This window comes from Hyperoodon ampullatus, assembly GCF_949752795.1.
Source record: "Hyperoodon ampullatus genome assembly, chromosome: 10".
Classification (NCBI taxonomy): Eukaryota; Metazoa; Chordata; class Mammalia; order Artiodactyla; family Ziphiidae; genus Hyperoodon; species Hyperoodon ampullatus.
In genome coordinates, this window is record NC_136923.1 from 73,084,704 (window position 1) to 73,145,651 (window position 60,948).

Sequence of the window (60,948 nt, forward strand, 5' to 3'; positions counted from 1 at the left end):
ATGCGGGGGTTGGGGAGGGGAGGAGGAAGAGTCAGAAGCCCAGGAGGAAAGGCCCTGCCACATATTCCTGCTGGGAGGCCTTCAAATCCCAAAGTGTTGAACCTCAGCCGTCCAGGGCCCCGGGGGGGAATGGGCTGGGAGCTGGGGACCGCCAGGTGGTTCCTTACCTGCCGAGGTAGAAGCTGAAGACTGGGCTGGTGAGGGCACCCTCCTGCAGCATGCCCTGCAGGGCGGTGGTGGCCCCGTCCATGGACAGGGAAGGGTAGGCCAGGCCCATGATGCCATCGAACTTCGCATAGAGGAAATTGGAACCCGGCTCGTTCTGACTCAGGCCGAACTCCTGGTTGGGGACCTTGATGCCCTGGACCTGGAGGGGAAACAGAGGATGGGAGATGACAAGTGTATCTCCACCCACCTCCCCCAGGCTCCCCCTCCTCAGACCCCTCAAGGGTCTGTTCTTCATCCCTCCTTTGCTTCTGCTGCTTCTCTTCTTGACAGGTTTGCAAAAGCCACTTTCTCTTCCAAGAAGCCATCCCCGACTACTGCAGCATTCCCCACCCCAACCTTCTTCTTCCCGAGGCTTTAAGTTCCTTAAGGACCAGGTCATCCCAACTATTGTGGTGCCCTCGGTGCCTGGCACATCATGGCCCACAGTGAGGGTTCAATGAGTGAATGGATGAGCTTTTCTTTTTTTTTTTTTTTTGGCTGCGCCTTGTGGCATGCGGAATCTTAGTTCCCCAACCAGGGATCAAACCCGTGCCCCCTACAGTGGAAGCGTGGAGTCTTAACCACTGGACCACCAGGGAAGTCCCTGGATGAGCCTTTATTGTACTGATTTTCTGGCCTGTACGGTAGAGCACTAGGTGTTTCCCATATTTTTCAGGGCCTCCATCTAAGTCTCCCCATCAGACTGTGAGAATTTTGAGGTTAGAATCCAGCTCACAGCCCCGGACTACCTTCCCCACATCTGGGTGTGGGGACAGGGGCAGCCGGCAACATCACTCACTGTCAGAGTGTCATAGCCGAAGAAGCCGGTGAGGCTGCCACTGCCATACTGCAGGGAGAAGGTCTGCCCATTGGTGGAGTAGGTGGAGGACAGGCTGGGGTTGTAGCGGGTGTGACTGGCTGCAAGGGAAGGAAAATTCGGGAAGTCAGGCTGGCCCACTCTCAGGCCTGCCGGGCTGCCCACGTGTCTCCCAGCCTGGGCTTACATCCTGGGGACTCAGCACTCCCCCCATGCCCCACCCTCCACCGGCCACTGAGTCAGGTGGTGGCCAGCTGACATTCCTGGCATTGGAAGACCCACAAGAACTGGCCAGCCTTGACTCCAAAGCCCCCTCTGACCTACAGAATCTTGAGATGCCCTAGGATGGTGACCTCCTTATGGGCAGGTTATATAGAATCTATTCATCTCCCTGACCCCCAGCAGATCTCCTGACACATGGCGAGTGCTGAGAAATTACTCATCGGATGAAGGAGTGAATGAACCTCCAGGGCATCTGTGCATTCCCTGACCCTCACCTCACCCCGAGGAGAAGCTGGCCACACCAGGATCCTGAGATAGCCTAGGATGGAGCCAATGAGGGACCTTCTGGACTAGAGGTGTCAAGACCCAAACCCCTAGGCTTTAGCAGGGACCAAGGCAGCCCTAGGAAGTGAACATCTCCTGTCTCCAAATACAACTGAGAGGACCACATCTATATCCTTCTCCCGTGTCCCTTGAGATACTCAGTAAGAACTTAGTAAATCATGGGGTGGAGTAGCATAGAAAGAGTGTTGTAGAGTGGAGTGGGATGGAATGGCATTGCCCAGAGCAAACAGAACGGAGTGGAGTGGGCTGGGCTGGGCTGGGGTAGGTGAAGGGATATGTATTGGTTAGCAGGGAAAGCAGAGGGGCCACCCAGCTCCATGGCCAACTTCCTCCCTCTGGCTTGGGCATGTGCCACGTGACCCTGGACAAGTCCCTGGTCCCTTCCAGGACTGCAGCTCTCCCCAGCAATCTTTATGAAGTGCGGCCCTTCCCCAGAGGGTGTCAGTGCCCTGCCCTGCCAGCCGCCCTCCCCTGCCCAACCTAGCACTCACTGCAGGCCTGGCTCTGGCAGTAGACAGAGGGTACCCACAGGTTGGAGGAGCCAGTATCAAAAAGGACCAGGAAGTTCTGTGGTGGGGTCCCGATGCTGATCTCACCAAAGTAGGCAGCCTGGGCGGGAGAGGGGCGACATGGGCAGGCTGTTAGCTCTGGCGGGATCCAGGCACCATCAGGCCCAGCCTCCTCCACGGATAGAGTGACAGAGTGACCGGCCCCACAGCCCGCACCAGAAGCAGGGGCCTGAGCCTGCCCTCCATGCTTGCCCAGAACCCACAGACCTTTGGTCCGAGCCTGCCCGGGGCAGCTGCAAAGGTCTCTGTGGACTCAGCTGCCGGGTCAGCAGGGGCCCCGAGTGCTCCGCCCGCCAATGAAGTCTCCGGGCTGGCAGGTTTGAGAGATGGGGGCAGGCCCCGGGGGCCGGGTGGGAGGGTGCAGAGAGGAAGGGCGCAGCTCACAGCCCAGACCTGATCTTTGGCAGCAGGGAGATGGGGAGCCCCGGGGAGGGTCAGGACTCACGTCCATGTAGTCCATGGGCTCGGAGGTCACGCTGAAGTCATTAAAGCGGTACTTCTGGGCGGGGTCGTACTTGTGGGTCCTCAGGAAGTCCTCCAGTATCCCCTTCTCTTTCATGGTCTCACGGATGGACTTGAATTTCTTCACGGGGACTCTGCAGAAGGGCTGGGGTCAGGACAGGACCTCCCTCTTTCCTACAGAGGCTCTAATATCCCAGTCTCTCTCTCTCTGCATCTCTGTTTGCCTCCGGCTCCCCGCCGCTCTGTCCCCCGGTGTCTGCGGCTTGTACGTGTCTGTGTGTCTCCCTCTTTCTCCATCTCGGTCTCAATCTCGGGTTCTCTCTGGCTCTTTCTCCCTCTGCCTCTCATTTTCTTCCCCTCTCTTTCTCTTTCTTTCAAAACTCTTCTCAGGACTTGCTCTGAGATTCAGAAAACAACTGCCTTCATCCATGCATGCCCCCACCCCATCACATGGGTCCTCATCCCACCCTGGTCCTCCACTCTCAGATATCCCACAAACACTTTCCCAGGCAGGGGAGAGGAACTTCAGACATTACCCTTTGTAGGATTTGTACATTTTTGTTCTGTTTTGTTTTGTTTTTGTTTTTTTTTTGGCTGTGCCCCGTGGCTTGCGGGATTTTAGTTCCCTGACCAGGGATTGAACCCGCGCCCTCAGCAGTGAAAGCGCAGAGTCCTTAACCCCTGGACCGCCAGGGAATTCCCAATTTGTGCATGTTTAAAAAAGGTTTCAGAGGGACTTCCCTGGCGTCCAGTGGTTAACACTGTGTACTTCCACTGCAGTGGGAGCAGGTTCAATCCCTGGTCAGGGAACTAAGATCCCACATGCTGCGCAATGTGGCCAATAAAATAAAATAAAAGTTTCATAGATGGCAAAGTTCACCCCAAAGAGAGTCCTCTGGTACAGTGGCTGTCAGGCACCTGGTGCCGGCTGGCCGTGACAGAGCACAGGCCCAGGGGAAGAACACTAGCCTGGGGACTCAGAAGACAGGGTCCTAGTTTTGCCCCTGCAGCTACTTGTCTGGCCTAGATCAGTCATGCTTCTCTCAGGATTCAGGGACAGTGGGGAGGTTGGCCTGGGTGGTCCGGAGCCCACGTCAGCTCTGGAACTGCATGTACTGAATTATGGGTTTCTGCCCATGTCCTCCCAGACCTGCTTGCTGCCATTGCCTAGGGGTCTCTGCGGGTCCAGCCAGGCCTGGTTCCAGGTTCCAGAATTCCTGCTGCTTTCACTTCTTTCCCCATCTCTTCCCCATTCCCCCAAGACCCTTCGTTGTCCAGAAATTCTCTGCTAAACCCATTCACCTTGAGCTATGAAGGCTGATGTTTGCTCCACCCCATCACAATTACAGAATTTGCATATTCAAAGAAGTTTCTGAGAGGAGCCATCTCTTCGCCAAAAAATCACCCTTTAGTGGTAGAATAGCAGGCAGTGTGGCAGGCCGGGAGTCCTCCTGATGTCCTGTGAGCTGTGCCGCCTCGTTCCCTATCCCCTGACACCTCAGCGTGTAGAGATTACATGACTGGTGTTTCTGCTTAGATGATTTTGGCATCTGCCAAATAAATTGGGGGCCTTAAGGGAAATACTAGCAAACGTCTCCCTATCTAGAAATAATTGTACCGGCCGTTCAGCATCTGCTTGGGTGGTAGTCACCCCTATTCTCCCTGTTTCCTATCCATCTTTTCTCATCAGTTGGGGAAGGGATGGTGCTTCTCCCTTTGACTGGAAGTTCCCTGAAAGCAGAGGCCATATCTCCTCCCACCGCTGAGTCCTGTCTTAACACCGATTCAGGGAGCCTTCCCTGTCCAGAAGTCCCAGAGCAGAGGCAGATCATCCAGAGAGCTTCCTTGTCCCTTCCAACATGTGAGGATAGCAAAAAGATGGGGGTATATGAACTAGGAAGCAGATTCTCGCCAGACACCAAATCTACAGTCACCTTGATCTTGGACTTCCTAGCCTCTAGAACTTTGAGAAATAAATTTCTGTTATTTATAAGCCATCCAGTCCATGGTAGTTCATTAAAAAAAAAAAAAAGGCTGCCCAGGCTCCTGCCCCAGCAGCCAGGCCCCAGACTCACTTGATCACGGCCGCCTCCAAGGTCTGGAGGCAGATCAAGGCCACCACCATCCACTTCATGATGCCGATTCCCAGCTGGCCACAGCAGAGAAGCAGCTCAGAGTTGTGGCCTCAGAGTGGAGTGAAGGCCTGAACACTCCTTCCTCCTTTATACCCTGAGGACCCAGCCCAGCCCCTGCCTCCCTGCCCTGCACCAGCATGACCTCAATCCCAGGCATACCCTGGGCTCCAGGTATCAGTTGTTTCTGTGTGTTTTCCCTTGTGAGGGTGGCTGCAAATGACTTTTCATCTTATTGACTTTTCAGTACAAGCAGTGGAGGCCAGGAGGTGCGAGCGATAAGAAATCAAAGTGGCCGTAAGATGGAGTGGCAAGTATGACTTCTTGTGCAGGAACCAGAGGTGTGAAATAAGCCTTTTAGGGTGAGGGCCAGAGGAGGGCAGAGTGAAGGCCGTAGGCAGGTTTTTCATCTTCAGCACTTCCGACACTTTCAAACAAAAAACTCTTTGTTGTGGACACTGTCCTAGGCATTGTAGGATGTTTAGCAGCATCCCTGGCCTCTACCCGCTAGATGCCAGCAACAGTCCCCCAGTTGTGACAACCAACAGTGTCTGCAGGCATTGCCACATGTCCCTTTCGGGAGCACAATTGTTGAGAATCGCTGGTCTATAGGTGATGCACTCAAAGATTCTGACTTAAGTCCTGGTTCCAGCACCCCCAACCCCTTGGCGGATGCAGTTAGGAGTGTCTGGGGGTTGATGGGGTCAGTAGCTAGGATGATGGTAATGATAATGGTAGCGGTGAGCGTGATGCTGACAGTGGTGATGTTGACGGTATTGTTAGCACAGATGCAGGTGGTGGGGCTGGGTTGCCAGTGGCTGAAGTCAGAGCTATTGGGGGCAGCTTTGGAGGTTCTCCTGGTCAAATAGGACATTTGGAGAAATTCTCATCATAGTTCAGCAGGCACTCAGGATACACCCACAGAGTTAGCCGCACTGGCTTCTGGTTGTGCCACTGGCACTGATCTGCAGCAACAGGAGGCCTGGGCAGGGGCATGGGAGGAGGGGATGTGCCGGCCCCTGCTTCTGTTCTTCGTTGTCTCTCTTCTTCTGTTCCATTGAGACTCTGCCCATGTCTTTTTTTTTTTTTTTTTTTTTTTTGCCTCACTGTGCGGCATGAAGGATCTTAGTCCCCCAACCAGGGATCAAACACATGCCCCCAGGCTTCCCTGGTGGCGCAGTGGTTGAGAGTCCGCCTGCCGATGAAGGGGACACGGGTTCGTGCCCCGGTCCGGGAGGATCCCACATGCCGCGGAGCGGCTGGGCCCGTGAGCCGTGGCCGCTGAGCCTGCGCGTCCGGAGCCTGTGCTCCGCAACGGGAGAGGCCACAACAGTGAGGGGCCCGCGTACCGCAAGCAAACAAAACAAAAGAACAACAAAAAAACCGCATGCCCCCTGCATTAGGAACACTGAGTCTTAACCACTGGATCACCAGGGAAGTCCCTGCCCATGTCTTTTGCTCTCCTAAAACACCTGTGTCCTCCATTACCCTCTCCCCCAGCTCTCGTCTGTCCTCGTTCCTGCTCCCGAGCCTGATCTGCCGTGTCCTCTGTCCCTCACCTCTGGGTCCTGCCTGCTTCCCAGCTAAAAGCTTCTCATTGCCTGAGGTGACCTGGAGCTGGCCCAGTGCCCGCCGACCTGGCACTGGAGAATTCTCCATTCTGGGGTGAGTGGAAAAAGTCCCCACGCCAGTACCCTCTCTGCCACCTCACCCCTCACTCAGGGCTCCAAACAGATTTGTCAAGCTCTTGAGCCCCAGGCAGAAGGCCAACACCAGGCCTGCCAAACACCGATATAATCCAGCCCGTGGGGACTTTCCACTCTGGCCACCTCCACCCACTGCCCGGCCAGAGCCCTGGAGTCTCCCCTGGCCCTGGATGGAGGAGGGGAGAGAGGGCACTAGAGGTCCACCAGGGCCTGGCACAGAGAGGGAGGTACCTGCCTGGTCGTGTCTCAAGGCCAAATCATCTCCCGTTCCTCCCTGCAGTCTCCAGGGACACTGGAGTGGAAGGCAAGGTAAGGAGGGAGTGCTTTCCCTGGGGTAGGGGAATCCGCAGGTTTGGAAGATCAGGCAAAAGAAAGTCATAGGATTCTTGGAATCTTGCCACATCCTGTGAATATAGCAGAATCCATGGGGTCCCCTAAGTCTTGTGAGGCCAACAAGACTCCACAACATGGCCCTCCAGGGACCCTTTCCTTATCTGGCGGGACCCAAGGAGTCTGATGGCTGTGGGCTAACTGTCCCCAAACCCCAGTCACACCACATCCCTTCTGAGTATCCCTGGCCTACTGCATCGAGCCAGGGTACCCTGCTTGGCAGCCAGGCCCTGGGGCTTTACTGCTCCACCTACCCAACCTGACCTGACAGCTCAGTCAGTCCCCTGGGTGTCCCCATACATCCTAAGTCCTTGTCTGCCCTGGCTGCCCTGCCACCACCCAGCCCCCCCTTCCTGGAAAGCCCATTTCTCTTCCTTCTACACGTCCAAGTTCTGCCCATCCTTCAGGACCTCTCCTCCTAGAGCCAGGGATGTACAGAGTCTGAGGACACTTTAGAAGTCATCCAGGGCTACCTCCCACCAAGGACAGGAGCCCCAGTAAGCCTGACCCACTGGCTATCCACCAAGTTCATCTTCTACCCCTAAACACTGCACACCCAGCTGGTGCCCTCCCCTTAGTGTCGGATCACACACTGTCTAGGATTGGTCTCCAGTTGTCTCCTGGTGTACGTTTCCTCACTCCATAGACTAGAAACTCCTTGAAGGCAGAGATTGTCGCTTCCACCTCCCTGGGCTTGGCCCAGAGCTCAGGAAATCCTGAACACTAGATGGAGCCCATGAGACTGTTCTCAATAGGTCTTGGTTATATCTCCCACACCCCATTATCCCAGTGCTCTGATTTCCACCCCACACTCTAAAGGGATCGTGTCAAAATCCAGGGCCTGGCGTCCTCTCATAGTGATGGTTTCCCAGGAAAGAGGCATTATCTCATCACCCTCTGGTCTCCTCTACCTCTAAGCACCACCTGCCTCAAAACTCATCAAAGGCTCCCTGTGGCTAATTAAATAAAATCCAAACTCATCACCCTGGCCTTGAGGACACATTCAGGCTGGCCCCTTCCTGCATTTCCACACTCATCTTCCACTGCTAACCTACACATGCTCTGTGCTCCAGCCATAGCAATCTCCTTGCTTTCTCCCAGGAGACCTGTTGTTTTCCAAACACCGTGACTTTATCCATGCTGTGGTCTCCATCTGCAATACCCTTCCCAGCATCTCCACCTGCAAAATCTCCTCATCCTTCAAGACCCAGTACAAAGGCCATAAAGCCTTCCCTACTGTGCTCACCTACTCTCAAACTGGCTCCTATTGTGGAGGACTTTGCTTTTCCTCCCCTTATGGTATTTATTTCATACTGTCTTATATCCCAGTGACTTGCCCCAAATCCTATCACTTGTAACTAAAAGAAAAGGTCTTTTCCCTCACCTGGCTCCTTAAACAGCTCATTCATCTTTCAGAGTGACTACAAAAGTGACACTGGTTGCTGGGAGTGTCTCAAGAAGAGATGGCAGCTACTAGCATGCACACTGCCACTGCTAATCCTCCACCCATGGCAGACATCGCTAATCAAACAGATCACTCTCTTTCATGGTGCTGAGACATGGCCTCAGGATCCTTCCCAATCTAGTGTTCATACACCCATTCTCAATTTTGAAATGACAATCCCTGAGTCCTTTAATGGAGGATTTTAAAAAAAATTCTGGATACTAAATTTCATTTAAATTCTGTACATATACTACTTTTTAAAAAATCAAAATGACATGAAACTATGATTATTTGCACCATTCTAAATTACAAAATTATATTCTAGCTCCTGATGTACACACTGAGATTTTAACGTAGCTGTAATCAGTGTGTAAATACTACTTCTGTTCTTGTTACTAAAGATTACTATATACACACTTCCAAGAATTGAGATAAGCCACATTCTTATCACTCTTGGTGGCTGTACAGTGCTCTATCATCTTGGTAGCAGCATTACTTAGCCCTGTTCATTTGGGTTGATTCTAATTTCTCATTTCTATCAATAGTAATTGGGCGCAAAATAAACATCAACCAAAGGAAGAGATTAGTGAGCTCCTCGTTATCAGAATCATTCAAACAGAGGCTAAAGGAGCACATTCTGAGGAATCCTGGAAGTGGGGTCTCTTGCAGTGGGTGTGAAATTGGACCAGGGATCTGAGTTTCACTGTGTATTCTAACCCCTGAATTAAGTTTGCAGAGCTAAGAGACCTCACCTCAGATCCCAGGACAGGTACTTTATAAACCTTAAGTCTGTCAGGCAGCTGTCTACATGAATTTTAGTTACAACTTCGGCTATTATCTTGGTCTTTTAGTTTTTTCCTTAAATTTTGTGTGTTTTATACTTACACCATTATATTGGTTTAATCAAATTTATTGGGGGCAAACTGGAATGGAAGATTTTTTTTCAAGTTCAAGGATTTATGCTTTTTTTTCTTTTTCTTTTCTTTTTTTTTAATAAGCAGAGGGCCCAGTGTAAGCTGGATTCTTCTGACTTGGACCTCCACCTCTGGCTTATCCTCCGACCCCCTAGTTTAAAGCTGCCATGTAAGGCCCCTGCAGTTGGGGTCCTCCACAGCGCTCTTTTTTTTTTTTTTTTTTTTTTTTCTGCGGTATGCGGGCCTCTCACTGTTGTGGCCTCTCCCGTTGCGGAGCACAGGCTCCGGACGCGCAGGCTCAGCGGCCATGGCTCACGGGCCCAGCCGCTCCGCGGCATGTGGGATCTTCCCAGACCAGGGCACGAACCCGTGACCCCATGCATCGGCAGACGGACTCTCAACCACTGCGCCACCAGGGAAGCCCCTGATATAATTTTTTAATTACAGAAAAGTTACATAGTACAGAGAGTGCCTGTACACCTTTCATCCAGAATTCCCAAATGTTAACATCTTACATCATAACCATAGTACAATGATCAAACCCAGGAAATTAACCCTGATCTGATACTATTAACCAATTTATAGACCTTATTTGAATTTCACCGGTTTTCTCACTAATGTCCTTTTTCTGATTCAGGATCCAATCTAGGTCCCCACATCACATTAATTTTCATGTCTTAGTCTTGTCCAATCTGTGACAGTTCCTTGGGTTTTTTTTGTGTGTGTGTGTGTCTTTTATGACCTCGCTACTTCTAAAAAGTGCTGAGCAGTTATTTTGTAGAATGTCCCTCAGTTTAGGTCATTCTGATGTTTTCTCATGATGAGATTCATGGCATGCATTTTGGAGCAGAAACCACAGAGGTGATATATCCTTCTCAGTGCATGATATCAGGAGGTATCTGATATGGATGGGTCTCATTGCTGGTGATTTAACCTTAATTACTTAGTTAAGGTGAGGTCTACCACATTTCTCTACTGTACAGGAATTATCTTTCCCTTGATAATTAATAAGTATCTTCTGGGGAGACACTTTGAGACTATGCCAGTCTCCTGCTTTTCATCATTCTTCTGCCCACCAATTTTAACATCTATTAGTGGTCCTTGCTTGCAAGAGTCATTATGGTGGTGCTTGCCTAGTGGTGCTTTTCTATGTCCATCATCCCTTCTACATTAATTAATTAGAACTCTGCTGTAAGGAAGAGCTAGGTTCAAAGTTTTGAAATGGACTCTTCCTCCCCTACCAAAATATCCCATCATCGACGTTGTGCCAAGCAGGGTACTTTACATTTGTTTAATCAGGCAAACTCACAGCAACCCCACTAGGTAGATTACCTTATCCCCATTCAATAGTGGAGTCCATTTTATCTGTCTGTATCTCAAACAGCTGGAAATTGATCCCTGTGTGTATAAATGGATAGACAGGCTGATTGTCTTTTATCTGGTCTATTGATTGATGTACCCTTGCTCAAAGACAGCAGCTTGCTTGTCTGCCTTAGGTGGAAAGGGGCATGCATTGGATGGATGGCGAGTCATATATTGCAACCCAGCTGCAGGAAGAGGAAGGATGGGGCAGAGCCTCAGGGGTCAACTGAAATCTGGGATCCAAACACTATCAGGACCTTTGCTTCTCATTCCTGCTTCACTTTTCTCTCTCTCTCTCTCTCTCTCTCTCTCACTGTAGGCTGCCTTTCTCCACATAACTGACGACCAGCATCCGAGTTTTACATTTCCAGAGGAAGAATGAAACCAAAATTCCCAAGAAAGCTCTCTGATTAGCCCATCTTGGGTCCAATGCCCACTCTTGGACCAACCAACTGTGGCCAGCAGGCAGAGCCCTGTAAGAATTTGACTGCTCCCTCAGGAAGCCTTCTGAAGAGTTTAGACAGGAGAAGTCCCCAAAATAAGTAAGGGGATGTTTCTGGGCAAACAATCAGAGATGTCCATGCAGATTTATTGCTGATGACCTATGGACCCTACTTCAAACTCTTCATTCACCTCTCTTTGTATATATTTAAGTATGTGATGCTGATGTGTTATATGGAATTGACTTTAGGAGACCAATCTCCACCACTTGTTGACCATTTGACCCCAATAATTCACTTACCCTTTCGACCCTGAGTTTCCCTGACTGTAAAACAGGGATAATCATCTGCCCCTCAGGGTTGCTAGAATAATCCAATAAAACCATGGTTATAAAAGTGCTAGCACAGAGCAAGCCCTCAATAACTATCAGCTGAGTCAGAATCTTTTTCTTTAAAGTGGGCAGGGGGCTGGGGAAAGGGGCTGAAGAGGAAAAGGGACCTCTGGTTAGCACCAATGATGTTCTGTTTCTTGACCTGTGTTCCGGTCACGTGGGTCTGTGAGAAGTCAGTACTGGATACTCATGATACATGCACCTTTCGGTATGTATGTGTATTAAACATCAGTTAAAAGTCTTATGTTAAAAAATTTTTATTTTTAATTTATTTTACTTTGTTTTTGGCTGTGTTGGGTCTTGTTGCTGCGCGCAGGCTTTCTCCAGTTGCAGCGAGCGGAGGCTACTCTTCGTTGCGGTGCGTGGGCTTCTCATTACGGTGGCTTCTGTTGTTGTGGAGCACGGGATCTAGGGGCATGGGCTTCAGTAGTTGTGGCACGTGGGCTCAGTAGTTGTGGCACACAGGCTTAGTTGCTCTGCAGCATGTGGGATCTTCCCGGACCAGGGATCGAACCTGTGTCCCCTGCATTGGCAGGTGGATTCTTAACCACTGCGCCACCAGGGAAGTCCCTAAAGTCACATTTTAAAAAGAAGGAAGGTAGGGCTTCCCTGGTGGCGCAGTGGTTGAGAGTCCGCCTGCTGATGCAGGGGACACGGGTTTATGCCCCGGTCCGGGAAGATCCCACATGCCGCGGAGCGGCTAGGCCCGTGAGCCATGGCCGCTGAGCCTGTGCGTCTGGAGCCTGTGCTCCACAACGGGAGAGGCCACAACAGTGAGAGGCCCACGTACCACAAAAAAAAAAAAAAAAAAAAGAAGGAATGTAATTCCCTGGCGTCCAGTGGTTAGGACCCTTGTGCTTTCACTGCCAAGGGTTCGGGTTCTATCCCTGGTTGGGGAACCAAGATCCCGCAAGCCTCACAGCGCAGCCAGAAAGAAAAAAAAAAAAAAAAAGAGGAGGAAGAGAAGGAAAAGGAGCAAGGAGACAGAACACCTGTCCTCAGAGACCCCCCCCCCCCAAAGATGAAGTGGGGAGGCAGCCCCAGCTCAGGGAGTTCTGGGCTGATGTGGGCAGTGCACCTTCACCCGGGCTAACATTGTCCACAAGAGTAGAAAAGCAGAGATGATTTCAGGTGCAACGAGAACGAACATGTCTTTTCCACATAGCTGCATATTTATTATCATATATTTTAACACAGATACATATCGGACACATCACACCCATGATTTCACGGACTAGGGGAGTTTGTGACATCCTCCTAACCGAGGAATGTCAGGAAGCAGCAGAATTACAGCCTGAAATCCTTGTCACCGAGGAGTTAGTCTCCTAGGCTGGCCACTGCGGGGAGGACAGAGCCTCAGTTACCTGAGGACCCCAGGGCCCCCAGCCCTAGAGTCTAGGTGTTAGATTTCTCCTCTCCCTCCACCTCCCCAGCCCTGGGCCCCATGGGGAAGGACAGTCTCCTAAATGTGAAATCCAGCCAGGAACTCCCAGCCTGTCCGCCCACCAAGGCACTGCCCAGAGGTGGCCCTCTCCATTTGACAGGCAGGACAGCTGTGAGCACAGGGTCAGCCGTCCTGCCAAAGTGGGGGCTCCATGTCTGTGGCTCTGTCCACACTGCCGGCTCAACGTCCTCCCAAACTACTGTCCCACATCTCCAGAAATGGCACCTTGCACAAGCCAGAGCGCTGGCAGGGAAACCTGACCAGGCCTCTGACCCACCCCCCCAAGTCAGCAGATTCTAACTGGGGGCCACACTCAGATAGTGCAAAGATCATGAGGGTGGTATTTGAATGACTAGATTTGGGACCCACTGACCTGTATTGAGTGGGCATGAAAGTCGAACTAATCTCACCCCCCTATTTAATTCCCCAGCCACCCACCTTGTTCCCCAAAGCCAGAGCCTACAGCTGCTTTATTTGGGGTCTCCCAGCTCTCAGCCCTGAGGAGCACAGTTTGGCTAGAATGAGTGAAAATAGGGGCCCCCCAACTTCCGTGAGACCCAGAGGGTGTGCCTCTGACCAGGAAGATAAGGCAGAGCCGGTCTATACAGCAGCAGCCAGGCCCACCTTGTCGTTGCGCATGTCAGAGATGGAGTAGCAGACCCTCAGGAAGACGTTTTCAGGGAGCCATGGGGGCTGGCTGCACTCTGAAAGCAGGAATGTGGGCTAAAACCCCATGAGGCCGTTGCTGCACTGACCCGGAGGAAACGAAGTGAAGTTGTCAGTAGGCAAGTCTCATGGGTTAAGGAAGGAACCTGAGCTCTGAAATCAGAGAAGCCTGGGTTCAAATCCCAGCCCACCTCTGCCTGGCTTTGTGACATTGGGCAAGTCACTTAACCTCTCTGAGCTTCAGTTTCTCATCAGTTGAGGGAGGGAGATAATATGACCCATTGCTGTGTTCTGCATGATGAATACAAGTTAGGCTGGTGAAGAGAGTGAGAAAAGAACATTTCTGGCAGGCAAAATAGCACCTGCAAAGGGCCTGAGGTAGGAAAGAGGAAGTGATGGGGCCAGTGAGGCTGGAGTATAGCAGTGAGAGGGGTCCCCTGAAGGGGGCAGAGACCCAGCCACCAGAGATGAGGCTTTCAGGCTTTTTTTAAAACCACAACCCACAGTTAGAAATATATTTTACATCATAACCTTATATACACATACATACAATGTATAATGAAAACAAAAGCTTCACCCCCCCATAAAAATTCTAGTCCATAGTACACCAATTTTCCTATTTTATTTGTTTCTAAAGTGCTGGTTCCAATCAACTGAACTGATTTCTAATGCGCTGTGAGCTGCGATTTGGAAAACACATCTCTATGGCATTGAGCATGTGTGTGCGCACACATACACACAGTCTTCCACTCTCAGCTGTCATCTGTCACATAAACAATCACAAGTGTTCAGAGAGCAGGGTGGTGTCTCCTCCCTCCTTTGTGTCCCCTGAAGAGGAGATCCAGAGGATGCTCCATGCATATTTGTTAGTTAGGAGCAGGGTGGAAGGCTGGGAGAGAAGCAGGGCCTGGCCCACCACGTTTGGAGGTTTGAATAATCTAAAGAGGACCCCGTGACCACCATTCTTGGACAAATGGAATGGGGACCACCCACACATGGTAAGGGCCAAGTCTCGGGTTTAAGAAGGGGCTGATCATTACCTGCTGGGGTGATAGTGGTACCCACTTCCAGGATTATCAGGAGGATTTGAAGAGCAAATACACACAGAGCCTCGGCTCAGCATCTGAACCAGGAAGAGCCACCAGCATTTACAGGGTGCTCAGCGTGTGCCTGGCCCTCTTCTAATCACTCTAGTTCTACCAGTCTGTTTAATCTCACCAGGACCTTTCTCATAAGGTAAACACTGTATTGTCCCTATTTTACAGATGAGGAAATGGAGGCTCAGAGAAGCTCAGTGACTTGCCCAAGGTCACAAGGCTCAGAAGTGGCAGAACAAGGATCCCGATGCAGACAGACTGGACCTCAACCACTCCACATACGGCATCTCAGAAAGTTCTGGATAAATGGTGGTTCCTGGTATTACACTTGTGGAAGAAGTTGGTAAGATGATCCTTAAGGTCTTATGCAAATCTGACATCCCAAGAGCTCTACTGGCTTCCCGCCTCCACGCCCAGGTATGAAGGAGAAGCCGGAGAGAGACGGGGAGAGTCGTAGAGATGAGGTGCTGAGGGCCCAGCAGAGAAAGTGGATGCCACTGATGGTGAAGGGACTGGTGAGTGGGCTCTGGCCACTGCTGTAGTTGGTGACAAACTGGAGAAATGGTAAAGGATGCAGAGACAGGTGGTCAGAATCTGCTCCCCCAGGGCTCCAGGGACAGAGGTGGCTGGTCTCCCAGCCCGGAAGTCCATCCTGCACCCAAATCCTTCCTCCCTGGTCCCTCAACCTCCCAACCTTCCTCTCCCCCACAACTGCAGATATGTCCCCACCCCAGATGAATGCCCCAGTGAAGGCACCAAGATGGAGTCCAAGCCGGTAGGGCAGAAATACGAGCAAGGGCTGTTGCTAGGGGAGGCTTTGAGGGAGAGGGGGCAGGGAGGGGGCAGGGCAGGGAGATCCCGCTGCACCTGGCGTGAAGCAGCTGGCAGGGGAATGACATGCACACCCTCAGGGAATTTGGAAGGAGCGCCTCAGGTGAGTGTCCTTTGACTTCCCAATGACAGTGGGTTGGGGTGCCTCCCTCTCCTCGGCTGTTCCCTGGGACCCCAATGAGCTGCGTCAGCTGACCACAGACCTGCTCAGGGACAATGATGAGGGAGTTGCCTGTGTCCATGACAACCAGGCAGCCCTGGGAGCACCAGTCAGTGGGCCAGTACCCTATGGATAACCTGTAGGAATCATTAGAGGTCAGAGGTCATGTCATCCCTCCCCCAGCCTCCATGCAGGCTCTCCCTTAAAGCAGTCCCTGGGTCTGCCCTGGGCTGGGAGAAGCCCTACATTTTTCCCAAAGGAAGCCCCCCAGGCCTCCTCCCTTAGTGGGGGGATAGGATTTGAATCTCCCCACCCGTGGAAGACGATCTGCCAGTAACTTGGGCAACCACAGGGCTCCAATAGACGTCACCTGTGTACAGCTGGCTCTTCTCGCCACCAAAGGTGACTTCTGCCATGGTGATGTCATCTTGTCAGCTGCAGACCAGAGACATAGGCAGACTGTGGAGGAGGCAGCTGTGGGCTGACTGGACCCCCATTTCTGGACCCTACTCTCTGAGTCAGCCCTCTGTACCTCCACAGCCCCTGGCTCAGGGTGAGGCTTCTGGCCAGGTCTCCATAAGCCCCTGTCCAGTACCATTTGCAGAGAGAAGAAGAAGCTTCCAGGCGGCAGGGGTCCTCTCACCTGGCAAGATAGAAGCTGACCACAGGCTCTAGAATCAGGCTCCGCTTGAAAAAGCCATCCGTGCCTGTGGTAACCCCACTGCAGAGATGGAAGAGGCGGCCAGGCCCTTCATCCCATCAAAGTGGATGCTTTCAAAAGTGGTGTCCGGCTCCGTCTGGCTTAGGCCAAACCCCTGGTTGGTGATGGCCAAGCCCTGGATCTCCCCCGCCACAGGAGGAGAATGCCCTGGGGGTGGCCCTCAGGAGGCCAGGGCCCTGCAGCTTCCCTCATCAGGAAGGAGGCTGTACTCCCAGGACTCTGAGAGAATGCGAGTCCTGTGTGGCACAGAAGCGGTGGCCTCAGCGAGAAGTGCGTCCATGGAGGGCTCGCAGAGCTGGAAGTGTGTGTACGTGAGCGTCAGGAACAGGAATGGAGATCAGGACCCCGCTCCTTCCCTGTCTCCTCACTTCCACATCACCCCATCTGGTCCCTGCAGTGACCTAAACCCCACCTTTTGGCTCCAACAGCTCCCTGAGGGCCTGACTTGGACTCTTATACATGACTGTCCAATTTTCTTGACTCTTTAAGTATGTCCCCCCAGACTGGGGCTCCCCGAGAGCGGGGCCGCGTCTCCCCTCAGACGGGGGCTCCCTGAGGGAAGGGGTTATATCTCGCCCTCTGGGGCAGGCGGGGGCCCCATGGGGGCTGGGGCAGGGTCTGTATTGAGTTGTTGGGGGGCATGGGTTGGGGGGCATGGAGGCTGGCGAGGCTTCAGGGGAAAGTCTGCAAGGTGGCCCTTAGAGTCAGCGAGCTGGGTGGGGCTTGGGAACCCCTTGCTGTGTGATGCCCTTGTACAAGGAGGCCCTGAGGGCCCCAAGTGTCCTCGTTTGGGATATCTGAGGGAGGGCAAGGGGCCACCAGGCCTCGCTACGTGTCATAGGTCATCACCGAGCATTCCCTGTGCCCAGTCTATCCATGTGCAGACCCGCTCAGCAAAGTGCAGTTCAAACAGAGGGTCTCATCCCATTAGCTGATGGTGAAGTCAACCTGGTAAATCCTGAAGAGGGCTCTTTTTTATTTTTATTTTTTAAATAAATTTATTATTTTTATTTATTTATTTTTGGCTGTGTGGGGTCTTCGTTGCTGCATGCAGGCTTTCTCTAGTTGCGGTGAGCGGGGGCTACTCTTCGTTGCAGTGCGCAGGCTTCTCATTGTGGTGGCTTCTCTTGTTGTGGAGCCTGGGCTCTAGGTGAGGGCTTCAGTAGTTGTGTCACATGGGCTCAGTAGTTGTGGCTCGAGGGCTCTAGAGCGCAGGCTCAGTAGTTGTGGCGCACGGGCTTAGTTGTTCCACGGCATGTGGGATCTTCCCGGACCAGGGCTCGAATCCGTGTCCCCTGCATTGGCAAGTGGATACTTAACCACTGTGCCACCAGGGAAGCCCAAGGACTCTTTTTTAAATGCCACTGACTGGAATAGAGTAAATCAGAATGCCTTTCAGACAACATGGCTATGCGGTGCTTGTGTGTGTGTGTGTCTGTATCTGTCTGTGTGTGTGTGTCTGTGTGTATGCATGTGTATCCTGGCTCATGATGCAAGATGCTGAAAGGGTCCCATGCTCACATTTTCTGGGATGTACACGTACAAACACACATACATATGCAGGGACGCGCTTGCCCGTCTCCCTGCTCACATCCAGGCCCGGGCTGCGCACGATCTCCGGCTCCCCCAGAGGCAGCTGTGTGTGTCTCCGCGTGTGCCCAGACACACCTTCCTCTAAGCTGGGCAACAAGGAAACTCTCCCATGATCCTCCTCCACCCTGTCCCTTGTCCTCCCCTTCCTTTCCCCCCTTCCCCCTCTTCCTCCAGATGGTTCTCCCTTCTCCTCTTTTTCCCTCCTCCTTCTTGCCTCCCTCCTTCTCCCTGCCCTCCTCCCCACTTCCCCTCCCAACTGGCCATGTCCCCTCTAAGCCCTTGCTGAGAGGTAAGCCCACGACCTCCTCTCATTGCAGCGTCTGGACCAGGGAAAGCCCCTCCGTGCGACTGCATCTCCTAAGGCGGAAATGAGGACCAGGGGTCTGGCTTTAGCATAAGACGGTCAACCTCAGGCCAGACCTGACTACCCTGTTCATGGGGTCACCCCTTGGATCTGCACCGCCTCCCTCAATTTCTCCCCCAGAGAGAGTGGCCCACTTGACAGTAGGGGCTGGAAACTTCCAGAGACTCCCTGCTGTTCTTGACCAGTCTCCCCTTTAAGTCCCCAGACCTGTCCAAAGGGGCCAGCAACCCGTGCTCCTGTGCCCCATGTCCTCCTGAGACCTTGCGGGGTTCAGGTGAGGGCAGCAGGGTGCTAGGCAGTCCATGGGGAGAGGTTATTTGGATGGAGCTGGCCTTGGCCACAGACCAGGTCTCCGTGGGTGGGGAGTGCTGGGGTTTGGGGACTGGGTAGCAGGAAGGGGAGTCCTGCGTCCCAGATTGAGGCAATCAAAGGCCAGAGAATCTAATCAGCAGGGCCTGGATAAGGAGCAGGAACTGGGTCTGTTCCAAAAGTCCCAAACCAAACACTGATAATGGATCCAGGAAGCTCCATCACCTCTCCCATCCCACGGCCCCGAAGTGGGCCTCAGATAGACGTGGTTATGGTCCCAGGACTGTGGAGCCAGAGCTGGCCCCAGCCCAGATCCCAGCCCATCTAGTTTGGGTTTTGGAGAGGTGGGCCTGTGAGTGGCAGCGTGGAGCCTGCCTGGCCTTTCCCTCTGCTCAGGGCTCCTTGTGTGGGACACCTGGGGCAAGGAGGAGGCCAGGGATTTAGGCCAGGGAGCTGGGGACAGGCAACCTCGGGCAGGTACCGGCAGCCACCCCAACTCTCCCCCACATCCTGGCATCTGGAGGGCTTGGCTCCGCATGCCCACTGTACAGGGAAACCCCAAACCTCAGGGCCTCCTCACGCACCCAGCAAGGATGGAGGAGAGGAAGGATCCAGAGGCCTGGTCACTCCCCAAAGCCACCCCTATTGCTTTCCTGCCTGAACATCCCCTTTTCCAGATTCTGAGCATGTCTGGAGGGGTCTGGCTGACCTTGGCCCAGCTTTCTGTCAAGTCCAGGCATACTCCCCACACCCGGCCCAGATTGTAGGAAGCTGAGACCGTGATCCAGAGACTCCAGGAGGATTTCTGAGGGTCTCACCTTTGTCCCTTTGTAGGATAAGGTGTCACCGCTGCTCAGTGCTGGCCCCAGCCTCTAGTGGCTTGTCCTCCGGGCTCTGTCTGCCTACATGGGCCACCCTCTGTGTGCTAAGATCCCCCAGGCCTGCTCTGGACAGTAGTGCCCCCTCCCACCTGCATCGTTGCAGCCTCACCTCCCAAAGTCCTGGGAGCGGGATGGGGGCTCAGCATCCAGCTCTCCCCTGGTCGCAGGTCCGGCAGAGAAAAGACACAGAATCACAGGTGCGGGAGCAGCCAGGTGGGCCTCTGCAAGGCCTGGCCTGGCCCCAGGAGCGTGCACAGTGGAGCCCTCATCTCTGAGTCATGGTGTCTGAGGACCCGACTTTTTAGCCTCTGGCCCCAGGGATGGGTCACTGTGTCAAGGGGCATTCTCCCAGGCCTCCCACTGAAATCTGTCCCTCCTCCCCCCAACATTCCTTTTCCATTCAGCAAAAGGCATTCCTCCCTGTAGGGCCTGGATAAGGAGCAGGTCTCAAACCTCAGAGACCTCCTTTCCCACACCTCGCCCCCTATCATTTCCCTTGTCCCATTGGGTCTACCTCAAAATATATCCCAAATCTGTCCTCTTCTCTCCTTTCCCACTGCCACCAATGGGCTCCCAGCCACTGTCATTTCTCCCCTAGATTACAGCAGTAGCCTCCTTACAGGTCTCCCCACTTCGGCCCTTTCTACACGCCTCCCCTCCCCCCACCTCCACACAGCAGCCAGAACCATCCTATTAGACCTCAAGTCAGTCTCTGCTCCCAGCCCTCCCATAGCTAGTCCAGTCACCTCCCCTGGCCCATAGAACCCTGCGTGTCCTAGATCCTCCCCCCGATCCTTCCCCCTCCGTCACCTCTCTCCAGCTGCACCGGCTTCCTTGGACCCTGTCACTTTTCCTGAGCCCCACAGGGCCTTCGTACTTGCTGTTCCCTTTGTCTGGATCTTCCTTCCCTTAGCTGTTCACTCAGCCTTCTTCAGGCCTCTGCCCCACTGTCACCTCCCCAGCGAGGTCTTCTCTGACATGTGGCCCATTCCTTCCACTCACTCACATTGTCCCTTCTGCAGTTTCTTCAAAGTTATGGCTTCCCTGAAGTTAACTTGTTCATTTAATTAATTAGCTGGTTAATCGTCTCACCCTTAGTAGAATGTAAGTTCATGAGGGCAGGGCCTTATTTGTCCTTATGACTGCCGTGTCCCCACCCACCTCCGTGCCTGGCATATAACAGGCACTCAATAGATATCTGTTGAGTGAGTGGACAGGTGAATGCCCACACCTGGTCTGGTCGGAGCCCCACAGCTGCCCCCTCCAATCACATGTGGACACACGGCCTGCTGTTCCAAAGCCTGTTAAGTGCAGTCACCTCCGCCTCCTCCTTCCCTGACCGTCTAGCTCCCACCCCAGCCGCTCCTCTCCTCCCAGCCCCACGCCCCCAGCTTAATTGCTGGGGCCCACACTTCCAATCCCTTCCCCAAATCCTCCCCACCCTTCATGGTCCCCCTTTGGCCAGCTTCCCCACATCACTGGCTGTTGCTATGACAACCATAGCAGAGCAAAACTTGGGCTCTGTGTCAAGCGCCCACTGAGCGCTTTATGTGCATTTTCTTATTTACCACACAACAACATTGGGAGGTAGGTGTTATTAGTTTCCCTTAATAAATGAGAAAACAGGTTCAGAGAGGTTGAGTGATCTGTCTGAGGTCACACAGATTTCAAATGGCAGAGGCACGTGGTCTGTAATCCTGTCTTGTGTGAGCCTCGCTTCTCCAACTAGACAGAGAGATCTGGGGAGGTGGGGCTTTGTCAGGACTCAGCGCCCATGACCCAGATTTTGAAACTTGGACCCGCTATGTCTAATGATGGCTTGGGAAATCAAGGCCACTATACTTGCATGACCGTGCATGGGGTACCCCACCCCAACCCTGATATAGCAATACATTGATAGATTCCCCAGGCCTTTTCATCCCAAGAGGAAAGGAGCTCAAAAGGAAAGATCTTGGCCAGCACCAGTCCATCTGGACCAGAGAGGCAAGGTGCCTCAAAGAACACCTGGAAACTTCCCCACCCCCACTCAGCCCGATGTCCCCTACCCTTCCTTCCATGGCTGCTCCCATCTCCCCGCAAGCCCTCCTCAGACACAGCTGCCCTGCTGTCTCCAGCCCAGGCAGCACACAGTCAAGATTAGAGGTTTCATTGCTTTTACATTCCTCTTCCCCAGAGCCAGGGTCCCCAGTCCCCCATCTCCTCACCCCCAAGCCTTGTCCCAGCCACATTCTTTCTGGGATCTTCTCACCCAGAGGGGAACCGTGCCAGGCTAAAGGAGGGGCAGGTGGAGGGAGGTGACGGGACCCCCAGGGGGCCAGGCCTCCCCAGCTAAAAGAGCTGACCAGAAGGAGAAAAGACAGCTGAGGAAAGACCCCCGTTAGTTAGCAGGCACCAGGTGGGGTTAAGGTGCTTCCTCCCCGCCCCCCACAATGCTCATTAGCTCGGTCATTATATTAATAATCCCTTAAGAATGAGCATAATGACAGCGCACAGCTGGAGCACGAGTGATGTTCCCACTCGCCTGACTTCCCCAGCCCCAGTCCACAGGCATCCACAGGGTCCCTGAGGCAGGAATGTCCATCCCCAGAGAGGCCAAGAGAGGGGTCCACCTGGTGAGCAAGGCTCCCTAGCAACCACTAGCAGGCAGAGTGAAGCTTCCAGAAGAGCTAGGCTGAGAACCCCACATGTCGCAGCGAGTCCTTGTGACCCACCAACCACAGAGAACTCCCTCCCAGCCCCATTTCTGTCTTCCCGTCACTTCCAGGTTCACCGCGAGGGCTGGTGCCTCTAGATTCCAGGACAGACCCAGACGAACAACAAGAAATGTCAGCTGAATGAATGGAGGGTTCAGACTTTGATTTAACAGACCAAGAACTCCAACATCAGGTAACCGCTGGGGGGCGAGGAATGCTGCAGATGTTTATGTGGTAAGTCCTAGTGGCATGCCAGCTCTAAGGTCCCAAGAGCAAGAAGGACCAGTGAAGTGAGTGCTATCTCAGGCAGAAGCATAAGGTCTAGAGCGCAGGTCATGCTGGGAAGACATTCTCTTATTTGATCCTCACAATTCTTCTTTTTTTTTTTTTGGCCGCAACGTGTGGCTTGTGGGATCTTAGCTCCCTGACCAGGGATTGAACCCACGCCCTTGGCAGTGAAAGCACGGAGTCCTAACCACTGGACCGCCAGGGAATTCCCTGATCCTCACAATTTCAAGACGGAGGAACTGTTATTACCCCTGTGTCACAGATGAAGAAACTGAAGCATGAAGAGGTCAAGTTGTTAGCAAGTGGTAATGCTAAGTTTCAAAGTTCAGCTCCCTTGGCAGAGACTAAGCGGTGTGTGGGTCCATGAACAGAATTAGGACCCACTGAGGGACAGTTTTAGGGACATCATAAGACCCAAGTGGAAGGAGTACTTGTGAGGTTGTGAGCTCCCTGTCTGGGGAGTGTGTGAGCAGAAACCTGATAAGCATCTCCAGGAATCCTGTTGAAGGGATCCCCGTATGCATCCCAGCTTAGCTGACCTACAAGATTCCATCCTGGACTCTGTGATTCTGTAGATACAGAGCCCTGAGGGGTCCACACAGCCCCTCTCACCCCTGCCTCAGCCTCCCATGGCCTTTCTGGGGTCTCGGGGGGGTCCCTCATTATAAACCCTCCTCCACCTGTATGACTCCCCTTGAAAGTATTGTCAGAGAACCCGCCAAAGCTCAGGGCCTCTTGTGGGGCTGAGATGCCTGGAGGAGAAGGCAGCGGGGGGCGGGCGAGGTCAGGCCCCCTCCGGCACACCCACCTACAAAATGGGAGCCATTCCAAGGCATCGAAAGGGTAGAGGGGCACGGTCCGTGGGTGGGCATTGGGCCAACCCTAGGGGAAATCAGGTTCACCTTGCTGTCAACCAGACAAGGCCCTGGCTTGGAATTCAAAAAGATTCCTGAGTGCGAACACTGGGGAATGTGGCCCTTGCCGACACCTGGCCCACTCCTGTCCAGGGCAGCACCCAACATGCTCTCCCCGCAGCCCACCTGAGGGAACTAAGCCCCTTGAGGCCAGGTTGGGAGAAGTGCCTGGGAAAGACACACGACTGGCAGGCAGCCCCAGCTCAAGCCACTAATTAACTTCATGGCCTGAGGCAAGTCACTTCACCTCTTGACCTGCTTCCTCCTCTGCACTGTGGTGATAACAATCCAGCCCAGCCAGCCGAAAGAGATAAATGGTCTATAAGGCCCTGTGGAAAGCCGCCCATGTTTATACCCTTGTAAAGTGCTATTATTACCCAGGGGTGGGCTCCGGGAGGGCCCCTCCTGGTCTGACCTGAAATGTCACTCCTGGACAGGATGCTGGCTCCTGTCCTTTCCTGAGGGCCACCCAGGGGGTGGGGAGGGCCTGATTCTAACTAAGAGAACTGAGCAGTCAGCAAACATTCACCATGTTGGTGGGGATCACTGGACGATGATGGTGATGGAAACAGATTCTGTCCGCACACCACGCCCTGATGTTGGCAGGACAGGCTCAGACACAGGAGCCTCGGTCGCCCTCCTGGGCATCACTCCCACCCGCCCCTCCCCGCCAGGAAAGCCATCCGCTCATACCCTACCCGCTCCACCAGAGGAAAATTCCTAGAGTAGACCTTGTGGGTCAGAGGCAGTGCCCTGGGGAGGGGATGGGGAAGGTTGGCGGCCACACTGGGCTGGAAGCCAATTCCTGGGACATGTCCTGGACCCCCACCCAATGCCCCACAAATATGCAGACTGAAGCGATTACAGCTTGCTCTGGGGGAACCGCCAGGCTCTGACCAAGACCTGGCGACCCCTGAGAGTGAGGCGGAACTGCTTTTCCTTGAGTTGTTCAGCGAAGGCGCAGCGATGAGCCTGAGGTCGGTCTCAGGGGCTGAAGAGTTGCGATGACCAGTGGTTTTTTTCCGGGGGAGCAGCTGGGTTAAGACAGCTTGCCCACGTCGGTCTGCTTTATAAAGTGGTGCCACGTTCATCATCTCATTGGCTACTTCTCACAATTAGCTCTGTGTTTTCCAGGGGCAAAAGCTGAGGCCTATTTGGGGTGACCAAATGCTTAAGAGAGCAGAGATAATAGCCAAGTCAGCAGCAGAACCCGGCCTCTTGACTCAAGCCAAGCTCCTGACTCCCCCATGACACGGTCCACGAATAAGGAGGGTCCTGAGCACACCCATGAGTCACTAGCATAGCCAGGGGCCCTCGGCCTGGTCCTGGCACGACCATGCCTGCCCCCCACCTTGGTCATCCTGTTTGGAGAGTCCATTGCTCCTGACCGTGGAGGCCAAAAGGAGGAGCAGGGGTAGCGTGGGAGGACGTGGAGAAAGCAGAATTGAGCTGCCTGTCTGGGTGAGCTGCAGAGAGGGGACAGTACTGCCCTACCACAGTGTGGGGAAAAGTTCATGAATCCAGCCTGCTGCAGGTGATTCCTCTGGTCCAGAGATCAAAAGCATATAAAGGAGAGGGCTTCCCTGGTGGCGCAGTGGTTGGGAGTCCGCCTGCCGATGCAGGGGACACGGGTTCGTGCCCTGGTCTGGGAAGATCCCACATGCCGCGGAGCGGCTGGGCCCGTGAGCCATGACCGCTGAGCCTGCGCGTCCGGAGGCCACAACAGTGAGAGGCCCGCGTACCGCAAAAAAAAAAAAAAAGCATATAAAGGAGAGAAGGGTTCGGTGCCAGCTGTACCCTTGGACCCTACTGGGCCCCAGGTGAAAGGCCTCTCACATCCTCTGTAGCCAGTCCTCTTTGTCCATTTCCTGGACAGAGTGACACCCAAGGTCAGGGGCGTCTGGAAGCCGGTTGGTCTAATCCCTGCCCAGGGGAAAGGGTGCTCCCAGAATTGAGGCCCAGGCAGTGGTTAAGACAGCAGGAGGAGAAGGGAATTGGGTGGGCCCCACCCTCGCCTGTTTCCTTGGTGTGGAGGACAGGTCTGCTCGCTCCACAGGGCAGGGAGCTGGGGTACAAACGGTGACCAGAGACAAGAAGGCTTGTCCCTAAATCTTGGACAAACCCTGCTCCTACTCCTCACCAGGGCCCTGAGTGCCTCATCGCAGACACTAGATTTCCTGGAGATTAACCGTTCAGGGGTTTGAGACAGGGAGTCTTTTTTTTGTGTGTGTGGTACGCGGGCCTCTCACTGTCGTGGCCTCTCCCTTTGCAGAGCACAGGCTCCGGACGCACAGGCCCAGTGGCCATGGCTCACGGGCCTAGCCGCTCCGCAGCATGTGGGATCTTCCCGGACTGGGGCATGAACTCGTGTCCCCTGCATCGGCAGGCAGACTCTCAACCACTGCACCAGGGAAGCCCGAGACAGGGAGTCTTGAGGCAGGGAGGCTGGTGGGAGGAGGAAGAGAAAAGAGGCAGCCTCTGGACAGGGAAGGGGAGCTTCCGCAACCACAGCCCTGGGTGGGTGGTGTGTGCAGCCCTGTACAGACCCCGGGCTCCCAGGCAGGCGTTCAGATGTGGTGGCTCTGTCAGGGGACCACCCCTGCAGTAGGTCAGAGGGGCCCCAAAGAGTCCATTCCCGGGGAGTACTTCTCCGGGGAAGTCCCACTTTGTAAGTCAGATTATTCACTTACATATTACACTGTTTTTCCCCTTTTGTTTTTTGCTCTTCCTGGGCTTTCATTAAAGTCCTGTTTAAAGGTCCTAATCTTGACCTTGCCATGTTGACGGTGCCAAAAGAGGACCCAGGGCCCACCTGTGGACCAAGGTGGTACAGGAGAGCAGTTAAGTACCCAATGGGACCCACCTGGTGGCAGAAGGGAGACTCAGTGAGGGATTCCAGAGGTGAATCTGGTGAAGCGACCCCCGCCCCCCAATTTCCCCCACACATTGCCAACCTCAGAGAGTCAGGGTTTTATCTCATCAGGGTAGCTTTCCTTACAGATCCCCTTTCTGCATCTAGGACTCTAGCTGTCCTGTCACTTTACTTTGACAGAGCAGCCACCCCTGGCAACTTTCAGTCTGGGCCACAGCTTCTTGGAGGAGAAAAAGAAATGGTCATGACTTGTCACAAAAACCACAATCACCCCAAATCTCCCAGAGTGAAACCCTTACCTCTGTTAGGCCTCCCCGACTCCCACCTCAGCACCATGCCAGGAAAGACTCCCTAAGACTTCGACATCATCCACCAAGTCAGAATTTAAAAATAATTATATTAATAATAAATATGTTAAATTACATTTAAAACAATAAATAGAAAAATAAACTGATAAATAAAATCAACAGGTACAAAATGTTTCCAAATTTCAACCAAAAAAACACACAGACGACAGACGAGACAGATGACATAACAAGAGGGTGCGAAATGCAATCACGGGGCCCTTCACAGTTTACGTCGCAGTTACCTCCTCACTTGGTCACCCTCTTCTGTCCCCGACTCGGAGAGGAGACCGGGAGACTCAGTGGCTGATACCTTTGGGGACTCCGGCCAGTGCAGGCCCTTCTGCGAAGCAACCCCAACCCCGGGCGTGCGGGTTCGGAGCACAGGAGCGGGAGGCGGAGGTTGCCAGGCGGGTGGAGGGACGTCCCTACAGAGGCAGGTCGGTGCTGTTGTGCCGGGTTTTCCTGGCGGTGCCATCATCGCGGGGCAGAGCCCTCTGCAGGTTGGACATGGCCACGGTCTTTTTGAGGTCAATCACAGCATAGGAGTCTGAGCTGCGGGCAGGGTGCGTGGTGGGCACGGGGGCTTGGGGGGCTGAGGGGTTCTGGGGCCCCTTGGGGCGGTCTCCACCCCAACCCTTCAGCTCCACCTGGATGTAGTTGAGCTGCCTGGGGGGCTCGGGGCCCGGCCGGCGGAAATCAAAGTTGAAGACCCTCGGGGAGCCTCGGTGGCGGGTCAGCGGCACAGGAAAGCTGCTGTGGCTGCGGAGGGCAGCCCGGGTGCTGGTGGGCTTCTGCAGTGGGGTCTCATCCTCCTCGCCTTCAGGGAAGCCGTTGGAGGAGGGTGTAAGCCCGTCCCTCGAGTCTCCGTCATCCCCGGCCTCCTCCCCCAGCTGCTGGGCCTGGCTCTCCCACACGGGGGGCAGGGAGGGCAGGTTCTCGTAGTGCAGCAGCGCGGCCCGGCGCTGGGCGAGGCCATTCCAGCCTGGCTCCTCCGGGCTCAGTCTCCAGCCTGCGCCCAGCCGCAGACCCCCACTGATGTTCTCGTAGGTGCACTTGGGCCGGGCTGGGCACTCGGAAGGGCCCTCGTTGTTATTGTCGTGGTGGAGCGGGTGATGCAGGCTGGGGCAGAGGCCTTGGCACTTGGTCATGTGCCGCCGAGCCGGGGTGGGGCCCAACACGAACTTCACTCGGCCCGGCTGTAGGAACACCTGCGGGTCCCGCTGTTCGGGGCCCCAGGCCTGCGGGGCAAGGGGCGCCCGGCCCTCAGGCAGGGGCTGCAGGCAGTGCCGGCTCCTGCGGTGCTCATCCTCACTGGCTGGCGTGTTGACGTAGGTGTGGGACTGGAGGGGAAGAGTCCAAGGGCAGGAGGGTCCGAGGGCAGAGAGGAAGGAGAGAACAGGGGACAGGATGAGAGAAGAGAAGCACAGGGAAAAGGAGCTGCAGTCTCCTCCTCTTCCTTGTCCTCCTAGCCTTCCAGGGAAGCTGCCTCCCTTTCTTGGGACAGGAAGGGACTCTATCCACTTTCTTCCCTCTCATGATCCTCACTGGGAGGAGGTGCCATATTTCCCGACCCCCGACCCCCACCCAGACCCACAGGAAGACGCCGGGCAGCCACTTGCTCACCTGCTCATCGGGGGCAATGAGGGCATGGGTGGACTCCTCCCCAAACGAGGGGTGTCGCAGGCTGCTTGTCGAGGGGCGCCGGGGCACTGAGAATCGCAGACCCTCTCCCGGGCAGCCAGGGAAGCCATTGGAGAAGCTGGAGACGGTGTAGCCTAGAGCTGGGCACACAGGAGACAAGAAGGTCCTTAAACCACCTGGCAACTACCTGCAACCGTGTGTGTGGCATCCTGGGACTCCTCCAAGTGGAGGGGAGACACTCCCAAGGCCCCCAGGGGGTCAGCCCCGCTGAACTGGCAGTCCCCCATTATCTTCACCTTGTATCTGTTCTCCAAACCCTACCCTTTCTTTCCCTCACAGCTCAGCTTGAACCCCACTTCCCCATCACAGCCTTATCTGAAACACTTAAGGCACATCTTGTCGTCACTGGACCGACCCTTCACCTCATTCCAGCTCTGCCACTGAGCTCCAGGGAAGCTCCTCGAAATCAAGGACTGTGTTCCTATTTCTTCTGTCCCCCACGGGCCAGCCGATGGAGTGCCAGACACAGAGCAGGTGCTCAGTGTGATTCAGTGAATGAACAAGCAGAAATTGTGGGAACCTCTCCAGACAGCCATGGGCAGAGATGCCTGCATAAGCCGTCAGGAAAGGTATATGGGTATGATCCAGTAGACAGAAGGAAGGAAGCAAAACAGCTCCAGACTGCCGTTTCCATGGAAACCCTATGTCTTCCTGTCTGTTCCCCGACCATCCATCAATACAAGGCCCTGGACTCCCCAGCCTCCGCTTGAGTCACCTGACTAGCCCAGGCCAGGACTTATCCATCCCTAGGAGTCGTCGGATGATGGATGACGGTCCTGGAAGCCTGGCTCACCCAGCCATCCCCTCGCCTGCCTGCCTGACTCATGCCTCCAAGACTGGTGCTTCCTGGGGCTATGTTTGTGCATGCATGTGCGTGTGCACTGGGGTGCTGAGGCGGTGGGGGGGTCTCCTCACCACTGGGAGGCTGGGGGGCCCGAGGGAGGTCGAGCTCAGCCGGGTGGCTGTTGCGGGTGATGATGACCGGCTCTTCCATCACATTGATGCTGTTGCACTGCATCAGATCCTGGAGGAGATTGAAGATTTCCTCGGCCCGGGAACACTTAAATGCAAATATCCCTGAAGAAGGAGAGGAAGAAATGAGGCTCCTCTGACCCTGTGTCCTATAGGGAAGGACCAGAGAGGCTGAACAGATGCACAGAGCTCAGGACAAGTCCCTGACCTCCAGTCCCAGGCCTGCAGAGGGGTGGGAGAGGCCCTCACACTGAGCATTCTCCCCAGCACCCTCCAAAGTCTAAGAGCCACAGGAGGAGCTGGCCCCAGGCCCCCGCGGCCCACCCTAACACACTCTATCCATTACCACCATCTTAAGATCTAATACTTCAGCTACATTCCTCCGAGGTTAACTCCTTTTCATAAGGATGTGTGTGCACCAGGGTGAAGGGAAGCGAAGTAAAAAATCAAAGTGGAAGGGACAGTGTCAGATGAGTGACCACTCCACCGCACATGCTGCCCCCATCTTGCTCTGCCTGCCGCCCCTTACTCCCCAGAAAAATGAGCTCCGCCAGGGCACCAGCCCTCAGCTCTATGCCCAACAGCCTCTAAGCTCTTTGAGGGTGGGAGGGTCTGTCCTGTTCACTGCTTATTCACTGCATACTTAGTCCAGTGCCAGGCCAGAGAGTGACTGTCTTCCGTGTATAGGCCCCTGGCCTTATGGAGCTTGAAGTTTGGTGCAGAAAGGAAGGATGGGCTGACTAGCTAAAGGACAAATATGGCAAAGCAACCATGTGGCTCCTCCATGCAGCCAGCCTTACAGCCCCTCAAACTCTAAGGCAGCAACTCACGGTCCTAGCACAGCAGGGCTGGGCTGAACACACATGACTCCGGGGATCCAAAGATGCTCTTGGGGTGTTGGGCCAGCCTGGGATTCTGCACTCCCGCTGTGTAACGGTGGGACCCAGGACTCAGGGGAAGCCACTTGGGATGTACATGTGCATGTTCCAAACAAAGACAAACTAGGTTGGGGTATGAGGTCTGCAGGAATGGGATGAGAAGGATAGAAAGGAGGGGAAGAAATAGGGCTCTTCTTTCCTCATTCTATTCTATTTATTATGGCTCATTCCAAGGTATGTCAAGAGCTTAGAAAAGGCTGGGAAAGCCTGGAGTTTTAGAATAACCCTGTGTCGGGGCCCAGGGAGCTCCTCTGGGATCTCCAGTGTGGATTAATCACCACCGGGAGCAGAGAGGCCCCTTCCTCTCCTCTCTCTGCTCAGCCAGCGTTAACTGCTTCTGCCTCATGAGTTCCAAAGGTAAGGTGCACAGAGGGGAGGGCTCCCCCAGCCAGTACAACCTCAGAGACACACTGTTGTGTTGGTGGCCTCATCAGAGGAGCTTGCTCATTCCATCCCTGCAGTCACACCTCCGCACTGCATTGAACACAATCCCTTGTGGGATTCCTTCTAGCAGAGCTTAGGCCTGTGTCCTCAAAGAAGGCCCAGACCATGCCACCCCTTCAAAGAGCCATGGCTGGCCCCAGCCTTGACTTCATGGAGCAACCCACCCCTCCCTGACCTCTGGCTGCAGGGAGAAAGGGGAAGAAGGCAGAATACATCACACTCCACCACCCACAGGTGACAGGAGACAAAGATTAACCTCGTGAGGGTTACTCTGTATACCACGGACCTCCCCAAATCTATCACTCCCACGCCACACGGCCCCAAGGCAGCCAGAGCTCTTGCCTGGCCTTTCATTATACACAGGAACCAGGGTATATGACTTGGGGCTCAGTTTGTTCCTACTTAGGGGGTAAGAGGGACCCTGAAACTAGAGTAAGAGAGGGAGGAGGAATCGCTTGCTTTCCCAGGTCTGGGAGCACTGGCTCCTTCCCATGGGCTGTGCAACAAACGACCTCACAGAGCCACCCAATGGCAATGATCGAAGAGAAGAAGCACTGGCCTGGGAGTCCCACACTGGGAGTCTGTGTGCTCTTGGCCACGACCCTTCCCTTCTCTGGGCAACACCTGCCAAGTGGACAGACTTCCCCACTGTCCCTCAAGCTACGACTTCCAGCCCCAATACCTGTCCCAGGCGCACAAGCCCCCATCCCAGCGTGAGGCAGGGGCTGGTACTCACCCTGGCCAGTCTGACACCGGCGGCCACTCTCAAAAGAGAAGAGGTTGGAGTCGTAGCCATAGCGCCGCAGGCAGAGGTAAGGCCAGCGGACAGCCTCGCGCCGATGCAGGTGCAGCACCAGCTCGCTCTGCGTCAGCTCCATCACTCCGGAGCCCAGCTCCACCCCCTCATCATCCACATTCGTCACCTGGCAGGGGCAGGGGACAGAAGGGTTAATGGGTGAGTCCAACAAGTGTGTCCAGGTCCGTGAGCCACTGGGAATGCCACACGATTACTGGGACATGGATGAAGCAGTGCCGCTGACCCACTACAGTTCTCTAGGCCTTAGTTTTGTCATTTGGGCAGTGAGAGGAGGGGTGGTTAGTCGACCCCCAAGGTCAGATGGTTAGACGTGCAAAGTTAGATGACCCCAAATGGTCCATGGCTGGTATCCAAGGACCAGATGTTAATGGGAGAAGAGGTTCTATTGTAAGTTCAAAATCTTAAGACCCTGGGAGAGTCAAACCCAAGCGGAACAAATATAAAGGCCTCCACCACCTCCCCAACTGCAGGACCTTGCTGAGGGCTCCCTCTTTTGGTGAGCAGGAGAAACCTGGGCCTCAAGATGCCAGGGTGAGGAGGGGGCGCCCCCTACAGGGAGGTGGAAGGAGCAAGGCAGGGGTGCACACAGGTCCACTGGGCCGGGCCTCAGCTTCCCAAAGCAAATAGCAAACACTAATACTCTGCTTAACATGTGTTAAGCACTGTTTGAAATACTTGACACATGTGAATTCACAAATACAGACTTCTGTTGTTTTCTCCGAAAAGTTATAATGTAAAGTTACAAAGCTACACTGACAGGAGTAAACATTCTGAAAGCACAATCTCTGTTACTCTATTGCGGCATTTCTTCATTCTTAGTAATACCAAGAGCCACAAAAAAGGCAGTGGCCTGAGCCTGTTTTCCTTGGCACTGCTCAGAGGTCCTGGGCTTGCGAAGCCCACAACCTCAGCCAGTCATTTCACCTTCTCTAGGGAGGCTGAAGCAACTCGACAGCTCAGGCCAAGCCCAGGAGGCCATGCTGGGAATGTGGGAGAGGAGGGGGATGTGGGTACCTTGAACTTGCTGGGGTGGTTGTCTGGGACGCTGTCTCTGTTCAGGCAGCTGCAGCAGCTCCCCATGGTGTCAGAGCAGCCGGCCCGCCCTAGGGAAAAACACAAGGGACAGGAAGGTCATTGAGGTCAGCTCCCAAAAGCCCTGCTCTGGGGAACTCTGGCCGAACCACCTCGTTCTGATCACCTACTCTGTCTAAGACTCACAGTCCCTCCCTCAAGGAATTCACATTCTCAATCCAGGGCCAGACACACACTGGATAAACATTAATTCAAGTTAGGACGTGTTAAGGATTAATGCTGATGGGGGGATGGAGAGAGCTTCTTAGGGGCAACATTTGATCTGGACCTTGAGAAGCATGTAGGATTCTGACTGACGTAATGATAGGGAAGGGCAGCCTGGGCAGCAGGAAAAGCATGGTTAAAAGTAGGGATCCAGGGCTTCCCTGGTGGCGCAGTGGTTGAGAGTGCGCCTGCCGATGCAGGGGACACGGGTTCATGCCCCGGTCCAGGAAGATCCCACATGCCGCGGAGCTGCTGGGCCCGTGAGCCATGACCGCTGAGCCTGCGCGTCCGGAGCCTGTGCTCCGCAACGGGAGCGGCCACAACAGTGAGAGGCCCGCGTACCGCAAAAAAAAAAAAAGAAAAAAAAGTAAGGACCCAGATGAAGTGATCTGCATCAGGAGTTGGGTGCCAGCCCAGTGCCCTCCTCCAGATTCAGTGAAGAAACTGTAGTTGGGAGTCCCAGACGCTTTGGCCTGGACCTTTCTCCTTGTTTCTCCTTTTCCACCTCACTCCTTCCACATCATCCAAATCCTCTCTTTTCTTTCCTCACCACCATCCCAACATCCACCTCAAATTTATCTTTTTGATGTTCTCTTCAGATGAGATGTTACGTTATGGTCAAGAGATAGACTCAGGAGATTGAACATTTAAAACAGGACACTACTTTTATAACCTTCAGTTGGTATTTCTTCTTTAAAAAAACAAACGCTGGGTTTGCTCCCCTTTGTCCAAAGGGGAGAACAGAGGCCTTAATATCTGGTTTTTTCCTCAAGGATTATGGCACTCGAATTAGACATCACAACAGTTGGGCCTGTGCCTAGGATGGAGGTGACACCACCAGGCTACAGTGACCTAAGGGAGCAAGCAAACACATGGACCGACCCCAACCAGAAGTTATGGGTTTGCAACTTTCTGCAAGAAATGAACCAGCAGGATTAGATATCCTTCTAGAACTCCCGCTGAAAGTGTAAAGCCTTGAACAATGCTGACTTGCACCCTCTACTCCTCTCAACTTGGAAAACTCCAGAAAAGTGGCTCCTATACACAGCTCTCACCTCACCCAGGCCATCGGGGAGCTGACCATGGGAGGGGCATGGGGAAGGACCCCCACTTTATTCCCCCTGTTCTTGGTGGGGTGTCATGGCAAGCAGTCTGCAGAGAAGTCACCTGGATCTCCCTGGGACACACCTGGGGCTCACCTAGCATAGGAGACAGAGACCACAGGTTAGTGGAAACCTTCCATTCTCACCCCCAACTGTTAATGAAACTGACTTGCTGTCAGTCCATCCCACCTGGATATCTGTTCCAGCCCTAATGGGACAGAAACACCAATGAAGGAAGTGAGATCAAGAGCAAAGGGACCACAAATTCTAAGCCCCATAGGCCCTGAGAGGGACAGACTCCCCTCACATCAGTGACTTTGAAGTCTGAGGCAGCCCAGGATATTTTAAGTCACCTCTAGACCCCATCTGAATCCTGTTAAAACCAATACCAAGATCATCACCTTACCTTTGCTGAGAACTTGAACTCTACAGAGAGCTTTCTCAAAAGGACACTAAGATGTATTAGAAAGAGCAATGGCTTAAGATTCAGGAAAGCAGTAGCCTTTTTCATTGCTACTAAGTATCTGGGAGAGTCTGCAAAGTAGATTCTCCATCACCACCCCCAACTCCCACCCCAAGGCCTTAGTTTTGAAGGGAAACATCTGTCAACTGTGGAACTTCTAGCTTCAATAACCTCTAGAGGTAAGTTTGTAGGACAAACATAGCTAAATCAACATTTTCCTCTTCTAGGACAAGCTCCTTCAATCTCACATGTGGAAGCTTGATAGATTTTCTGTTCTCCAAACTCTGAAAGGCCTAAAAGTTAACATAAATGCTAACAATCAATCAAAATTTCAGTAATCTGAGCCCTAGGTGGACAAGTCGACAAGCCAGTACCCTGGAGATCCTTGAAATCCCACCCTCCTGCTCTGGAAAAACAATGTCATTTCCCAGGGCCCCCGGGGCTCTGCATCCTTGGACACTTCCCAGGTGAAAGGACCCCTACCCTCTTGGTCTGGCTTACTCTCTGGAAGGCGGCAGCAGGATGAGGAAGGTATGCACAGCCTAAAGGCAGACAGCTGGGTAAATACTGGGGCTTGAGCCACCAACAGGGAGTCTGGGGGTGAAGCCAAGAACTACAGGCTGCAAGATGGGGGAGGCGCTGCACCTTTTCCTGTCCCCTTCACTTCTCTTTAAGATACCAGGACATATCACGACAGCCCAACGAGGGGGGTTACATCGGGTGGGAGGAGAAGGGGTCGCTGGTCTGAGACAGGTGTGGATTGGGGGTGGGAGTTTGAGGTTATAGGGACTCAAAACGTATGAGAGGGATCAGGGAAATGTGGACAAATTTTTTGGACTTGAGCACGGTGCAAGGAGAATGGGGGGCATGAAGACTCAGAGGAATTTCAGGGCGGTGGAAGCATTTGGGGGCATCCAGGAGAGAATGGTGCTCTGTGAGCGTATCAGGGGAATTTGCAGGAGTGAGGGGTTCTGAGGGCTCCAGGACACATGAAGGTGTGTCCGGGGGTGGGGGTGGGGTGGTTCTGGGGGATTAGAGACAGATTTAGGTAACAGGCGAATTTCTAGATACCGGGAAGGAATAGGGGAGGTCAGGGCCGCGCGTCGTCCCTGGATCCCCGCCCCCAGCCCCGGGTTTCCACCGCCCGCCCGCCCGCCCGGGGCTTCCTTGGGAGGGAGTGGAGACTGCGGCGCGGCGCGGTGCGGCCTCGGTGGAGCCGCCTCGCCCCCGCCCCGCCGCGCCCCGACTCACATCGCCCCGCGGCCCGGGCGGCGCCGGGCCCCGCTCCCGGGTCCCGCTGCAGCAGCCGCCGCCCGCCCGGAGCTAAGGCCTCCCCGCCCCGTGGCGGCGGGGTCAGAGGTCACCGGTAGCACCGACGAGACGCTGCGGGCGGGCGGACCCGATCGGGGGCGACCGGCGCGCAGCCTAGAAGGTCCCTGTGGAGGACTTTGCAGTAGGGAGCAGGGAGTAGGGAGCATGCGCAGACGCCAGAGGGCGCTCAGGGCCAGCGACTGAGAGAGCCTGGCGGGGGCGGGGCGGAGCCTGGGGCGGGGGCGGGGCTCAGGGCGGGGCTGAGGGGGACCAGAGGTAGGACCAAAGGTTTCCACTCCAGGGATCAGAAAAAGGACCGAGCGGCGGGCGGGGCGGGGGAGAAACACGAAAGATTGGGGGAGGAGCCTGAAGGGATGGAAGGGAGAAGGGCAGGACGAGGGACCCCAGAAAGGGGCTGGGGACAAGGGGGAGGGAACTAGGTGGGGGTGGGGACACACAGAGAGGGGCGGGGCTAGGAGACCAGAAGGAAGGTCTGTGGGGACCTGCGGGCTCCGAAAGGCGTTCTGTTCCGCGAGTGTTTGAGGACCCGGCATAATGATGGCTCCCGAGGGTCTGCTCCGCGCCCGCCGGGACGCGGTCCCAGTGCTAATCCCATGGGCACGGAGGCAGTGGAGCCTGCACACTTTTCACCCGAGATCCCTCAAATGCTTTCCTTCAGTCGGCAGCTCTAGGCCCCTCCCCCCGTCCGGCTCTACCAGCCCCGGAGGGGCTGGCAGGGCCCGCGGGGGGCGTGGGAGCGGAAGGCGCGCTCCCGGGGCGGGCAGAGGCGGGTGTCGAGGCCTGAGGGTGGGAACTGGGTGAAGGGCCCGACGGCAGGGTCTGTCCAGAACTGCCCGGACAACAGCGCGCAGCGAGGGTGAGACCCCGGCGGAGTCCCGTCCCTTCCCCTAAACTCCCAGCAGCCAGACTGGGAACCCCAGCTGACTCGGGAACCACACCGCGTCCCACTTCGGAGGTGGGCCCCACATGCCCAAGAAAAAACTTTGGGGATCTGTCGAGAGGGCACTTGGCGGGACCGGACACTTCTCTTCCCCTCCTTCCTCTCACTGTCCCGAGAAACCTTCCATCCCTTACACCCTCCCCCTCCCCCGCCACTTCCCAATCCCTAGACTCTGCCCTTCAGGGCAGGGGTGGGTTGGGAAGGCAGAACTCCTGAGACTGGTTACACCTGCGCGGGGACGGGGAGGGGGTTCAGTCTTTTCCCTTTTGTAAGCGGGGAGGGGAATTCTGGAAGGAATCCAGCACGTAAGTGGGGTCCAGCGCTAAGTAGACATGGAGTTATGCCGCCCTGGGGGCGATGAGGGTGAGGGGTGAAGACTGATTTCTGAGTGTTGTTCCTGTGTGAGATGATTTCATGCAAACTAGAACTAATCTGGAAGAGGGGTGCAAGTTTCCTCTGGGGCCCCAGATACCCCGCTTCGATGCCCACCCCCTCCCGCAAGCACCTCTTGCCTCCTGGAGCCCCAGGGGAAGTGGCTACTCCTGGCCCTGGGTGTGAACAGCCCATCCTGGCTGCCTTCCACAGGAAACCTGATCTGAGGGACAGAACAGGAAGGAAGCAGATGGGTGTGGAGCCAGGAAGCAGGGAAGGGTGGCACAGGGCGGGGCTCCGGGCTGGGAAACACTATAATTGTCACAGTCCAAACCCTGTTCCCAGCCCCAAAGCTGGGTCTTATAGAGGCCAGGGATTTGGTGATGCCCTCCTGTGCCCAGCTGCCATTAGAATCCAACCCAGCTCTCAAAGGCAACCTCCTCCTCTAAAGCTTCCCTTAACCTTCTAATAGGACCTCAGCCAAGTTTAACCTCAGTTTGTTTCAACCGTAAAATGGGATAATAGAAACTACCTCACAGTATTGTTGTGAAGATGGACTATATTATGTAATATGCTGGAAAAGTCCCTGGCACAGGGTAAACATTCTTGAAAAGTTTACTCTGGTTTTTTTTTTTTTTTCTTCCTAGGGTGCTGTGTATATCTGCCCAGAACCCTGGCCCCATCCTGCCTGGTTTCATCTGTGCCTTACCCAGTAGACTATGAGCTCCTTGAGGGCAGGGCCCATCCCTTTTCTACTTCAATAGTCACCTCCTATCCCCAAGATACTGTGGCCATACCAGGGCTTGCCCAGAGGAGGGCTGAAGAGATGCACTTAGAATTATCCAATGAAGTTGCCACTAGAGATAGAAGATAGAAGCACAGGATTTTGTCTGTCCTGGAGGAGCTGATAGACTAGATGAGGAGCTGAGAGACACAGGGCGCAAAGAGAAACATTAGGTGCTAAATCTTGGGGCACCCACTGTACTTATTTCTGGAGCTCAGGGAAAGGAGAGCTGGTATAGGCTGGATAGGCTGAGAAGGGCCTCCCGGTGAAGTGGTCCTTTCACCCAGCCCAAGCCTACAGCGGGAAAAGCAGGGACAGGTGAGGAAGTAGGCTCACTGGGTGCTGCTGAGTGCACAGTGAGAGGTGGTGGGAGCTATGGCAGGGGAGGTGGGGAACAAGGGGCCAGTCTACCCAAAGGCTCACCAGCACCAGAAAGACAAAATGCCCTCTCCTTCCACTATGGGCCTCCTGTTTCCTCCATCTCAATCTTGGGAGACCCCTGAGTTTGAGCTTCAGAAACTCTGGAGCTGAAAGATTTGGCCTCAAGATCTGGCTCTGCCATTTACTAGCTGTGTGACCTTGGGCAGACCATGTACGCTTTCCAAGCCTCAGTTGGGGCATCTGTAAAATGGTGATAAGAATACTACCTGGGCTTCCCTGGTGGCGCAGTGGTTGAGAGCCCGCCTGCCGATGCAGGGAACACGGGTTTGTGCCCCGGTCCGGGAAGATCCCACATGCCGCGGAGCTGCTGGGCCTGTGAGCCATGGCCGCTGAGACTGTGCGTCCGGAGCCTGTGCTCCGCAACAGGATAGGCCACACAGTGAGAGGCCCACGTGCCGCCAAAAAAAAAAAAAAAACCCACCTGATTCACATAGCTGTTGGTAGGACTGAAGGAGATAACGCCCAGAAAGCATTTAGCCTGCCTAGCACACTGTCGTGGCCCAATAAATGGGAGGCGTCTTGTTTTCTGTGCAGACTTTGCCACCAATGTCACTGCTGAACTCTGGCTGGCCCCACCAAGGGGAGAGGCTGACCCTTCCGGAGCCAAATCCACCAGTCAACTCAGACAGCAACCCAGGTCACATGCCAGAGGAGGACCCTGAGGAAACCTCTGCTCAGGCGGTAGGGGTCCTGCCCTTCCCTCTGAGACCAACACCCCCTCCATCCTTTGGACCTCTTCCCATTTCCACCAAGTGGGAGGTAGTGAGCCTTTGTGCCCAACTTCTTGCAGCCCTTTCTCTTTGCAGGAATCCCTGTCCCTACAGCCCTCTCAGGACACAGGGGTTCAACTTCTTTAAACTTATCCACATGAATACATGAATACTCTCCTAGGGAGTCTGTGTTGTCAAAGCAGAACCTAGGGACTTTGCCTCTAAGGAGTGAAAGGGGTGATTTCAAGCATAAGAAGGAAGCTGTTTTGCAGCGTGCCCCCCTAACCTGCCTCAATCAGACCACAAACGTGGGAGTGGATCAGCTGTCCTTGTGATCTTGAAGGAGGATCCTCCAAATGGAGGGGGGTGCTTGGATGTTGTTCCAGATTGGCGAAGAGGTGGCAATGAAGAGGGAAGGAAAGAAGGGGAAGGAAGGAAAAGCCGAGCTCTGCTTCTCTCCTTTTGCTGCGTTTCCTCAGGATCCTGAAGTCCTGAGCTTGGGGAACCCTGGCCTGGAAACCAACCAAGCCCCCAGCTGGCCTGGACTCCGGACCCTCCTGCAGCAGCTCCCTCCACAGGACAGCGATGTGGGTCTCCCTCTCCCCAGCTTTCCTCTCTCTTGCCTCCCTTTCTTTACTTACCGTGGGAAGGAGTTTGGTCCAAAAGGCAGGGGACATGCATTTAAGGCCTAGCTTTGCTACTAATTGGGGGAAGTCATCCCCCACCCCCAGCCTGAGCTTTCACAACTACATAATGGGTGCAGTAACATCTGCTCTGCCCACCACAATGCTTAGTTGAAGAGCAAATGAGAAAATGGACATGACCAGCTTTTGAAACTGATAATGGAATGTACAAATGTAGAGAGTATGGTGGTTAAGTATTTATTGAGGGCCTATGTGTGCCCAGTCTAAAGGCTTACAGTTCAGCTGGGGAGGCGAGGCAGGAGAATATGGAATAAATAGGGAAAATACAGTGGGAAGTGATATTAAGCTACAGCTCATTGGGAGCCGGGATCTAAATACATGGAGATGGGCTAAGTACTGTAGGGCTGTCAGGACCTGAGCGATCACCATTCCTGGGGGGTGGGGGGGCGGAGTGAGACGGAGGTGGACTTATGCCAGTTCTTTTCCCTCTCCTCAGTGCCCTTCTGTGCTGTTATCTCCTGCAGCTCCCTGAGGTTTCACAACCTTCCTTTGACCCAGCAGCTAAACCTCCCCCCTCCAGTCAAACTTCAACCTTGCCTGCTGGGGCTCTCCCGGTCACAGTGGACCTGTTTCTGCAGGAGCGCTACTGCCTGGCCCCTGGGGAGGAGGAGCTGGCTGAGCTGCGGCTCTTCTGTGCCCAGCGGAGGCGGGAGGCCCTGGGACAGGGGGTGGCCCGCCTAGTACCTCCCAAGCTTGAAGAATGCACCTGTGAAAAGGTATGTAGCACCCTCCCCCCAATATTCCCCTTCCTCCTCTTTGCCCTCTCACTTCTTCAGAAGGGGCTGGCTTCTGGGACTCTGGAGGGGGAAAAGGGGTTTGGGGATTGACAGTTTGGCAAAGTTTAGGAAAAAGGGAAACCAAATTTAGGGGTTCTTCGTGGAGCCTGCAGTGGAGGTGGGCTTGCCAGAAATATGGGGAGAACAGTTAGGTTGGGGTTGGGATGGAAGAGCCAGGAGAGAAGGTAGGAGGGCCTCTGACCAGCGCAGCACCCGCACCCCGCAGTGCAGGGAGCAGCTGAGGCCAGGGGAGTACGGAGTGTTCACAGCTCGGGCAGGAGAGCAGCGCTGCTGGCACCGGGCTTGCTTTGCCTGCCAGGCCTGTGGCCAGGCCCTGATAAACCTCATCTACTTCTACCACGATGGGCGTCTCTACTGCGGCCGTCATCACGCAGAGCTGCTGCGGCCGCGCTGCCCGGCTTGTGACCAGGTACAGCCTCGAGGGGAGGGGCTGGAGGGGATCTGCCCAGGGTCCAACGCGGCAGATGCAACGGGACACCTCTTCCAGTACCACGGAGTGGGGAACAGAGAACTAGGAACCAGCCTGGGAACTTTGTATTCCCTTTGCTCTGACTTGAGCTCTGGGCACCTGGGACTCGTTGCCTTTGTGCCCTCCCTCACCGCAAGCAGTCTCCCAAATTTTCTTGGACTGAGAGGATTTCTCCAGAGCGGGAACTCTTAGACAGACGTTCATCTCAGTACGTCGGGTGCCCAGTGCTGGGCCTGCTCCTGCGAGGAACTCCCTCAATGTCCGCACAAGAGGCTGCACGGAACCCTGGGTTGGGCGTCCAGGAGACCCAGGTCGCACTTCTTCAGGCTGTGCCACCTGCTAGCTGGGGGATCCTGGCTAAGCCAATCAGCCCTCCCCGCATCCGAGAGTGGTTGAGTAGATCAAATGGGAATGTCTGTAGACGTGCTTTAGCGTCAACTGGGTATAAGGCGTGGTTACTGGATGAATGAATGAGTGAATGAATGAATGAGCCGTTCCCCTCTCCCTCTCCCAGCTGATCTTCTCCCGCCGCTGCACCGAGGCCGAGGGACGGCGCTGGCACGAGAACCACTTCTGCTGCCAGGACTGCGCCGGGCCCTTGGGCGGGGGACGTTATGCCCTGCTGGGCGGCGGCCCCTGCTGCCCCAGCTGCTTTGAGAGACGCTATTCGGATGCCGGCTCGAGTCCGGCCCCGACAGTGGAAGGCAGGGCGTCCCCGGGTAAGGGAGGAGAAGGTGCAGATCAAAGGGGATGGGGGCAGCGGCTTGGGCTGGGCTGAGGGGGGGTTCTCCCGGGCTGGGACCCTCGTCCCGGTCCCACGCCGTCCCGCCCCTCCAGCAGCGCCCCCGTCCCCCCCACCGCACCCCCAGACCCGAGCCTCGGGGCCCGCAGCTCTCACCGCGCGTCCCTGGCCGGAGCGCTCCGAGGGCCTCCAGAACCCACCCCGCGCCGCGGTTGAGGATGCGGCGCGGGACTCGCTCCTGGGCTGGGGCCGCGGCCGCCCTCTGCTGGGCGGAGGCGGGGAGGGGCGGGGAGCCGGGAGAGGACTCACCGCGGCGGCGCGCAAGGCCCGGGGGCGGGGCGGGAGGCTGGGCCCCGACTGGGGCTGGCTTCTGGCGGCCGTCCCGCCTGGATCTGGGAGAGGGAGACTCGCGGCACTGAGATGGGCGTTTCTGACCCGGCCCGGAACAGGGGAGGCGGAGCTCGGCGGATTTGAAGACGGGCACCGCGCCCCGCGGAATGCCGCGATCATCTCCCGGGCAGCCCTTCTCGCTACTGCCGCCAGCTCCAGTCTGGAAACCCAGAGGGGGATGCTTGGATCCAGCCCGGAGCAGGAGTGTAGAGCTGGGGACCAGGCGGAGACACCCAAAGGGCAAGAGCAGGGCTGCCCAGAGACTCCCCTTGATCCCAAGGAGGACGCTTCCTGCCCCACCTGCTCCTCTTCCTCTGAATCGGAACCCGAAGGCTTTTTCTTAGGCCAGCGCCTTCCCCGGCCCTGGGAGACCCCCGGCAATCTCCAAGCTGGGGACAGCGACACCTCCAGGAAGCATTGCACCATTTGCTAGTGGCGCGGCCCGGAAAAAGGGTGGCTGGGGAGGTAATCTGTAAGGTGAGAGAGCAAAGCTCTCCTCCCCCTATAAAAACCCTAGACTGAACGCCATCAGCGCCCATGGCTGGGAGAGGCGGCGAAATAACAAATTTGGAGTGCTTCCCTTTAGCCCGCGCATTCTCTGACTTTTCATGGAGACTCTTGGGGAGCCCCATTCCTCAAAGCTACGCATCCCCTGCTGAGTGAGACCCTGCCCCACCCCCACAGGCTAGGCAGCCCCATCCTCAGCATCCTCCTCCTGAGCCAACGAAGTGATCACTCAGAGACCACCTGTGACTGACAGGGTGGGCCAGCCGAAGGCCAGGAGGGAGCCGGAGGTGGAACCCGACCAGGGGAGGTTGGAGCTGGACGGCGCTCCTCTCCCGGCAGAGGTCGCGGACTCGCAGCCCGGGAGTTCTCACTCCCGGCGTCTTACCAAGCTCAAGCCACTGCGCCCTCTGTCGGCGAGTAGCCAGCGGAAATGCGAGACCGGAAGTTGCGTGATCTGCTGGCGCCGACAAAGGGGCGTGGTGAGAGACCTTCCGGATCGCTGGTGTGCTGCTATGGCTTCCAGTGGGGCAGGCGTGATCGCTGCGGGCTCGGCAAATGAAGCTCCCGAAATTCCAGACAACGTGGGAGACTGGCTTCGGGGCGTCTACCGCTTCGCCACCGATAGGAATGACTTCCGCAGGTAACCGAGGCACGGGAGCTTGGTCGCTCTCCTGCCCTTCGCGCACGTATTACCTGCCAGGTTTCCTTCCTCGCCGAGGCTGGGCCCTCCGGATTTTTTACACCGCCAGTATCTCGGCCTTTTCGTGGCTCTGGCTGTGCTTTGCTGAGGTCCTTGACCGGGAGAGTTCCCGTGCGGCCAAAGCGCTCCTTTCAGTCACCGGGGTCTGTCTAGAGAATCTTACCCTGCCCGCGGAGACCCGGGGAGAGGAGGCGCCAACACGTAAACAGGCTTTTCGGCCCTGGACGAGTACTTAATTGGGTTTTGCATTTGACCCTACTCTTACTAGACGTAGAAACGAACCTTAGATAACCACGTGGGTCTTGGGCAACCTATTATGTAACCATCGATGATGCTCTTGCGATTCTAAAGTGTTTTTGCCTTGGGAGGGGGCGGCTTCCAGGGTGGTGATGGGAAGCTTCCCCCCCCACCCCCCAGCCCATCTTTCACTGACCAAAGACACGTGACTCAGTGACCACAGGGTTAAAGGGATGCATTTTTTCCAGGAACTTGATCCTCAATTTGGGACTTTTTGCTGCCGGAGTTTGGCTGGCCAGGAATTTGAGTGACATTGACCTAATGGCACCTCAGCCTGGGGTGTAGCCGTAAAGGTAAGCATTAACCACTGTTCTGCCTGTTTTAGGAGTCCTAGAGACTGGGATAAGAAATAATTTATATCAGCTATTCACAAAATAATAGATAAAGAGACTTGATGTAAAATCCTTGGCTATTCCTAGTTAGATGTGTCTCCAGATGTTCCAAGGGATTTGAGTCTCTTACCAATTTCCCTCTAGTGATTTTACATTTCTGATGCCACCTGTTGTCTGATTGCAGACACATGGAACCCCTGTGCTGTACTCGAACCTTCCAAAAACAAAGCCTCCGATCTGTGACCGTCACAAGACTTGCCCTGATGGTGGCTGAAGTTTGATTCAGATGGGCACCTTTCCTTCCCTGCTTGATTTCCTTTTCTTTGCTGAGTCCACTCAGAACACCCTTCTCTGGTCAGCAGGTAGGGTCCAGCTAAAGTGTTGTCCTGTGTTCTGTAAAGTTCTGTACATAGTTCCAAAGTTTCTGCAGGGGATGATCTTTGCTCTTGTCCTGAGGAATATTCTAATGGTATTTTAACAAATAAAAACTGTACACAAAGACAGCCATTTTATTCTTTTAATAAGAAACTTCGGCTTACAAAAACAAGGTGTAAAAAGTCAAGATTTACAAAAATCATAAAAACATGATTTATATTTCACACTCGAGAGAGACAGGAACAAGCCCCAAACATGGATTGTAACAGAGATGGTTTGCTTCATATTTTCAAAAGAAAAAAAGAAAAGGAAACTGTAGCCACCGTTCATTGATGTTAGCATAGGATGAAGCATATTGTTGAGGAATTTCCATTTTTGAGCAGTACTAAGGGAAGAAGTCATTTGGTGTTGCATAGCATTTTAGTGCACCGGGTGGGTTTTCCAGGCACCAGGGAGGCATTGTTGCCATAGTACAGTGGGATTTGAGGGCAGTGAGGTGCAGATAGAGGCAAGGGGTAAGTAAGCCTGGGCAGTGGGCACTGAAGTGACACTGCTTGAGGAAGCTGCTTCCTTCACAAGGAAATAGATTATTTTCTGACCCTAAAATTCATGGTACTGCCACCACTGTCCAGGAGTTTGGGGTTCTTTGGAAATGGAATATGTAAGGAACTGGCATGGAAAGAATCACATAGGCTTAGAAAGGTGTGGACATAGTGACAGGCTCCCCTTGGCAATTTTTCTAGTTGATTTGCTCTACTAGGCATTTAAAAAAAATACATACTACTTTTCCGTGCCGAGTCTCTTATGGAACGGGTGTGGGATTAAAGGACATGAACTGGAAAGGAGGGTCAGTATAAGTGCACCACAGTGGCCTAACTGTTAGTTGACAGGTGTTGTCTTTAGCAATCTGTTCACTAAAGGTAAACAGAATAAAATGGTCCTTGATCCTGCTGGCATAAATGTGGTTAAAAGCTGTTAGGGAATTAGATTTTTTGTATGTTAAAGAAAAGCACCATTCTCTTATGAGCATTAATCAGGGAGGAGGTCCCATCTCTCAGGAGGAAGGAGTTTGAGCTTGTATGAATTCAGGTCTGTGGCTGGCTTAACATGAAGGCAGGATCCTTTAAGAGTCTACACGGGGACCACAGATGCTCTGACAAGTTTATATCTGATGAGGAAAGGTAACATACATGAAGCAAGGCTTAGGTTTAAAGCCATCACCCCCGCAAATGGTGACCAGGAAGGAAACTTTTAAGTCCCTTCAGCCTGCATCAGACCACTGCGCTAAGACTAGAAATACCAGCACCTCCTGTTCTTTATAGGAGTGAAACTTACATCCTTGAAGTCTGCTACCTGATCTATTCATAATTGTGAACAGTTCTATTTGATAAAAATTTTCAAAGCTAAAAATCAAAATCTGGCCAAAATTAAAGACATGGCAGCTTCCAAAAGCATAATTCAAGTTTCACTTAAAATTTAATGTTTTAGCTTCAAGTAACAGTGCCACTGTTGGTTTATAAAGCCATAAAGCTGGTAAGGTAAAGTTTCATTTAAACTGCCTTAATTCCCGAAAGTGGTAAGAGTTTAGCAGATTAAAGCTACCAAATCTACAATTTCCTCAAATTCTGATGAATAATTATTCCATAAATGAAAGTGCTGGCTTTCATCATTTCAACACATTTCTCCTCAAGGGAAGTCAGTTTCACATCCTGTCATACGGTGCTTAGCCCAGGCTAGTTAACACCGTATGACAGGATGTAAACACATAACATAGTATGACAGTACTATGAAAATCTCTTACACAACCTAGTTAGATTTGAAATAGAAACATGCCAGCAGAATTTAGTATGGAGAAAGTCCACAAAAATGACCATTCACTTCAGTGCTCTAGTGGCTGTGGTGTACTTAGAGCAGTGTTTGGGTTGAGTACACAGTGGTTAAAGTCAAAGCCGTAGACCAAGAAAATGGTAAATTTAAACGTGGAAGATATAAACTAAACTCACAGTCATATTTAGAAGACGCTTTTCAGCTTTAGTGCTAACTTCAAAAAAGAATCTGAACCACCAGGGAGATTCATACTTACCTGGTAAAGAAACTAAGTGGCCATGGGAGGTTTTATTCCAAAGATACAACCTCCTCACCTAATTAGGCTGAGGGATCCAATTATTATATGTGCTTCGAGTGGTAAGCTTTTTAAACACCCTTTGGTGAAGTCTTGGAAACCTTAAGGTGGGAGTAAAAGGAGCATGCTGTGTTTATAGCCCTGGAGGTGAGCAGGCTGGGTCTTTTCCCCTTCCACAGCCACTCAGCACCATCCCAGTCAGCAGCTGCCAGGGAGTGGGGCTGGGGAGCTGGGACAGGTTCTTTGAGCCTTCTTTTTTGCATATTACACAGTGCACTGGCTTGCCTTACAATCTAAAGGTTCACATATAGGGGATTGTGTTCTACACTGCTTCCTGAAATTTTGTGCAAAAGAACTTCAGAACTAATGAAGGTACCACTTCAGGAGGAACCGTTTTTGTTTGACTTCTACCATACGTTGCCCAGCATTAGAAAAACTAAAAGACCTTCTTCTGAATATTTGTGCTCTCCCAACCAGCTGGAAAAGCAGCCCTTCCACTTATAAGATATAATCCCAGATAGGAATACAGTATATGTTTAGGAAGGGGTAGCCCTCCCAGCCTGATTTTAAAAAGGCCTGAGCTAATGTTTGGAACATAAAAGGGGTGGTAAAAAAGAATGGGGTACATAGTCTGCCTTGAAAAGGAGACATTGATGAATAATCAAACACAAAGATTTTGGATATTACAATAAAAATTTCAGAACTTGCTGGTAAGAATAATTTGCTTTCACACACACAAGATATGAAATGCTTTTAAAAAGTCTGACACCAAATGTCCTTTACACTATACAGACCCATTTGCCACTTGAAATGACAAGAAGGAATCCTTTCCCTTAATCTTTTCAATCCCATGCAAACCATAATTGGGTACAAGGCACCAAATTTTATGAATTGTATAAAATTAGTTCACAAAGCTTTATCAGTAAGTAAAACAAACTCCATTTCTCCCTCCCTGCCCACCCACATCCCAACCCCCAACACCCAACCAAGTTTCCATTCTGTACTACTGTTGACCTCTCTTGTGTTTACGCTGGGACCTGGCTAGGGCCATGCTCCACTGCCAGCCAATCCACCTCATTAGTTCTTGCACTCTGATGGAACTGTAAGCATAGCCTGAGCAGGGAACTCATACAATCATTGACTCTAGAAGCCTTGCCATTAAAAACAAAAATAAACTCTGCTGTTGAGTCCATAGGACACATTAACACTTCTGTAGTTTCCAATTTTATTCATGACATTGTAAGAGACATCTGGAAATTCTTTACAGTGTGGCACTGCCCCCATCAGCCTGAGAGGGACTAGATCAAAGCAGGCAAGAGGTCTGCCCACCTTTAAATAAGAGCTTCAGTTCTTGGCCATTGAGGGCATTCCTTTTTTTTTTTTTTTTTTTTTAAAAAAAACAAAAAAAACACTAGCATGGATGCTCTCAGAGGCAACCACAAGTATGAGGGTCAAGCTAGATTGAGGTAAAATCCTTTTTGAGGGGCCAGGGTGCATTCATCTTGGCTGGCTACAGCAAAAAGTAAACACACCAGCCAACTACGAAGGGTTCCTAGAACGGGACTCCAACTACTTGTCTGGGAAAGAAGCAGGCTCATAAGGTTCAGTTAGGAGATCTTGGGTTTGATTTGGCAGCATCTAGTCAATTTCTACCCGGTTCTTATTTTCTTCTCTTTACAATGTTTCGACTTAAAGTAAGATGCAACTAAGAAATTCATCTACTTCCAGCATGTAAATAAATTAAAGGCAAAGGGACATTTCCCTCACAACAGCCATTGGTTTATGCAGCAGGAAACTCTTTTCTTTAATTAAAATCTCCATAAATACTAACTTCTCAACAGCGTCTAGTGCTGCTGCCTCTGGGTACCTGAGGTGTCTCACTGCAGGGGCACCTTCAAGTGTGTGCAGCTCATTGAGGACTCTGGTATTGGTTTCTATTCCAACTCATTTTAAATGATTTTGTTAATTTGATACAATGTGTGTTCAGCTAATTTAAGCACTTATTTTACAAGTCCTTTGCTTAATAATCCTTAATACTTGGTATAAAACTATTTTTAAGAATTAAATTTGAAGATTTTTTGATTTTCTATTAGATGTTTATTTTTCTTGTTTTCCCCTGGACAGCCTGAGGGATGAAGTAGATGCTCTACTAGTACTTCTCCATTTGTAAGTTCTCTTTTTCTAGAATAATAAATATAGCATTCAATGAAAGATGAGGCACAATTTATATTTTCCTTCCCTTTTTACTCTCCTTGGGTTTTTTTGAGTTAATGCGCTTTTCTCTTGCCACAAAAAGTCATCACCAATCATGCCAACTTAAAAATGTGGATCTAGAGGATACAGCCTCACGTCAGAGCCTCTGACAGCATGGGCAGCTGTGACACTTTAAAACAGTGTCCAGGTGAGGGTAAGCCCGGGCCAAGTTTGTACAAAGAAGCCTTCAGTAGACAATATAAACCAAATAGCATAAAAAATGCCATACGCTATCGCTTCCAAATAAAAGCTAAATATTACAGAAACCTCACAGTGTTGGAAAAAGCAAGTTTAATTTAAAATATAGTCACTCCTCTTCCTTATCAGGGTGAGCCATTTTCTGTCTGATTTCCTCCAAGTCTCAGTGCTCTCTGGCAGGTCCTATGGGAGAATTCATCTCAAAAGAGGTCAACAGCAAATGCTACAGATCTGCTTGGGAAATGTGGTTCCTCAACATCGCTAAACCTTTGACTCTCATTCTTTAGCCTTTCTTTACCCAACTTCCCATCCCTCCCCAAACTCCCTTCACATCTATCCTCTTCAGGTGGCAACTGTACTTCTACCTGAATTGAAATGTTAATATGACAATACTCAGTCAAAAGATGAGCATTCAGAGTGACAGGCTGAGGCGGGCTGCAGCACTCCCACAGTGAGAGTTACGGTTTGCATTCACTTTTACTAGTGAGTCTAAACGAAGGACTGAGAAGGGAAATTCAGTGGTGCCTGATAGGGCAGAGAGTTTCCATCTGGGCAATCTCATGCCACTTAGAAACTGACCCAGCTTAAAAAAGAAAGATATATTTTACTAGCACTGGAGTTAAGGACAGGGCACTCTTGCTTTTTTCTCTGATGGATTGAGTGTGGGTGGGTAAAGAAACAGTAGGGATTAGCAGATTTTGGAGGAAACAGGCCAGGACTGTCAACAATCAACTGTTCAGACATATAGGAGGAGGATTCCTAAGCCTTAGAAAAGCAAAAGCTCCCACATCTTGTGAACAGGAAATAAGCTGCAGGTTAAGAAAAGCTGCATGCTGCACCAAGGTGAAATGGATGACAGGCATTTAGATAAGCCCTGGACCACTGGCTATCCCCCCACCCCCACCCCCTAACTGAGTTCTGAGAAGGCCTCAGACAACTGACCCAAAGACCAATTTAAACCAAACTATGTGCTTGCCCTAGACCTGAACCAGGGATTTGCTACAGAACTAGGTACCCAGAGTGCCCTTAGGCTCAGTGTGCCACAAAGAACATGTCATGTACCAGTTTCTTGCTTCCCCATGTGAACTGCTCCTTCTTTAGAATGAAGGGATGTCATCTCAGAAGATGTGGTATGATTAAATGACAGCAGCAGCCAGGGAGAGTATGACACATGAAAAACCTCCCATTTCACATGGAGAAATTTCCTCCATGCATCTCATTCCATTCTTCAACTGCTATCCCCTAAAAAAGGAAGTCTGCAGATTTTCAACCCTTGAGGGCTACTTCCTTTGTAGGAAAAAATCCTTAGACTTCACCTTCCGCCTTGGAACCAATCCTATCCAGCAAGCTGCCAGCCCAGGGCCCCTCCTTGCGCGCTCTGTCGAGGGCTGCTCACATCAGGAGGGTTCTTCTGGTGCTGCAAGGAGTCCTGATTAGCAGGGGAATCATGTAATAGAAAGAACATGGCTGGGTATGACCAATTTACTCCCTCTTTCCTCCACCCAGATCCCTCTATATTCAGAAGCAACTGATGAAAGAGTCTTCATAGAAGTTACTCCTTTTGATTTGTTTTAACGAAGGAGGGAATTTCTAAACCCATTTAAAAGAAAGTTGCTACAAATTTTATGGTAGCACATGAGTCACCTGGTACCTTCTGCTCTAGACCCAGTGATGCAAACCTAGTAATCTGTTCCTGCAGTAAGCCTTATTTCCTATACGAGGAAAGATGTGTAGAAACCAATAGTTTAAAAGCAAGCCAGTCCTCGATACGTGCCTCCCATTCAGGGGAAGGTCCGTGGTCTGCCCTCATCGTTGTTGCTGGACTGCACCTGAGTTTGGAGTTGGGTTTCTGAGATTCTTGCATTGCCCTGAACTGTTCTTTGAGTGTAAAAAAGGATGTAGGCTTGAGTTTTGCACACTTCCTCGACACTGCATACATTCAGCTTTGAGTCATTGCAGTGGACCCAAAAACCTAGGAAACCAAATGAAAGAGAGAGAGAAAATGACTACCCAACTTATATTTCAGTCACCAGGCAAACAAGGAGATGAGGAAAGGGACAGAGGAGTTCTGAATAGATCCAACCCTTGATTGTTGGTGGTGGAGGAAGAGAAAAGTAAATGAAACCAACAGACTTCCCTGAAACCACTGGTTTTAACCCCGCAAGCCCCACCACAATACTGCTTGCAGTATCGACCGACTATAATTTTTGTCCTCATTTCACTTCATTCAGGCTTCTTCACTGCCCATTAGGGTTTTCTACAAAGACAGGAGACTGGGGGCTAAGAGATGGGAAAAGGAGGAGGAGGAGAGGGGGAGTGTAAATAGAGAGAAGTGATAAAGGAAAACTTAGAAGGAATAAAAAGTTATTTTTTACAGGCTCACTCTGGCTACCCCAAGGGCTGAGGGGTTCAGGATGGGTACACTACTGAAAACACATCTGCAGCCCACCTGCCTCAGCGCAGTAGCTGGGAGGCTCTGCTCTGAGGGCAAGGACTGAAAGCTCCTTGGGAAGGGCCTTTGTAGTAAATGCTCAGTAAGTGTCCTCAGCTTTGTTATGAGCTGAGGCTAGTGAGATTCCATGAAGTTAGATGGGTCATATTGTTTCTGCAAAACCAAGAATGAAACTGAAGTCTGCAGCAGAAGTATTAATAACAACAATAACCTCTAACATTAACTGACCATTACATACTAGACACAGTGCTCAGCACTTTTACATGTTAGTTCCTGTCAGTTCTTAGAACAATCAAATGTTGTTACTTAGTGATATATCCAAAATTTGAATCCATCTTTCATAATTCTTTCCACTGGATTTTAATGTATGTAATATCCCCCTATAGATTAAATAAAAGGAATGAAATGTGGACAAACCAACCCTTTTTTGTGTCCCCCACCCCACAGAGTAAAGCGCACGCACCTCCCTCTGTGTTGTAGCAATAGGCTGTGTAGTGTCCTGAGCCAAACCCTTTCCCGTGATGCATGACCACTGCGGAGAGATCATAGGCAAAGGTCTCTTTGTCAAGAGAGGAGAGCATGTCCCTGCAGCAGTAAGGTTCCATGGTTAATACCTGGTCAAAGACGACATGGACCCCAATCTTCTCTCGGTGATTACGGCCAGACCACCTAGAACATGGATATAAACTTCTTACTAGTAAGAAATGGCATGTGTGGTCAGAGGTAGAGGTAGGTAAAACAGGGAACGGAGAAAATTTAACCTTCTGGATTTGGTTTTCTTTCACAACAAGACAGTGGTAATCAATGTTCACATATATTTTCTGTGAATATTGCATGTTCTCTAAAACTAGAAATCCCTGAACAAGCAATTCAGGCAATACTCTTTTTGTACTTTACCTCCTGCCCTCCTTTTCACAGATTATCTCATACTTTATTCTGAAGATCAATCTATAAAAGCCCAAGCGAGGCTAGAAAATGTTCAAGCACAGACACCCAAGTACAGGCTAGCTGATTAAATAGGACCATGAGAGCAGAAGCCCGGTCCTGGCCCCCGACATCAGCTTGCTTCACTGGGCATGAACCATACACTCCATGGAAAGCGTGAGGCCTCTAGGGAACAGGCTTCTCCTCCCAACACCGAAGAAGACATTTGCCTTTGCCAAAGCCTTTGAAGTAGCTATTCCCACAGCTCACAGCCACCTGGGATGCCCCAGAGCAAGCTCACCTGAATCTTTTAAGGTGCAGCCGGAGGACCTGAGGTAGTCTGTAGATCATTAACTGCTTTCTAGCTTCACTCAGAACAAGGGGTTTTGGATTGGATTTTCGTCGTTTGCCTATATGGTTTGGGAAGGCATAAGACATAGATTGTGAGGAGACTCATTCTTTCCGAGCTGTGGCAGAGACAGTGACTTGCCACTCGATATGCATTCTTCTTATTTCTCAGTAATAAACCTCAATTATATTTGGGGCAACGATGTGACCCTCTCTAAGACTGCATTTCCCAGCCTCGCATATGCCTGCATGGAGTGGCCACGGAAGTTCTGGTTGAGATGAAAGGAGTGATTGTGTGGCACTCTTGGGATGGCTGCTTAAAGAAGGCTGACTCAGTTGTAAGGTGCATCCTTTGTCCTTCCCACTGTCTGAAAGGAATCTCAGTTTCCTTTCCTGTGAAATGGGGGATAATGCATGTATTTCAGGCTTAGGGAAAAGGTAAGAGGACACAGGATTACTAAAGGACAGCGTGTTTAAACAGATTTTTTCCCCATGTGAATTGCTTGTGGCCTATACAAATATTTAGAAAAGAAACTTTGCTGGTTTTATATTTTTATTGTTTTTTAAAAAATATTTATTGGGCTTCCCTGGTGGCGCAGTGGTTGAGGGTCCGCCTGCCGATGCAGGGGACGTGGGTTCATGCCCCGGTCCGGGAGGATCCCACATGCCACGGAGCGGCTGGGCCCGTGAGCCATGGCCGCTGGGCCTGCGCGTTCGGAGCCTGTGCTCTGCAATGGGAGAGGCCAGTGAGAGGCCTGCGTACCACACACAAAAAAAAACTTTCTTTAAAAAATATTTATTTATTTATTTGGCTGCACTGGGTCTTAGTTGTGGCATACATGTGGGATCTAGTTCCCTGACCAGGGATCGAACCTGGGCCCACTGCATTGGGAGCATGGAGTCTTACCCACTGGACCACCAGGGAAGTCCCTGGTTTTATATTTTTATGCCGTACCTATTTTCTGAAACATGTTTCTTGGTAACAGCACACTGCTAGACATGCAGGACAAGGCTGACAGGCTAGCCAAATACACCCAGTCCAAAGCAGAACCAGTGCTTGAGACTCCAATTTTGTTTCTAAAGATACTGAATTGTGGGTGAAATGCATTTCTAAATTACAGCAAGTAAACAGTGGAAATGAAGTTCTCTTAATTTCCATCAGAAGCCTTCTCTATAACCATTTACTGATGACTGCTCTGTTATTATATTAATTAAATTGGTGAATGGATGGGAATATAAAATTAGTGGTCCACTGTGGTGCCTGCTAATTGTCTTTGAGCTGTTGAAATCATGGTCTCAGTGTCTGAAGAGCTTGGCATCTGATTTCGAAGTCCTGTCTGTACCACTCGTGAAAGGTAGCAAGTCACAGCCAGATGATGTATCAAGGAGCTTTCTGTGACAATAGGATGTGGAGCTGTTGCTTCTCATAATAGACTGCAGCTTTTACTAGGGCTGGTAGTCATGATATGTGAGAGCATGAGCGGAAAGAGAATTCAAAGAAGGGCCTGGCCTTATTTTACATTCCTGTTCACCAGCAGATTTTTGAAAATTACTGCAGCTCTGCCTGGGAATCCTGGCAGTGACTGCTACTCTCAGCAGAGGGAGTAAGTGAGCTAAGATGAAGACAATAATAGAATATGGCTTTGTTTCCCTAAAACGAAATTCACAAAGAAAAAGATATTACTGATTCAATTGAGATTGATCAGTTCTGTCTCCCATTTGATTAAGCTGGCCACACAGAAAGGTGGAAGACTGAAAGTTTTGAAACTTTCACAAGCAACAGATCAATGCATCTCATCCCTTCACCATAGCTTTCCTTCCCTGCTATTTGAACCTGTCTATAGAAATACTGAAAAGTGGGCACATATGGCAACCAGAAAAACAATCCTTTCTTGCAAAAATAAAAAGTATTTCTTGCATAATCTATCAAGTCCAAGAATGATAGAGTTAAGGCTGTTAACATCCTTCTGTTCCTTACAAGTATAAAGCTTTATGAATCACTATTTTAAAAAGAAAAAACAATGTTCTAATAAGATAATTTAAGTCACTGCCTTTATATCTCAATATGGAACAGGATAGGTGAGTTTATGGTTAACCAAATACAGCACTTCAAATTTTGTTTTAAAATGGCAAAATGATAGCAGGTGTGACTTGATTTTTATCCTGATTCTTCACAGAGAACAGGTTTCCCACAATGTACTACTTTAAAAAACCATGTGCAGAAGTATTAAAAGGGCTACCGTAAAATTGTCGTTCCCAAAACTTGTAGTCCAGACTACAGTATGGCTGCAAATTGATTTCAGATCTCTGCACAATACATTCATCTTAGTTTCCAAATCTCTATATGCCAGAAACCCAAACATCAGCTTCAAAGTATTTGCTCTGCATTTCCTCTGTACATGCTGGGTTAGCAAAAGCAGTAAGTGTTAGTGTGGTAAGACATGGGGGTGGGGATGGGGGGTGCATAAGATACTCACAGAGTCATATAGAAAAAATTCCACTTTACAATTAAAGCCATGATAGAGAAATACTTCCTTATGATCCTTCTGAGATGTGAACCTTTCAGGCATGTGACAATAACTATGAAGGTGCCATAGAGCAATGTACCATACGACTTCCTTTCTTGGTTTCATTGTACTTTAAATCTACAAATTCAGGACAAAAGCACACTTTTTTTTTTTTTTTTTAAAGCACACTTTTTTGATACCATAGCCCTCAAACAGGCTATGCCACCTGAACTTTAAATAAGAAATGTCAGACTGTATTCATGAATTTAAGCAGGACCCCTGTACACTCTGAGGCTAAGTACTCACATTCTTGGAGTCCCCATTTCAGGATCCATACTTTCAAATGTCTCCCAAGATAACAACTAATGTCAATCACAGCAGGAGTCAAAGGAGGCCCAACTCCTAGGTTTTGTTTTGCTTTTTTAACATATAATGTCCATATGCTTGTTTTCAGGAAAATAGGAGAAAAAAAAATCCTTAAAAGATGTTTTAAAACCACTCAATAGGGCTTCCCTGGTGGCGCAGTGGTTGAGAGTCTGCCTGCCGATGCAGGGGACGCGGGTTTGTGCCCTGGCCGGGGAAGATCCCACATCCCACATGCCGCGGAGCAGCTGGGCCCGTGAGCCATGGCCGCTGAGCCTGCGCGTCCGGAGCCTGTGCTCCACAACGGGAGAGGCCACAACAGTGAGAGGCCCACGTACCGCAAAACAAACAAACAAAACCACTCAATATTACAGTGTTACTTTTGACTAAAGTGGCAAGTGAAACACCTTAAACTGATATTCCAGTTACACACACACACCCCTCCCCCCAGCACTCACTGTTACATTGGTCACAAGCGTAGATTCTCCCTTCCAGAGCCTCTGTCTCTGTGAACTTGGCCAGCATCTCAGTGAGCAGGCACTGAGTCTGATTCAGAGGGATAAACCCCTTTTCTATGCAGTGATAGCGTTCAGGGAATTCCAGGGACAGATCCCAAAAGGGCTCGATGGTATTGGATTTGTAATTGCATGATACACATGTGACCTAGAATGAAAAGATTGGTTTACAGGTTATATAACTTCCATGCTTCCCACATACATTTTTGCTAGCAATAGCAACCAAAACTAAGTGCATAGTTTTCCAAAAACATTTAACTGTAATATTAAAATAATAAACATAACCTTAAGAGAATTAGAGCATATTACTTCTGGTATGTATCTCTAACCATGACGCTAGCTGGAACTGGAAAACCACACAGCACAGTTATTACTACCTACCCCTTTCTCTCTTCTCTCATAAAGCATGCCTTGCCATTCAATGCTGCAGTATTACAGACGGAAGTTACCATGGAGTCAAGGCATCATCAGTCTGAGATGGAGAATTTGCAGATTCCTGTCTGCTTCTCTCATCCTCATACTCTTGTTCTCTCCAGACTTTGCTCCTTCCATCCAGTCCAACTTGCCTCTTTTTGCCCTTGTTTCTTGCAGCATCCCTACACTGATCCCTGTGTTCCAAGAGCCTCAAAGTTCCTTGTGATTAGACCTCCTCCCCCGCTGTAACCTTCCCAGATGCACCTTTCTTCCTACAGACCCTCAGAGGGGTAGAGGAAGTGCTGAGAAACACTCCCCTTTCACACGCTGAAAAACAAAAGCCTAAATAAACTTCCTCTTCCCATCCTACTCATACTCATCATTCTTTTAAAACCCTAAATACCCGGACACAAAACCTCAGTAGGATAGTGTAGAGGTTTTACCTGAATCTCTTTAAGTTGCCCACCTCTTTGCCTCTACAAATTCTTTCGCATATTCTCACAAAGCCTTATCTATGAGTCTTCACTCATGTCCTTAGATGGCTAAGGAAATGAAAGGTAATGGGGAACAGGAGGGAGACTTGCTTACCCTTTGGCATCCTCCTAGCCACCTCCCTCCCTTGTGTAAAGAATGCCTTGGAAGGAAGAGTGCTCTTTCAAACAACTATAGAACCAAGGTTACAGGCAAACTCTTCAATTTCCTAAAACTGATCAAAGGATGGCATACCAACAATGGGTACTTGATTATAACAATGGGAATATTATATTACCCGTATCATCATTAAAGATTAAAGACGTTTACTGAAAGTGAAATGATATGGCAAGTTAAACTAAAAATCTGCCTGTTAAGACAGGAGGCAAATTCACCAACAAGGCCGGCGCACAGTATAGTAAAAGGTACAGTGGCCGCCCTCAGCTATGCATAGTTACAGCAAATGTCGGCTACCCTAGTTAGGCCAACAGCCTGGGGGAGCTACGCACGGGAAGCCTAACTACTACACCAGCCCCTTTCCAGTGTGGTGGGCAGCTGGGGATGGGCTGGGCACACACCTACCTGGCTGAGTAGCTGCCCGTGAAATATGGTGTTCACCACCTTTAAGACCTGTTTGGTGAGCTTCCTCTGGGAGAAGGGGATGAGGATCCGGCGCTTGGTGCCCTCGGACTCGAGTTCCTGCTGCACTTTGTGCAACAACTCGCAGAGAAACTCCTGCGCGTCCTGCTGGTCGTAGCCGCGGAAGGCGGGGATCAGGCTCCACACCGAGTGAAGCATGGCGAAGGGCGACACCAGGGCCCACCTCCCGGACCACATGACGCGGAAGAGGGTGTGCAGTTCGTGGCAGAGGGAGATGTGCTTCGAGCTGGGCTCCTTGTTCTGGATGAGTTCTAGGCTCCTGCTGAGGGAGGCCCCGCCATTCAAGCAGAGGCCCTCGCGCTCGCAGGCCTCGGCCCCGTGGCTCCTGGGCGACAGCTCGGTGGCCGAGCTGCCGGCCGGCCTGCCCGCGAGAGGGGCCTTGCCGTTGGCGGCCCTGGGAAACAGCTGCTCCGTCTTGGACGGGTCGAGGTTCAGGAAGCACTCACGGAACTTGCGCAGGTGGCTGAGCACCTGGAGGATGGAGTTCATGTAGCAGGTGTTGCCCAGGTTGCGCAGGCCCGTGACGCCCGGCGCCATGGCGGGCGCGCGGCGCGGGGCGGGGCGGGGCCCAGCGGGCGCGCGGGGCGCGGCGGCGCGGGGCGCGTGCAGCAGGAGGCGCGCGCTCTTGCGCGGAGGGGAGCTGGCCAGCTCCTCCAGCAGCCGCCGCTTCACCTCGCGCCGCCGCTGCCGCGCCGCCTCCTTCTTGCGCTCCAGCGCCTCCTGCCGCCGCCGCTGCTCCAGCTTGGCCTGGCCCCGCGAGGTCTTCTCGAACCAGAGCCGCAGCGTCCGGGCCAGCAGGCGCTGGCGCCGATACCACAGAGCCGTGAGCATCTGCGGCTGTCCCTGAGGAGCGCGCTGCGGCGGGACGGCGTCCTCGCCCGAGGCCATGGACCGCAGCGTCCTCCCGCGCCTCAGCGGCAGGTCCTGCGTCTGGCCCCTGACCGCCAAGAGGGAGCTTCTCAGCAGCTTGAGGTCCCCTTCGGGGTTGTCGTTGAGCACGTAGTCCTTGCACAGGTAGCAGAACACGTAGAGATCCCGGACCTCCATGGCTAGCGGGTGTCCAGTCTTTTCGAAGTGTTTGAGGGCGTGATCTTCGATGTAGCGGCCGCAGGCCACGTGGGAGCACTTGAGACAAGCCCACACGGACTCGGTGGTGGTGCACTCCCGGCAGCACCACTTCTGCGGGTTCAGGATGGAGTGGTCCTGGGCTAGCCGCAACCTCCCTACATGTTTGCATCTATCCATGTCGTATGGAAGTCTTCACTCTTTCAACCTGTCACGATAAGGGCCCTCGAAGAGAGAGAGAGAAAAAAAGAAAGCTTTCAGCAAAATATTTTCCTAGAAAAAGGCTTGCAACCGGCATTTTCCACTCAATATTCATTAGTTTTCAATTCAAAACTGGTTCTTTTGGAAGGAAGTTTAAAAAAAGAAAAAAGCAATTTTGGCATAGACTGGGTATAACAGAAAGACAGTTAAGTTCCTTAAAAAGAAAGAATCATAAAATACTAAACGACAGACCTTAGCCCTAATGTGTAAGTTTACATTTTCTAAGGCTGTTTTAATTCTTGAATATCAGCTAATTTTTTACGTAAGGCTGATTTGGAAATGCCATTACCCTTATTTCACATTGCACCCAACTGGCCACCAGGGGAAAGAAACTTGTATTCTGAACCATCTCTGAATTGATGATGTCCTGGAAGTGAAAGCCTCTCTGTCTCATACTGACAAGATCCTGGCTGCATGCAAAAAGGGACAGGGCAGAGGAAAGGAGAGAAGAGACATAGACAGCGTTTCACATACCAGTAGGAGAGATGAAGACTCTCAAATAAAAAGGCAATCTCAGGTCGGTTTCACTGTATTTCAAAGTAGAGATAAGAAGATAGGGTAAAAAAGATAAATGGTAAGAAAGAGAAAGTCCTCTGCAGTACAAAGTATCATTTTTATTTTCTTGAGTCCAAAGATCTGGCTAAGTAGGTAGACTGAGCCTCAATCTAACATTTTGTCTTCTGTGGTCTGAATGTTTGCACCCCATTCATATGCTAAAATCTTAACCCTGAAAGGTGATGGTATTAGGAGGTAGGGCCTTTGGGAGGTGCTTAGGTCAAGAATGGGTTGACCCTCATGGATGAGCCTTCAAGAATGGGATTAGTGCCTTTATAAAAGAGCTCCCTCACCCCTTCCTCCATGTGAGGACACCGTGAAAAGCCAGCCATATGGCTATGAACCAGTTACTCCTTACCAGATACAGAATCTGGTGCCATGATCTTGGACTTCCCAGCCTCCAGAACTGTGAGAAATAAATGTTTGTTATTCATAAGCCACCTAGTCTATGGCATTTTTGTTACAGCAACCCTGAGGGACTAAGCCAAAGTGTCTTTTTGAAAAGAACATTTACATCTTGTAGAAAGGAAGGGAAAACATTTACCTTCCTTACTGAAAGAATAGTTAAGTACAGAACGAGACAAATCTGACTTGTAGGACAAGAGGTGTAGTGGCTACTGGTATTACAGTATTTAACCAAACTACCGAGACAAAAGATAAAAAAAGCAAACCTTCTGGATGATATATGTAAAAATGCTTTTTATTTTTAAAAACAGTGGTAACATACTGAGCTTTTTTTTTTTTTGGTCTTTCTAACATTGCTTCTTCAACATTGTTCATCAGAGAAGCCTAATAAGCAATTTTTCCAAGGGAAAGAGGCTATTTTAAAAGAAAACCTTTTATTTGGAAACTTGACTCCCCCCCCCCAATACCAGCATTTAAATTCCCTAAAGGTAGTTCCTCTTATAAACTGGATTTCCTTCACCCCATTTCTTGCCCACTTTCATTTCTGTGAGCAAATACAGTTCTATGACTATGGGGTCACCCAGAGAAGTTCTAAATCCAAAGCACTCTGAGTAGTTCCTTTAGTTGGTTTTCCAGATGCCTTTTTTGGCTTGGCCCTATTGCTAAAACCCACAAATATACCACAGGACCAAACCAGATATCCTTCCCATTTTTAAATTGCCCATTCCAATGGGCAGGGGCCATGTCCCTATATAAGAAATCCTTAAATCATACAAAGGAAAGTAACCTAGATTATCTTCCATCAAGTCATATCATGCTTTTCCTTTGAGTACTATCAGGATTTAGTTTCTACTATATTATTTTTCTAATTATTGACTTGTTGCTAAGTGCCCTTTAAATCATTTCTGTGGATGTATTTCTCCATTTCCTAACTAGCTATAATCTCCTTCAGAGAGGAGATCATGTGTTATATTTCTTTCTTTCCTTTTTTTTTTTTTTGCCGCACTGTGAGGCTTGCAGGATCTTAGTTCCCTGACCAGGGATCGAACCCTGGGCCCACAGCAGTGAAACCACTGTGTCCTAACCGCTGGACCGCCAGGGAATTCCCTATTTTTCTTTTGTTTATTTATTTATTTATTTATTTTGCGGTACGCGGGCCTCTCACTGTTGTGGCCTCTCCCGTTGCGGAGCACAGGCTCCGGACGCGCAGGCTCAGTGGCCATGGCT

The 60,948-nt window shown here is 51.9% G+C and overlaps 5 protein-coding genes across 6 annotated transcripts in view; 2 read left to right on the forward strand and 3 right to left on the reverse strand.

The window, feature by feature from the left end:
- PGC (progastricsin) overlaps positions 1–4,756 on the reverse strand; it is a gene marked incomplete at both ends in the record, with an annotated part of 8,534 nt that extends 3,778 nt beyond the window's left edge. The window contains 5 exon segments of the mRNA XM_079713074.1: positions 168–367; positions 1,007–1,125; positions 2,083–2,200; positions 2,606–2,756; positions 4,698–4,756. Coding sequence (XP_079569200.1) covers positions 168–367; positions 1,007–1,125; positions 2,083–2,200; positions 2,606–2,756; positions 4,698–4,756 — 647 coding nt within the window.
- A 22,251-nt stretch (positions 4,757–27,007) lies between these two features.
- FRS3 (fibroblast growth factor receptor substrate 3) lies at positions 27,008–32,534 on the reverse strand (the record flags this gene model as incomplete). 2 transcript variants are annotated; one of them, XM_079713535.1, is made up of 5 exons in its annotated part: positions 27,008–27,922; positions 28,206–28,357; positions 29,199–29,360; positions 31,374–31,560; positions 32,469–32,534. In XM_079713535.1, the coding sequence occupies 5 exons, from the start codon at positions 32,532–32,534 to the stop codon at positions 27,008–27,010; spliced, it is 1,482 nt and encodes a 493-aa protein (XP_079569661.1). The 2 variants fall into 2 exon arrangements, with proteins under 2 accessions (XP_079569661.1, XP_079569660.1); XM_079713534.1 differs by having other exon boundaries at positions 28,206–28,363.
- A 6,158-nt stretch (positions 32,535–38,692) lies between these two features.
- On the forward strand, positions 38,693–42,430 carry PRICKLE4 (prickle planar cell polarity protein 4; the record flags this gene model as incomplete). Its single annotated transcript, XM_079712561.1, has 6 exons — positions 38,693–38,866; positions 39,375–39,482; positions 40,178–40,315; positions 40,602–40,805; positions 41,380–41,584; positions 42,057–42,430. The coding sequence occupies 6 exons, from the start codon at positions 38,693–38,695 to the stop codon at positions 42,428–42,430; spliced, it is 1,203 nt and encodes a 400-aa protein (XP_079568687.1).
- A 503-nt stretch (positions 42,431–42,933) lies between these two features.
- TOMM6 (translocase of outer mitochondrial membrane 6) lies at positions 42,934–44,334 on the forward strand. The gene is made up of 3 exons (XM_079713729.1): positions 42,934–43,144; positions 43,690–43,794; positions 44,018–44,334. Exons 1-2 carry the CDS (start codon positions 43,017–43,019, stop codon positions 43,784–43,786), a joined length of 225 nt encoding a protein of 74 aa, XP_079569855.1. The 5' UTR covers positions 42,934–43,016; the 3' UTR covers positions 43,787–43,794; positions 44,018–44,334.
- A 6,228-nt stretch (positions 44,335–50,562) lies between these two features.
- Positions 50,563–58,774, reverse strand: USP49 (ubiquitin specific peptidase 49; the record flags this gene model as incomplete). The annotated part of the gene is made up of 5 exons (XM_079712434.1): positions 57,358–58,774; positions 55,834–56,038; positions 52,459–52,567; positions 51,697–51,902; positions 50,563–50,753 (listed from the first exon to the last, which is right to left on the reverse strand). Exons 1-5 carry the CDS (start codon positions 58,678–58,680, stop codon positions 50,563–50,565), a joined length of 2,034 nt encoding a protein of 677 aa, XP_079568560.1. The 5' UTR covers positions 58,681–58,774.
- Positions 58,775–60,948: the final 2,174 nt, after the last annotated feature.

Coding starts and splice junctions, on each gene's coding strand:
- TOMM6 (XM_079713729.1), top strand. CDS start 43,017: ATGGCTTCCAGTGGGGCAGGCGTGATCGCTGCGGGCTCGGCAAATGAA. Junction 43,145..43,689: donor GATAGGAATGACTTCCGCAG/GTAACCGAGGCA, acceptor CATTTTTTCCAG/GAACTTGATCCTCAATTTGG.